We start from the raw sequence: 51,156 nt of genomic DNA, 5'->3' as shown, positions 1-51,156 counted from the left end.
AAAGAAGATAAGGCATTGGCCTATATATAAATATATATACATATATTATTTACATATTTGCGGTGTCCAATCTTTCAGCAATCATACAAAATGACAAGATGACAACGCCCCCCACGTATAAAAAAAACGTATGTGAAGACAGCAAGCACCACTTGAATGATCAACCTGATCCAAACTTCAAGTCCCTCACGTCTATGATTCATGCGGTAGCTTTCGCTTAACAACAAAATTAAGTGGTGCCCATCTCTTAAATTTCATTTCTTTAATTGTTTATGATCTGTAGCTACATACCCGATTCAGCTGTTCAAACTTTGACTTTCTATGCAAAGTTACGCTAGTTTTAATACTGATAGACAGCAACATCCATGAGAAAATTGATATATATATATATATACAAGTGGGGTCGTCCTCCATGCCCGGATTCCTAAAAACCAAACTCACCTCTTCCTTGAACGCATAGGCGTACGGGTCCCACCCCTGCACGTAGTACAACGTTTGCAAGTCTATCGTCTGCGACTATATAACATGATTAAGCAGCAGTAGTAGTGGTATAGTACTGCCCTAGCTTCTGGCCTGCATCTTTTAATTCCCTTATTGGTCTCAATTATTTCTCATTTCTTTGGTGGGTGTGGTGTCTCATTGTTGCTGTTGAAGATGAGACAGGTCATCCACGCAATTCGAATAAGAGCATATTAATTTAATTAATTTCAGGCTTACGTAATTAATAAACATTTAATTAACTTTAATTGATGGTTAGTGCATGATCAAGTTTTAGATTCCCCACTATGAAATTCGCGGGTCACCTACTGATCATGATGATCATGATCAACTCAATTCATTATTAATTATTATTCATGTTATGCAAGAAAAATATATACTTTTATATTAATTAGCTATAAAAATCATTAATATTTTTATATATAAAATCGTATTCAATCTTTTCTGATACAGTTTTTTGCTCAATAATTGCGCACCGTAAGTATCAATCTATGTATCAAGCTATTATATATAGCAGCCCCACCTTGCAATATTTTAGACTAATCTTTTATGTTTGACACAAACTCATGGCTGGCTAATTTAAATTCTCATCAGTGTCATTGGGTTCGTTTTTAGTTACTGTTATACTCAGTGACCCTACGGAGCATTTCCACATACACAAAGAAGGCATATGTGGCACTGCACCAGTCGAAGACAACCAACAGCAGAATTCCCAATGTACAAACAGCAGACACCAAAATCTTGTAAAATATAATAATAGAGAATTAGTTAGCATTTTCTCTCAAGTTTTGTAACAGAAAGTATTCCTTTTATTCATTCTCTTAACATGTATAAATATATGCAAATCATTAATGAAAAGTTCACGTTGAATTAGTAAAATCTTGTTCGCATAAGAGTTTTAGTTTAGTGTGTAAGTGCTATATAATCATTTTGAAAAAATAAATAAATACAATATCTACATAAAAAGAAATTAATTTTTTAATGTGAACACTATTATTTTTCCAAGCGACTGCATAATATTTGCAGACTTCACGATTATTTATAGCATTATTCTTTCTGAAGAAAAATAAAAACAAAAAAAAAGTAAAGTTCAGTTGGATCTACACTCATGATCCTACGATTAAATTAATTGTCATAGACTCATAATGTGTCTTAAAAAATTTCTTATTGTGGGAGCAAAGATATGGAGAAGGCATTATTGAGATTTTTCTTTTGTTTTTTTATTAATCATTGTCTTTTTTTAGTGACCACATATTGCCCGTGGGAATTATTAAATATGAAATCCATGCTGTCACCACGTGATAAAGACATAAAGTACTTTGAAATTAAGCCAACAATGATTCGGACAAATATCAATAATCAAAATAGACAAAATAAATATATAAATAAATAGTAGATTAGGATAATTATTTCTTTATTAATTCTTTAGAAACGTATCAAAGGTTCATGTTGTAGCTAAATTTGCTTCAAATTGACAGGCAATATATACATTAGAAAAGTGATATTAAGGATGTCATCTTGCCAAAAGGTGGTAACTTCGGGGTTAAAGTAATTTTAAATATTGGATAAACCCGCTATCATATAATAACAGAAGTTTCACGAACTCTATATACACAGACAACCTAGATACATGAAAGCTATCTAATTTATTGATATAGAAAATGAATTTTTCTATTATGATTATTGACTTAGGCATCAAAGGTGTTCCGTTGATAAAACCGCTGTCATATAATAACAAAAGTCTCACGAACTCTACATACAAAGACAATCTAGATATGTAAAAGCTATCTGATATAGAAAATAGGTTTTTCCTTGTGATTACTGATTTAGATATCAGAAATATTTTTCAGAACTTTCAAGACACTCAATTATTTGATTGCATGTGATCGTATGCGAATAGCGATGAAACACGTCCATAACCGTTTGTAAAATACTTATTTCAAAATATATGGCCACCCTTAGTTTAATGCAATTAATATCTGCTTTAAAAATTGTCTCATTGTTGGACCAATAAAATAAAGTCATATGGAAAAGGATTTGTGATTTTTTTAATGAGTCATTATCGACTTTTTATTTTATTGCCACATTTTGCATGTGAGGATTAAATATGTAACTATTGTCGTCCCTACATTATAACTTGACATTCAAACCGAGGGTAGAACATTATTTTATCAATAGAAGTTACTATTACGTACTCAAAATTTTTGTACTCCATGGACACATTAATATCATATCCAAAAAAAAAAAAATCGTAAACAACAATCTAGATTTATATATGTATTATCAAGAATAGTAATAAATTTAAATGATTGAATGAGTTATATCTTATCTATTTAATATGGATTTAAAAATATAATTTAATCAATAGAAGATGTTTTTAATTTATGGAGGCCCCAAATAACGGGGCCCATGTGCTTGTACAGATAATTCATGTATCACCGTCTTATAGCAACGACTTTGATGGAGGTTTTCATATGGTGACGAATGACTAAAAGACACATGCGAGAAGAAAAAAACACACACAGCTATTAATCATACATTGTTACAAACCTAAAAGAAAAATAACATTATGAGAGAAAGTGTTATTATTTAATGTAAGACTTCTTTCTATATAAGTAAATGATACCTATATATATGAGTACAAAAAAATTTAGATATAGATTAAATCTTAATTGATGGCTAAAGACAGTCGAAAGATGGTTTATATATTACTGTTAATTTGTAAAAAATATTTTAAGCATATAATTTTTTAATATAATTTTTATTTTAAAATTTGAAAAATTTATATTATTTTTTTTGTTTTGTTTGAAAGTTTAAAAAAATTATAATGATTAAGTAATAAATAGGTAAAAAATTTAAAATTTAAAATTAAATAGTACTTTTATATATGTGAACGATTCTTACAAATGAAATTATTATATCCTAAAAACCTTTTGATTGGGAAACCTCGAGATTAGTGTTAATGTTTAAATATTATGGTATTTAATCCTATTTTCCTATATGTCCAATTAAATCAAGATTCAAGACCAATCTGTAAGTAATGATGATGACGAGCTAGACGTTGCAAATAGAGATGATAACCATGACAATAGTATTTGACAGCTAGCTATAGCTAATATGAATGAAGTAATAGTGTTTGTCATGTAGTAATAGTAGTGGAATCAAGATTAACAACAACCAAGGCATCAACTCATTATAGTGATTAGGCAATTTTTTTTAAATTTTTTATTTTTAATCATGTCTACTTTTTCCTTAATTGGTCGTTGTTGTTTTTGATTGATTGAATTAAATAAATTATATATACGTGCATGACATGACAAATGTCACATGATCAGAAATAGTTAAAAATACAATTATTTTCTGGCATGTGGTCAACATGATTAATTCCTTCTAGATTGATATTATTCATCATGTATCCTATAGCCAAAAGATTTTGGGGAAGTATACTTGTTATTGGCATCTCTCAGATACAGAGCGAGAGAGAGATCTAGAGAAAGAGATTAATTCTTAGTGGAGAAGTGAAGGGTTGAATTATTGAGCACAAGCACCTTTTTTTTGCATTTCACCAACTCTTTCTTTAGAGTCATTTTCAGGACTTGCTTTTTGTAAGATGAAAAATCAAACAAAGTCGCGCGTCTTATTTAACTGGAACGAGCATTTAAAGTTTTTAAGTTGCCACACAAAAAGGTGTTGGTTCATTTTATTTATGAATGCAATTAATCAATTCACCCATATAACTGAATCCACCACTCTAGCGACTCTCACTCACTAACCCACTCAAAATCACTATCAATCAATCATTCAATTACAGTATTAATTTTTTTTAAAAGAGCTTAGGCCACTTAATTCATGAGCTAGAGAACCCCTAGCTAGCCTTGAATCATGGGTCCACGCTGCATGGCGTAGAAAAATTATGGTGAGAGTGAGAGGAGGTCTAATCAAATCATGAAAAAAAAACACAGCATGAGTTAAGTGATAAACATAATTTCCCATCAGATTATAACATGAACATGATAATGTATAATTTAACAAATATTTGACTGGTGTGCTTTTATTAAATTCGATCACCTTACAATCTTGATTAATTTTATAAGATTTTTTCTTTCTGTTCTTTTTCATCAAACAGGATTAATTAATGGACCCTCTTTTTATAAGTTATTTGTTTCGATCAATAACCATGCATTATCTTTGCGATCCACCAAAGATAATCTTTACATTAAATAAAGTTATCAAAAGATCTCCTGACAAAATATAAAGCATGAAACTAATCCTCCCGCTAACCTTGTCTTTAGAAGAAGAAGTTAAAGAGGTGCATTATTTTTCAGTTTTTTAAAATAATGCATGTTGACGTTCTATTATCTCTTCTATTTTTTTAAAAAAAGTATTTATTTATAAAAAGATCTAAATTCACAAATTGATATAATTTTATATAATACGTTAGATCTATTTTATAATAAAAATAACTTTATAATCTAATCCGCCTCATAAAACTACATTGAATTTACATTTGTGAGATTTGTTGCGGCTAAAGTATTTATAGTTTTTAAGATAAATGATAGTTGCAGTTTTGAGTGTGTAAACGCCGCACAATTATTTTAAAAAAGTGAATAAATATGAGATCTATATAAAAAAAATTAATTTTTTAATAATAGATCATAATCTTTTTCAAAACGATTACATGACACTTACGCATTTCACGAATGTACGCAGGATTACTCGATTTTTAAATAAGTTTTGAAACAGTGATTCGATCTGCTGTAGGTATCTTATCACCATCATTAAGAATGTGAAAAGAATAAAAATGGGGTCGCGGTTGTTTTCTTTGTGAAAAGCATTTGCCTTTGACAATGATTTTGCACCTTCTACAAGATGTTGACCCCACCAAACTTTGACATTATTAACCAACTCCATTGAATAATCGAGACTTCTGGTTTATGCATTTTCTCCCCACTCACATGAGATTTAGCATCCGGTTTATTATAAATTGATTGTAATGATCCAATGAAATCATATATGTATATATGTTGATTTGATCACTGCTTTTTGAAAAACATATAGCTCATTGATATGAAATTTGAATTAATTAACAGATAAATTGTCGTCTTCACTAAAATGATCGAAATCTAATTTGTGTGAAAAGAAGATGATAAAATAATTAACGCACGTACACGCACACATATGCGCGTGTGTATATATATAGATATATTAAAAAGGAAGAGCTATTGAATTATTGAATTATTAAAAAGTAACAGTCTCCTCTCATCTCTTTGCCCCATATTCTCTCTTCTTCTCCTTCTTTTTCAGAGCTCTCGCTCTCTCTCTCTCTCTCTCTCTTCGTGTGTTTTTGAAGCATCTTAGAGGGCATCGATGGACTCCAGCCCACGCCACCCTCGACCCCACCACCACTGCAACACCAACACCAACAACAACACCCCTCTCCGGCGAAGACGCCAAGGGAATCCGAGCCATGATTTTCTCTCGGTAACCTCTCTCTTCTCCCTCAAGGCATGGCTCTCTGTTACAGTCGATGGTTTGAGAAGAAAGGTTGAGTCTTGGAGGTTTCGGGAAGGAGCAAGACACTGAGACGATATGAGGTTGTATCAAACAATTAGAGGCCTCAAATGAATCAGCAAATAAAAAAAAAAAAGGATGAAGATTTCAAAAATCTACAGAAAATTTTGTTTCCTCGGAAAAAATTAAAGAAAAAAACTCTTTTTTTTTTTCTCTTCAGGCTTGAGAGTCTCTTTTTCCTGAGGCTTCTTCTCTTCCTCAACCTTTGGTTTGGGGATCAGAGAGATAAGATTGACCTGCCTATGGCTTTTCCTCTGAAATCTCTCTCTAAGCTTTGTGGAGGCTATATACAATAAAGAAGAGGAACTGATAGAATTAATCTAGACCGTTAAAATGGCAAGAATCCGTAAAACTGTAGGATGGAAACACAACGAAGATCATGTTAGCTTAACATCAATGGGTGAGGAGTTGAAAAGCAAAAAGACATGGAGTTAAAATTACCATGATCTTCAAGCCAATCGGAGTAATATTTTCCTTCTTCTGCAAATAAAAATCACAGATCATCAAATCCATAAACAAAATAATACATAAATTCAAAAACAGAGAGAGAGAGAGAGAGAGGTTCAGCAAGATGGAGAGCGGAGACAAAGAGATAAGAGAGAAGAGAGAGACGAATGAAAAAATATCACTGACACAACCTCACTAAAGACCAAAACATCCTTATATAAACGGACACAAAGGAAGAAAACAAAAGGTTAAAAAAGTAACTATACAATAAATACGGAAGAAAAAAAATGGAATGTGTAAATTTACTACTCATTTTTGTAGAAGCGCGATAGGCACTTATTATTATAGAGAGATGTATGTATGTAGCTATTAAATAAGTGCCAATGAGGTGAACAGTGATTTTTTGTCCAATTTTATTTTATTCTGATTCTTTCCATTTTATTCTCTTCAACCATCCAATTTTTCCTTTCTTACCCCTACTTTTATGACATATTTTCTTTTTTTGCCCCTGGTTTATGACATCTTTCCATTTTGTTTTCTTCTACTTTTTTCGAATGATTTCTTTTCCTTTTTTATCCCTACTTTTATGACATATTCCCATTCTTTTTCCCTTCACGTATTTCTCGAATTTCTTGAACTTCAGCAAATAACTCATACCCACAGAGACGAAACGAATACAGATCGATTCAAAATCGAAACAAAATAGATCTAAAGAAAAGAACAAAATTTTCCTTAGACCATTAGACAAATTTATAGTCAGATTTGTACAAATAGAAACAAAATCTGTTCAAATTTGTAAGGATTGAAAGAAGATTTCATACCCATATGTTCAGATAGAAAGAAAATCCCTATAAATTTGTATAAGTTAACTACATAAATTATACCCATTTACACTCAATGAAATAAAATCTAAAAAGAAGATGTAATACATATAGATCTAAAGAAAATAGCAAAATCTCCTTAGACCATTAGAAAATTTTCCACTTGGATTTGTAGAAAAATAAATCAAATCTGATAAAATTTGTGACGATTCAGAAAGCATTTCATACCTATATGACGACAAGCAAAAAAAAATTCTTTAGATTTGTAACAATTCACAAACAAAATTTCTAAGAAACAAATAGACAGACAGACAGACAGATGAAAGAGATGGAGAGGTGGGAGTTGTTTTTCGTAGACGACGACCTGAGAGATTACAGCTTCATCCAGTGATGGAGAGAGAGAGGGAGAGAAGTGGTCATAGCTTCGTTGACTGACCGAGAAAGAAATGGAGATGCTGACAGTTGTTCTTTGTTTCTTACTTTTTATTATGTTTGGTTTAACTTTTGTAAATTTATGGCTTATTTTAAATCTGTTTTGAGTTTTGTTTTTATTTACTTTCTCATTTATCATTTACGATTATTATTTTTTTCAACTCGGCACGTTGTGCTCTACCTAGTATATATATATATATAAAGAAAAATTTTAAACATAAGCCAACACATCACACTTTTTTTATTTATTTTTATTCTTTTCTTTTATCAAATATTTGGTATATAGATAAAGAGTAGAAAAATTTAATTGATTTAAGAAAAATAAACTCAAAAAAAATTAAAAAGTAAATAAATAAATGTGTAGTGTGTGATGTGTGTGCTTATGCATAGCTTGCTGGGCTCCGATAAAACAAAAACAAAGGAAAAGTCGGATCTAAATTATTAAAAGGGCGTAATTAATTAAGTGGGTACTATTTAAAAGAAAACTCGATACGAAGACTTGACGTTACAACTTACAAGACTTTGTGCTATCAAAATCTGTTATACAAACTAGTCTATATCTCTTTATTATTATATTTGAATTGCATACAAACTACAAAGCATAGTTACAATTTGTTGAATGAATTCAGCTTGGCCTCTTTATATGGCATGGCCCCTCTTTACTTATAAGCATAAGAATACAAGGAATTTGAATTAAAGATCACTAAATAACAGAATGTCTTCAAGAGTTGGAACTCTTCGAGTTATCTTGATCTCTTTGAGAAATATTTTCGTGCTTGACTCTTTCATCATTATCCTTAACACTATTTATAAGAAAAATGCATAAGATCATAAGTTTTCTTGTTTTCTGTCTGAATATTTTACATTATACTCCATACGCTTAATAATTAAAGATCAAACGACGATGCTAATAAGACCGATGGAGTACCGGTGAAATGACCGATGTAGTGTAAAAAAAATAAAAAATTATTTTTTTCTTCTTTTACTTTAATCATTTTTTACATAGTTTTAAATATTTTTAAAAAATACAAAAATATATTTATTTATTAATATTTACTTTCTTAATCATTAAATAAAATAAAAAAATAAAAAATTCAATCGGTTAAATTTATCAGTTCAATTAGCATTTTCCTTAGTACTCGATCTAGTGGACAATTTGTTGCTTAATTTCTCAACGTACATGTTGAAAAATCACGAGCTAACATCTAATTTGGATAAATGAATCATAGTTATATAGTATTATAGGCTTTTAAAGTACTTCAAAACATTAAAAGGCGGTCTATTATTTGGTTGATCCAACTGATCTACAAGACGTAAGCTTTCAGAAGCATGCATGCATTGATCAGGCTTCCAAATAATTTATTCATATGGTAAGGAGCTAGCAGTACCACATTGAGATGTAGAATATTCATGGATCGCAATACTACATATTTAATACTGAATGTTTTGTGCATCCAAATACAGGAAATGACTGGCTACGGAATCGGACCCCTGGGACCGTTGGGGGGTGGAGGCGGAGACCTTGGTATTTTGAATTGAGGTGGAGGCGGACGAAATCGTGTTGGTGGAGGCGGGGCTTTCCATGGTCGTGCGTTGACCGTCACCACCTTATCGCCTGTAAGTATTGCAGCAGAAAATTGAAGTTATAAAAAGAAAAATGCAAACAAAAAGGTTTAATAAAAGGAAGATCAGCAATTGCAGACAAAAATACGGGGGAATACTCTTACCCACTGTAGACATGCTCCAAGGAAGAAGAAGGGTACCAAAGACCAAAAAACTGAGGAGGTGGTATTGTTTGAACCCAATCAGCAGCTTCATTTTGCCTTTGGGAAAAACATGTATGAATTAACACTATATATATACACAATATATGGTTTGTTTCCCAGCAGTTTCCAGCCTTCGCTGTCCAAGTAGTCCCATTGCTTTCACTTGACTTGACTGTGTCAAAGTTTGGCAATTAGCCTTTCACATTCCAAATTACTTATGGACACCTTTTTTTTTTTTGCCCGAGGTGATTTGCATAAAATGTTTGTTTGTTTTCGATGTCTTCTTTTTCTCTGTCTCTCTTCTACTTGCACAAACAAACAAATGGAAAGAAAAATCCCCGTTCAAATACTTATAGCTGAAGAAATTGACTCGATGGATGATGTTAGGGTGAAGAAGTTTTATTTGAATTTGCTCCTGAAGGGAAAACGAATATCTATTGAAAGTGTGGTCAATGCATTCACGCGAATTAATGTTCAATATATGGAAATATAATACTAGAGAAAAGGAAATATAAGAGAGAGAGGGGTAGGGGGTAGGGTCTCTCAACAAACATTTATTGTGACAAGACTTTGCAATAGAAAGTGTCTCGAACCCCCCTCCTTTTGCATTATTGGATAGGCTATGTGGACAGAAGCTACTTCTTAGCAAAAGATAGCACCAGCCAGCTTTCGAAAAGTGGCGGGAGAGCTAGATATCGTGCAAATGACAACACATCGAACTTCCAAACGGAGGCTAAGCACGTGTAGAAGAAGCTGAAGAACGACTTGCTGACCAAAAAATGGAGCATCCGAGTAGGAGGCGAGGGGAAAGAAGGGAGGAGTCGTGGTGGGATGGCAAGCAGCCATGAAAGTGCAGTCTGCTAAGGGGGGGCTTGGTAACGAGAGAAGGAAGTTGCGAGGAAGGCACGATTCAAATGGCCAATTATTTTGCATAGCTTTTAGCAGAATATATCTATCCAACTCATAGGTGGGATCCACTGATCCAAATTGTCCGAATGAATCCAGCGTGGAACTAAATAATCAATGGGAAGCGAATTATAATGCTGATTGCAATGACTTTTTGATTTGAAGTGGTTTGTAGAATAAAATGATTAATTTTTTACCATGCGAATTGGTGAAAACGAGCTTTGGACCCCGCTAAACCTACTCCTCCCTCGTTTTCTTTGCATCCCTCCTCCTCTCTCCTTCACGTTCACACCAGCCAGCTGACCTCGCATACCATGAACTCAAGTCTTCCCCTTCCCCCCGGCGGTGGTTTTACTTGTTTTGCGTTTTTTTATGGTATGGATGCATTACGATTCGATGAATAAATAAAACATGAGAAATACCATTTTCAAATTCTAACAGAGGTAGCACTTGCTTCCAAAACCTGTACAGCAGAAGTGGGATTCTCTCTTCTTCTTTTTTCGTGTTTCTTTTTTGCCTGAATATACAAATTCTGGGATTGCTGTTGTGCGGATTATACGCCAGAAGGCTTATAACGATTTAAGAGCAAAAAAAAATGGGAACAATGATGAAGACAAAGACATTCCAAAACCAAGACTCAGCTTGACAGAAAACCCTAATTCCAAAAATTTGTACTTCACCTCCTTTCAGCTGCCGGAAACCTCAGCAACTGATTTCTTTGACTTCATTATTAGATCCATTGAGAGCCCTATGGAGGATGGCTTGAATGCACGGATAAACTTATGTGATGAAGCTCTATGGGGGTCGTCTTTACTGGTTTTCCTCCTAGAAGGTCCCCCACCAGCCCCAATACTTCTGACAGATCCTGATGACTTTGAATTAAACATTGATGAGCCAAAAGAAACATCAGGTGCACCAAACGATACGGGGCCTTTACGTGATGGATCTAGTTGATGTCCAACCGCTCCATCTTGATGGGGAGGTGGGAATTTCTCACTCTTGCTCTTGGCATTTGCTTGTGTCACAATTCTCCACCTCTGCAAATCAGTACAAATGAAGATTATTGTCAAAAGTTGCATCGTCAAAGCAAGTCGACAGTAAGAATGCATCTTGATCAGGCTACAATTCCCCAACACCATGTTCTTTAGCAATAAAAGATGTGACGTGTGACAGCCTAAAAGATCATCAGCCTAAAATGGAGTAGACGCCAATAAAGAGATTTCTAAAGTTTCGCTCACCAATTGTCGATAAGAGTATTGATCACGTCTTAAATGATATAAAATATTACTGACAATTATGGCACTTGTCAGTGTATAACCATGATGCAACTAATGTAAAGATAAGGGGCAGTACATAGCTTGGTGGTATAGATACGGAGTAGGCAATGTAGGCAAGTTCGGGTTCAGAGGATTTCGACATCCCTCTTAAGTGCCTTGGGTGAAAGTCTGGTGGAATTCAGTGTAGAATAGAGGCTTTTCTGTCTATTCACCAAAAATTTAAAACAGACAAGCATGTATAGAAGCAAAAAACTCATCTCACATACATCTAAGTTTCCTTGAATCTCTGCATTGGCTTCTGGAGCTGGAACTGCCCGACCAACACGCTCACGAGCTCTAACTCTTCTCACACCATCAACAGCATTAGCTTTCCCACTTAGACCTCTTTGCCTGAAGATGAAATTAGATTTAATCCTATTTTTATTTAGCCAATACCACTCAAGATCTAACAAAATGAAGAAAAAATGATAGCCAACCTTCTAGCTTCTTCATCTCTTAATTTCACATCCAATTCTTTGCTTGGTGGATACTTCGGTAAGCTTGATGCCTCACAAGCATAAGGTTCAGTGGTAAAGAACTGTATACAGAAACCAAATGTATGATTATACTCTGCATATGAAGCCAATTTGTGTTCCACAAATAAATTATCAAACACAACTCCGAAGACAGTAGCAGATATTTGGCAACTTTATGATAACCATTTTTCTTTTGATGACAAAAGGGAAAAAAAAAAAGGACCATATTCAGAAGAGATTACATCTCACAAACGCCTTTGGATAACCAACAAATATTATGTTAGCCACGTACAAAAACAAAATATATGAATACTACAAAAATATAAAACAGATCAATATCTACCTCACTATTTAGAGCGGCTGTGGCAGTGCCTCGTTCACCAGGGTCTATTGAAAGAAGAGATTCTATCAGAGGTAGAGAAGAAGGTGGAAAGTCCTTGAAAGTTTCTGCAACACAACGTTTGTACGGCTGTTGCGGCTTAAAAAGTGTTGCATTTGGCAGCCTATATTTCCTCCAATATTCTTCAGATGGTGAGCCGCATAATTTAAATATCTTATGCAGTTGTTCCACCTAAGCAGAAAAGGAATCCAAGAGTCAAATGCCAATTTGACTTCAAAAAATAAAAAACAACATCAACAGAGTATACTGCCAAGGTAAATACCACAAATCTAATAGCATAAACCTTATCAAGGTATTTTATGCACATGCATACAATACACACACCTAGTTGTGTTAAACTAAGAAAAGCTCTGTAGCTGGTGCACTTAGATGACGAGAGCTTCACCTGAATCGCCACAAAAATTTTATTTGGGTTGAAAAGATAGGAGTTGTTTACTGCTATTCAACACAAACATGCGCATGCACACACCCAAGATTGAAGAGCCAATACTAACATTTTACATAAGAATCATGCTTAGTTTCACTTTGAACATTTTGTGCTTTTTATCATACAACATTTTAGAATAAGTGGCTTAATCCATATGTATATTACTGATTACCCTAATATTGATGTTTCATTCAACAGGCAAATCGTGAGATGGACTGGGTAGAATGATTTTGGTTTTGATTGACATCAGGTGTCCTAGAACAAAGTCCCGGCTAATACCAAGGTTGCATACGCCCTAGGTAAGGAGTTTACGGCAAGTGCACCTCGAGTAATTCAAGGGGGAGTTCCCCCAGTTCGATGGTCCCTAAAAATTGTTTGCACCCAAGAGGGCTCAAACCTTAGACCTGGAGGAAGTATACCACACCGATCAAATGATTTTAAACCAATCTGGACAAAAAATGAGCACCCTGAACATAGTGGTGCCCAAAGAATATAGAACCATCACATAATTTTTTTCACAGCATAGATGCATTATGAAAAATTTCATTGAAACTTGTAACCTTAAGAATAGAGTAACTCTATGAAAACTAAACAAGTGATACCTCCGTCCGTCCTGGCATGATTGGCTTTCCAGAAAGCAACTCCGCCAAGATGCAGCCAGCACTCCAAAGGTCCACACCAATCCCATAGAATGTAGCCCCAAGAAGAAGTTCGGGGGGGCGGTACCATAGCGTGACAACTCGACTAGTCATAGGTTGTTTCTGCCCAGGTTCATAAAAGGTAGCCAGTCCAAAATCTGCAATTTTTAAAACTCCTTCATTGTCAATTAGCAGATTGGAACCCTTGATGTCACGGTGTAAAACACCTCGGCTGTGGCAATGCTCAAGCCCAGACAGCAACTGCTTCATATAGCACTTGACCTGTCGCGGAATATTTTGAGATAATCGACCTATCAGCGCAACATTTCTTCCACATAGAACAAAGCGCTTGAAAATAAGAAAAGGGAAGTAAACCTTAAAGGCCCTAACAGAGGGAGAAATATTCCTTTCTGTTAATGTGTAATTTGAAGCCCATCTATCCATTTACATTAACAAAGTGCCTTTTTCCGATGAACTTTTTAGCATATAATATTCTTTTTAAAATTACCTATCAAAAAAAATTTATGTTTAAAATCAAATTTTCATTAATAATTTTTTTATAAGAATTTTATTAATAGGAATCTAGGCAAAGTCAAAGTATCAGGAATTTCCATTAAGAAATTAATCAGCCCTAAAAAAATTGAGAGTTCCCCACTTTCATGCATATCTATAGTTTGACAATCAACAGTAGGACTTCCCCAAGCCATGGCAACAGTTTTGTTTTCACCACATACAATCTAAGGTAAGAGAATTTTGTATCTAGAATCACTGACATTTTTGTAAATCGTTTGTTTTCTTTCAAATGGTTGTTGGATCAAATAGCATCTACTCCCTCCTAAAACAAGTAGTGGAATACGAGGAACAAGCTCAACCCCATATAGATGCTTGACTTGTGCTTACCTATAAAAAAAATTAAAAAATAAAAGTCTCTGTAAAAACCATTTCAAATTAGGTTATATTTCTTATCTATCCTTCCCTTAGAAAGGATAGATACAACAACACAAAGCTAACGATTTAGGTTCTGTTCGTTGGCAAGTGAGAGTTGTTTTATACTTGTTGGAATAAAAAGGTAAACTTGACCTAGAAAAAATGGATTTTCAACGACCATAGCAACATTAAATAGTTTAATTAGTTATGCATTTCGATCAACAGATTGTTGTAAGGAAGTTTGTAAATCAAAAGATAATGGGCGCCAAAATATGCAAATCCAACAGAAAAACATGCATCATTCATTATTCCATACATCCAAAAAACCACTGGGGGACAAATCAAAAGGGGATGCATCTTCACCCCCGCCCAACCCCCCCCCCCCCCCCCCCCAAAAAAAAAAAAAAATCAAAGTTAAAAATTTAAAATTTTATAGACCTCCCCAAAATTTTTAAAAACAAAATAAAAAAATTTATTTATTTATTTATTTATTTTCACATGTACAAAAATTCAATCTAGCCACCTTAGGTTAAGATCCTTACCTTCATCCCAGGGCACAGTAATTTCTTAATCATGCACTATTATCAAATACTACTTATCTGTCACCTACTCTCTTTCGTTGCAAAGAAACTTAAGAAAAGTGTAATGATTTTAAATCTTATAGTTAAACCAATCCACTTAAACAAACTGACAATCCCAATTAAATCAAGCTAAAAAAGTTGACTATTCTAAATGAGCGAAGGTTTAACTTTCTCATGTTATAAATCAATAAAATGTTAAAGGCAATTTCTTTTTTGATCTAGAGCTTTCTCATTAATTAAATTTCTTACTATTTCCCTTAAAAAGCTCGGTAACTCCAATTTATAGAACTGCATAACAAGGAAATTTCGATGAATTTTCAAGCCCAAAATGATACAAAACAAACCATCATATGACAGGCTTCAGGTACTATAAAATCATAGGAAACACCAACTTGGATATCTCCCACACAAGGTTATGGGACCCATTAAACAACCCAAGAAAGGTCCGCCAGTACCATCAAAAGCTCAAACACCAAAATAAAACCAAAACTACAAACACAGCCATATACCAACCAATATCCCAAATTACACCAAAAAAAAAATGAAAAATGAAAATCTGCAACACGTGCAAAGAAAAGCGTAAAACCGGCCCTGAAAGGCACTTGCTGTAACAATTATCATTTTGATACAAGATAAGCTTCAGTAAATAACAAACTTGTCCCCAATATTAACAAGACAGAAAACGCACACAAAGTCCACTTCAACAAAATTTCGTGAATATCATTTAATGAAAATTGTACGAATAAGATAAGCTCCTATTAACAACAAAGTGGTAAATTTAACTTGTGCCCAATATTTAAAATAAAAAATAAAAAATAAAAAAAAATAAAAAAAATAAAAAAAGATAAAAGGAGCACGCACCCAAAATCCCCTTCAACAAAATTTTGTGAAAATCGTTTAATGAGAATTTTACGAACGAGACAAACTCCTATTAACAACAAAGTGGAAATGAAAATGAACCTGTGGTTCAGTGAACTTTACTCCTTGGCAAGCTGCGAGCCCAGCGAGATCGTGTTCCATGTACTCGAAAACCAAGTAAAGACTACAAGACATTCTTGAAGTGACCAAGCCTTCGAGCTTAACCACATTGGGGTGATCAAGGCGGCGCAGAACAAGAATCTCTCTGGCCATGAATCTTATACTTTCAGGCTCTAAATTATCGAACCTAACCTTCTTCAGAGCAACTATTTTCCCAGTTATTAGATCCTTTGCTTTATATACATTGCTATAAGTCCCTTGCCCGATCTGAACAACAAAAACTCAAAAAATGATATATTTCAACAATTATAATAATAAGGCCATTTTGATTTCAATATACCAAATTGGGAGAAAACCAAGATTTAAACTTGAGCTTATTACAATGGATAATGGAATCGAAATTGGGGATTTTTGAGAACCTTGGCGAGCTTCTCGAATGTGTTGGCGCGGCGAGGAGTCCAATCCTTGATGGCGTCGCCGGCGAACTCAACGAGCCAGGTCGGCCAGCCTTGCTCATTTTTCAGGAAAAGGTCCTGGCGAGGCTTCCGGCGATCTGGCGCCGGGAATTCGCCGGTGTATCTCGTCTTATTCTGCCTACCTTTCTCGGCAGCGTCCTCCCTGGCCCTAACGGTGGGGACGCCGTCCGTGACGGGAATATCCTCGGTGCTGCGGCGACGTCTGCGGTTTTCTCCATCGTGGGTAGGGCGGTGTTCGGTAGCGGATGTGCTGAGAAGACAACCCATCCGTCAGGGCGTCGATGCGGAGTAGTGTTGGTGGCGGCGCATCGGGAATGAAGAGATGAATGCTAGCCCGACAGCGTGAAACCGCTGCTTAGGATCTTCAAAGCCGGCGATTCGCGCAGCAGAGTCCAACGATGTCGTATTAATAACTGCGGCGAGAGATGGTGGTGGCGGTTCTCTTCTCAGGCGAGTGTACGGAACAGAGAGGATGAAGGAGGAGGAGAAGAAACGTAAAACGAGTGAGAGAGCGAGAAACAGCGAGTGTAAACGCTTCGATATTTGTTGAAATGGGGAGAAATAGGGCGTGGTGTTGGGAATAATTACGGAGAGTACCACTCTGGTGTATGAGATGGGAGTTTTGTCAGAGAAATGGCGGGTAGGATTCAATGCGGCAGCGGGACCAGCTTTACACTGTCAAGATAAAAAAAATATCTGATCGAAAAAAGATTAATTATTATTATGATGATGATGACGCCATCAAAAGTGGCGGATTTTTTTTTTTTTTTAAAAGCAAGGCCTTTTGAGGTCAATTCTATATATTTGAATTAATATAAAACAAATATTAATAAAATACATAAAAAAAATAATTAACGATATATTTTATATTAAAAATAATTTTATAATTCAAGTATTGTCAGTTTTTAAATTTATTTTTATATAATTTTTTTATAATTAAAATATTTTTATTGATTATTTTGTGTAAAAAGTAGAAAATGTGAGAGAGATTAAGGTTCTGCTTGGCCACTAAGAATTTTTAGATGAAAATTTTGAGTTTTAAGATAAAATATTAAAATATTATATTTTAATATTATTATTGTTTTAGAATTTGAAAAAGTTAAGAAAAAGTTGAATTATTTATTATATTTTGTATTGAGATTTAGAAAAATTATAATAATGAGATGAAAATTTCAAGTGGCCAAACACAACCTAATTGAGAAACGTAGCTACCTCGCCTAACACAATAAATGGTCGTGCTTTTCATTTATTACAAACACCAACAAAATAACAAACACGTCAGAGGAAATTAATCGAAATGCAGTTAAAATAACTACTAATAAACCGCTTAGAAATAAATAAATTAATTAAAAAATATTAATAAACCAACAAAAATATTTTAAGTTATTCAAAACAAAACAAAAGTAGAGAGATTTTTCATAATTGATTAAGGTTTTGTTTTGTTATTGAGATGTTTTAAATGAGAATTTTAAATTTTAAGATAAAATATGAAAATATTATATTTTAATATTATTATTATTATTTTGAGATTTGAAAAAGTTAAATTATTTATTATATTTTATATAGAAATTTGAAAAAATTATAATGATAAAATAAGAATTTTATATTTGAGATAAGAAATCTTAATGACCAAACCATACCAAACGGAAGGAAGGATTGATTATCAAACGGAAGGAGGGGTTTATTAATTGAAAACTGTTACATGCACACAAAAAAAATAATATAAAATAAACATATAAATTGATATGAGTTTATAAAATTTATTAAATTTATTTTATAATAAAAATAATTTTACAATCTAACGTATTAAATTAAGTGATATTAATTGATATATTTATTTTTATGTAATTTATTTATAATTAAAGTTTCGTTTTGGTTTCAACACTTTTACCTTTAGAATATTCAAAATATACATACACATAAATGCCAAGCTATGTCGTGAAGGATCTTTTTTCCCTTCAACTTTTTTTTTGTTTAAAAAAAGAATAAAGAAATCAACGCAAGAAATTAAAGCCTTTTGGTTGTTAGTCTTATGATTAGATTGAAGGAGAATTGAATAGAATTGGGTAGATGGAGACCCTTTAAAGAATAACAGTGAGAACACATACCTACACATACAACATTGGTCAACCTCGTGTGTCTATAAAAATATTTCAAATCCATTGATTTGGATCACCCCCCATCCCATGCACGTGAACCACCTTCTCCCTCACCTCTCATTCAACGTCCAAATACTCAAATTAATGTCAATAACAAGACTAACTAACTACACAAATTTGTCTTAATTTGTATAGTTTTCTGATTCAAAAGAAAGAATAATAAAAAAATAAAAAAAGTTAGATATTCGATTAAAATGAGATATATTATATTATGAGAAATGATATTTATAATTGGTGTAAATGCCATGTAGTTTTAAAAAAAAAAATGAATTAATACAGAATTGATATAAAAAAATTAATTTTTTAATCATAGATTTTATTATTTTTTAATTACATAATATTTATACATTTTATACGGTATATAACATTATTTTTAAATTATTTTTATTATCATGGAAGAGGGCATGGTCGAGGTTTAAGCAAAAGGTAAGCCTAGTTATTAGAAGGCAAACCAATAAGCAATAATAGCAGTATTCTCTCCCAAACTCAAAAGAGAATGAATTGTCAAAAGTAAAACAAAAGTGGCGTAATTTAAAAGGAAAGGACACTGACTTTCTTCGAAGAAAGGCAAGGGGCAATGACAAGGACGACGGGGAGAGAGAGAGAGAGAGATTTGTCTTTGGGTTTTGGTTTGGAGAAAGCAGAGGACAAGATTCCATCAACAAACACTGGTCAATGCGTCAAAACTCAAATAACACGTTATTATTAACTTTGAATGCGTCGATGGATGGATTTTCAATCACATCGCAATTTACTCTCTTCTCTTCCCTACTCCCATTCAATGCTATTCTTTAATGTGCCGCTGACATTTTCATTTTCCTCCTCTCTTCTTTCTCCTCCCATTCAAAGTATCCGGCTTGCCTCCATGCATGCCCACACAGGGAAAGGAAGGGAAGGACCACAACCTTTCATCACATTTACTGCTCATGTCTTGGTTCCTGACACAGTGACCACACACGCACGCAACCTGATCAATTTAATTCTATTTTTCTTCACTCTTGTTTCAGAATATGTTTAATATTTAATTGAATTAAGATGAACTAAAGATCTCTATTTTTTTTTTTCTTTTTATCATTTGATTTGGTATTTTAACGTGTCTTTCTTTGCCTTCTAGGACTAATTTTTTACTACTCAATTACATTCAGTAGTAGTTTGAGCTTTTGATGAAAAACAATGCAAGTATTCTCTCTCTCTGTCTCGGAGTAACTGCAGTTTCTGAAAAGGTCACAGCTTCTATAGAAAAGCCGACCCTCCCAAACTTACACTCTCTCTCTTTTATTTTGTTAAAGAAGCACTGCCAAACATTCCGAAACTCTTTTTATGGGTACGGTAATTACCCTTTGCTTTCACAACTAAGGCCTTATTTGTTTAGCTAAAATTAAAAATCTCATCTCATCTCATTTCAACTCATCATTATACCTTTTTCAAATCTCAATACAAAATATAATAAACAATCTAACTTTTTCAAATCCCAATACAAAATTAATATTCAAAAATTATATTATAACAATATTTTATTTATTACTATTTAAAACATCTCATCTCATCTCATCTCATCTGTGTAACCAAACGGGGCCTAAATGCCCGTCACTTTTCTCACCTTGCTTCCCTTAGGAAAAAGACCGTATACTTTTTAAGCTTTTATTGTAAGTTATGCCCTGTTCCCTGAATTCACACCAACATTTACTTACAAAAATTGAAAAAATACAAATAAAGTGCTATCACTACTACTGGTTCGGACCATATAGGCATTTATATGCATACATACGTATCCCAGAGGACAAACGTTGCATAAAACAAAATGGCTGGTAAATACAGGGCAAGCTCAAATTTGTTTATACTTCATGTCATGCTACAAAAACTAAAATGAGCTGGTATGGATTCTAAGAAAATTAGATCCTATGCCTTCACACTTGCTCCAGTCCATATTGCTTGCAAAACTTCAACTATTGGGCTATAAAAGGAAAGGAGCCAACACTAGGGATGAACAAAATAATCGATAACCAACCAGACCGAATTAATCAACCCAAACAGAACTGGAATGGAATTTTGAAACTTCTATAACTATTCATGAAAAACGATTCAAAATCAGGTAATCATCCAATTTTCGTCTTCGTCCTATACCAAATTGTACCATTGAGCCTAACATCGACGTTTGGTAATTCAATTAAGGCAGCTTCTCTAAGGCTCCGTTTGTCTACCCAGATGAGATGAAAATATCTCATCCCAAACCGTACAAAAAATAGTTTGGCATAACCAAATAAATATTGAGCATCTTTATTTTGAATAATTCTGGTTGCAAGCCCCGTATACGGGACTAGATTGCAAGCCTTAAATGAAACGGTGCATTTTATTTATATTAAATAAAACGCACCGTTTCAATACAAGAAAGGCAATACACGGAAGGGGCATCCATTCCAGATTCACCGTTCCTTCCTCAGATTTATCACTGCCCAGGAGGATGTCGTCTCCTCCGTATTCGTCTCCCCCTCCCCCTCCCTCTCCCATCCCGACCCTTCTCGCCTCGGCTTCTTCCTCCTCTCCGACGAGTCCCTTCTCCAGGTCCTCCTCGAGATCCGTCAGAACCCCCAGCTCTGCGTCCTCGACTCCCACTACACTCGCCAACTCTTCACCTTCCGAGAGCTCTCCCCCCCTCCCGTATCTTCCTTCAACCAATTCTACCCTGTCTCCTCCCCCGACGAGTACTCCCTCTTCTGCGCCAATTGCGTAGCGGGGTCCTCCATCTCCATGGACGTACGCACCGAGGTCTACAACCTCGACCTTGACAACTCTCGAGACTACCTCCCAGCCGGCCTCACCCACCTCCCCACCCTCTTCTTCCTCTTCTCCCTTGCCTATTTCGCCTTCTTAGCCTTCTGGATCCACCTCTGTTACACCAACAAGCGCTCCGTCCACCGGATCCATCTCCTCATGGCAAGGTTGCTGCTCATGAAGGCTCTCAATCTGATCTGCGCCGCCGAGGACAAGCATTACGTGAAGGTCACTTGGAACATTGCGTCGATCTTCATTGGCAAGACCGGGCTGTTTTATTAAGGATTGGGTGACTTGGAACCAGGTGTTCTTGCTGGTAGACGTTATTTGTTGCTGCGCAATCATATTCCCGATCGTATGGTCGATTCGGTCGCTAAGGGAGACCTCGAAGACCGACGGGAAGGCCGAGAGGAACTTGGCCAAGTTGACTCTTTTTAGGCAGTTCTACATGGTTGTGATCAGATACTTGTATTTCATGCGGATCGTGGTGTTTGCGTTGAGGACGATTGCAGCGTATAAGTATCAGTGGGTGAGTAATGCACAGGGGAGAGGAAAACGACGTACAACAGATCACAAAGTGGGGATAGGGATAATATGGTCATTTCTCATGTTGGGACTGCATTTAGGAGACTGTATGTAGCAGCGCCCCTTTATTTTATCTCAAATGAGTTCTGAAGTTTTCAACAACTGCTATAATACCTGATAGATGAGACAGTAAAAAGTAAATTCAAATAGTGAAAAGCACTTCACTTAGTTTGTCGTCCTTCTCTCTGCCATTCTTTTTTTCTTCTCATTTTGAAAACACAACAATGCCTCACCGCTGTCTTCGCCCCAACTATGAAATGGCATTCAATTCGCAATCTCCCCAATTATGAAATGGCATTCAATCCGCAATATAAACTGGTACCGGATCAATCAAACTCAGTATTGGATCAAACCCACCGGTTCGGTCCAATCCGGTCTAGTTTACCGGTTCACTAATTTTTATTTTATTTTTACACCCCTAATAAAGATATTGATTCAGGTAGTGTCGGAATAACTTTTTTGGGATAATTCCGGTTCGGGTGAACAGTGCTGGCCCAACGAATAATTTACATTTGTTTGCAGAAAATGTGGATAAACTACTGTACTAAGTTCAGTACCTCCTTCCATCAGAGATTAAAAATAGAAAAGAAAATCCTGTACCTCTGTTCCCTAAGCGTCTCTAATCTATGGGAGTTTTACCCATTCAGGAAGTGAATTGGATAGATAGAAGACCACTTCTTAATTACCAATTAGCACTTCCCACTCCATTCTACTGATCATGTGAGGACTCACTCCTACGAGTTTTATCGAATGAATAAACCCTGCCAACTCAAGTGTGAGTGCTCTGTTGAGGATTAGGATTTACTACAATTTTCTTACCCAAATATCTTCTACAATTCGGATAGAAATAAACACAATAAGTGAATTTCACTGTATTTAACGTTAAAGTATGTTGTGAGGTTCAAAGATTGTATTATCTCTTTTCAAATTGTAGAAGATCTTTAAATGAGAAAACTGTCAGAAAAATCCTAATCCATAGCGGCACCAGTTTTCCAAGAGCCCAGGAAGCAACACCCCCTGCTAGGCCTTCCCTAAATGAAATCAATAGATATGTACCACGAAATATTGTACATGCAGACATCACATCGGCATCACCCATTCAGTTTATGTACAAACGAAAACGAACTTCAGAAGACAAAAACCATTCAATATATTCAAGAAACTCAAATATCCACAGAGAGAGAGAGAGAGAGGGTGATCAAATAAAGAATAGGGCTCAGATTGGTCACTCACACTGCTGCACTGAGAGCTACACAATCATGCCTTCCATGGTATGTTTGCCCCAGCCGCTTGCTTTTCTGCTCTTCAGCATACCTACAAGCACTAATAAGCCACTAGCCCTTTTGACCCAAGGCAATTCCCGCCATGCAGACTACGATTTCAACAAGCCTTTAGTCTAGAGACTAAAGCAAAGTCGATTAAATTAAAACAAGGTGTTGAGCCTATAGATTTCTTCTTAAACTTTGAAGGTTTCAACTCCGTTGATAGTTTGGGGCAACTTCAGATTCCACCCTCATGGCAGAGTTTGCTTGCCAAGATGGTCATAGTGATATCAATTCAGTTACATCATAAGAAATGATGTCATTCAAAAAAAAAGGAATGCACGAGAAATTAATTAAAGACTAAAAGCTTAAGCTATTCCAACTTAAATAACTGTCTGTATAATTTCCATCTTTCATGGTGGATGGTCAGAAAGCTTTCCCACTTCTTAGCAGAAAAGTTGACAGCTAGTGCACACTCTAGCCAGAGCAAAGCCTTTCAAGAGCCAAGTTTTCATCACCACCAACTGCTTCCAGAGCACTTCTCACGAGTGCTTCAGTGAATCCCATCTCCACAAGTTTTTGCACCTGTTTCATTCCAACAGTGGCTTACCAAATTGCTAATACATGCTACCCGTTGCAAATTTATTATTCAAGAAAGAAAAAAATTAGAAAAAGATATTGCCATGCCAGATACAAAAGGTGGAATTCTGATATTTTGAATACTTTTTCATCCATGAAGATATTGACAGACATATGGCAGAAATATATATATCTACCCTTCCAATAAATTCATTCACTGGTGTGAGAGAGACAAAGAAGTCCACCATACCTTTTCTTCAACTCCCAGAGATGATGCTTTGGCAAAAGTTTCAGTCCAGTAGCGAGCTGTGCCGACAAAAGTTTGATAGTCTTGAAGATACTGCAGTATCCACACAAAGACACTAATATTGAATAAGATGAGTCTAACCAAAGCAAGAAATATACAAGGCAAGACTGAGAGCAAAAGACAAGTCACTTAAAGTTACAGTCATAATCACATTTAAGAACTGAACTAAATTAAATACCTGTTGTGCGACCACAGCATCTTGAGGGTCATCAGGTTCTGGTGCAGAGAGTAGTGCTTGTACAGACAGTAGGGCGGTCTTCAAAGTCAATGCTGGACTCCATTGGTCCTTCAAGATGTCCAGGCAAATTGCTCCACTTTGACTGCTGATATTAGGGTGCCTTAAATGTGTAAATATGCACACACAAAAAGCATTCAAGAGTTAATCATCTTGTATATACACTGACCAGATGCTCTCATTATCATGTTTTCACGTATAGAGAAGCATATAATTTACCCCCAGCCAATCATCTCTAAAAGTCTAAAAACAGTAGAACAATTTTGAATACATGATTCCAATAATTCCACTTGTAACATAGAGGTCCTAAAATAGGGATTAGAATTATTATTTTTATTTTATTAGTATTTTTAGTAATATTTTATCGGATTAGTTTCAGATAGTGGTTGTATTTGAGTGGGATTCTTTCACCCTTCATGCCCATTTGCCTCTCAATGTTGATTTCCTAGTTGGAGTAGTTTCCTAATCGGAAATCAATTCACACATCAAAAACCCTCGAATACATATATATATTCTTGTTCCCCACGATATTCCTCCATCAACCAGTAGCATCCTTGTGGCCAGAAACCTTCCCCACGTAAATTCTAATTTTCTTCTACACAGCAGAGCCCTGTAGACTTCCTCACAGCAAACCAATCACCTACCTTGCTGGAAACCACCTCAGTGCATGCCGACGGTAGGCCCTACTTTGTCCATGACGTGTGTCGACACCCAAAACCCCTCTACATCGCTCTCTCTCCACTGTCAATAAGCAGACAGCCCCTACGTGTTTTTGCTCAGCCCACTGTCGACCACAAGGAACATCAGAACACCAACCACGCTGCCTAGAAACTACCGGCCAGCCAAATTCTGTCGGATCCCCACTATTCCAGTAAGCCCACGCCGTCCGCCACCCTCCTTTCTCTTGGTCATGAGCTACAATGTGAGATTGTCGAAGCAGCGCTAAGAGGTAAGTAGCATGTTCATAACTTTATGTGTGCTGTTAATATTCTGATTTTGCATGAAAAATGTGATATTACCTACGCTATGCTATGAGCCAATTCAAGGTTAGCCCCTTTTCATGAACCTTGATGAATTACGATGATACACTTGTGAATGAGACTATGCATGCTATGTTGATATTGATTGTTGTTAGAATAGATGATATGTTATGAAAATCACACATTTGCCATGTTTAATGTTATGCCACGCACAAGAGTAAGCCATGCCATGTAAATTCATGAAGTCAACATGTTCATATGCATTATGAAAGTTAGTAAGAAAACACATGAATGACAAGCAAGTTTTAATATTGGCCTTAAGTTATGGGTGGATGTGCAAACCACGGACTCGAGCTTGGTCCACCACATGTAAGTTATTATGTTTTGATGTGACACAAACCCAAGTGTGTTTCACCACAAGTTATGATATGCAATGTTGTGCCACGAACTCAAGCGTAGTTCACCATATGCTATGTAATAACACGGACTCAAGCGTTTTGCACTACATGTTATGATACGTTAGACGGAGCCACGGACTCAAGCGTGGTTTACCATATGCTATGTGATAACACGGACCCAAGCATGGTAATTTACTACACGTTATGATACGTAAATGGTGCCACAAACCCAAGCATGGTTTACCTTATGTTATAATATGTTATATACGGTCAACGACAATTGGACCAATGCACACATGATATGATGGCCACTAAGTAAGTGAAAGACAAGATGAATAAGCTATGTACAAATGATTGGAAATGCATATAGTCAGTCATTCATGCATCTACGTTACATGTATTTCCATGATTATGTTTGATTCTGCTTATGCTACTAATGAATGATCTATATGTTATGTGTATGTGTGACGATGTATGTAATTTTTCAAAATTAAGCCTAATGTTAAACTAATTTAAGTTTACAGTATGATGTGCTATTATTGAGTCTTTGACCCGTTTGTTTCTCTGTTTTTATGTTTTAATGTCCCATATGATGATTTCGTGGATACAAAGCGAGTGCCAGGAGTAGAATAAATTTCCAGAGACTTAGTGTATGATTTAGACATTAAAGCAATGTTAGTATCACATAGAACTAGCTTATATCATTTCTTTTCCGTTTAATCTTTTATGGTATGAGAGACTGCCATGCCAGATAAGTTTTATGATCCAATAGATGAGATATTTTTATAAAGATTGAATCTCTTTACTGGGCGTGATGTGATGAATGTACATAATATTCCTTAACTACGGGATGGGGCGTTACACCACTACCACAAAACATCCATGCATTCTGTCATTTGTTTTCATAATAATCATAAGTAAAAAATCCACGCAGAGATTAGTTGCACCAAGAAAAATGCATCTGTTATTTTATACACTTCAATGACTCTAATGGAATCCAAGAGAGAAGTCACAGGAAATTCAAAAAATTCAAATAGCAGCATAAAACTTTTACAGAGTTTTACACACCTCTTGCTTACTAACACCATGTATCAATGACAACTTATTTCTCATTGAGAAATCTTGTGGCAACTAGCTGAACTTTAAAGAAATTTAGTTCTCAAAGAAAAAACAGGGAACGAAATGAGGAAAGAATGGCATTAATGCATCTGTTATCCGTATAAAATATATCTAACTATTGGTTCCAGAAATTCCGTTGATGAAGAAATGACTAATATTGAGGTCTTGTAGCCATGCTAAATAGAGTGTTTGACAGTCAGGTTTAACCAACGTACAGGCTTTATGTGAGGATAAAACCAAAACTCTATAGTCAAAAGCTGAGATTCCAATCTGATTCTTGCCATTTTAAGTTATTAACTTCATTCAGTTTTCTGTGTATAGATGTTAAACCATTCAGAAGAAAGTTTCAAACATTGGAAGCTTTGCTTTCCTACTTTCTTTAGCGGTTGTGGTTCATTGTGGATACAAACAATAAATAATAAATAGGGATGGACAGTTACCCAAAAAAAGCATTCATTCCATCTAATCGCGCATCCATCTTTGTAAAATTCGTAGCAAACTACGACGTGTGAGAAAATATAGAAATAATACCATCTGTCGTCAAGGAATTAAGAAAAAAGCACAGATACGAATAGAGAAGTTACACCTAATCTTTTCCTACCAAACTTTGGTTGCAAACTGCATCTTGGGAGGCTCAAAAGGGTACCCATCTGCAAAAAGAAACCCACAATTGAAACAACGCAAGTTAATAACGCCAATGTACCCAGCCTTCATTCCTAATACAACAACAAACTAGTTGACCATAAGACATTAGCCAAGGGGAATCGAAGCGCAATTTTTTACAATCTTCCCTTCTTCATATTAATTATTTAAACAGCACACACACAGAGACGTTTCCCCAATTACATAACAGCTACACAATCCAAATTCCAATCACTTTAATCCCTTACATCTCCACTTTAACCCCTAAATCTCCAAAGCTAAATGACAAAAAAAGAAAAAAAAAAAAAGTCTTGGCGCAAAGTACGCACCAACATCAACAAGGAAAGCCCAAAATTAAATAGAGCCAATGTTTAAATACAAGGAAAAAATAAATAATAACCTCAAAAAAAGGAACAAAATAATAAATAAGGGAAAGCAAAGAGCGAGAAAAATGGAAACCTGGGAGTGAGATATCGATTTGGAAGGTGCCGCCTTCGTAGGGGGTACCGATGGGGCCAGGGATGGTTCCGATGAGACGAGCGAGAGTGTCGCCTTTGGGGCTGACTCTGATGCCAGATGCCTCCATGTCTCTGGTGCATTCTTGAAGCTCTTTTTGAACGCGAGCGAAGTCTATCATATTCTCCGTTTCGGTTCTCCAAACACACGCGGGCGCAGACACAGAATCACAATAACAACCACCAAATCCTGCAGACTCAGAGCGAGAAACCTGAAATATACATATGTGTGTATATGCGTGTAATGTATTTAGTAAGCTCTCACTGTCAGTGTTGATGCTTTGCTTTGCTTTTGGTTTGGTTTGCTTTTTAAGAGATCAGAGATCAGAGTAGTCTTCGTATGCGTGTGTGGGGAGAGAGAGAGAGAGAGCCGGGGGGGGGGGGGGGGGGGAGGTTCGGGTGGGGTTGGGTTGGGTTCGCTGCGAGTTGCGAATAGAGAATAGAAAGAAATGATATTTGTAGTCGTGATTGTTAGGTGACGTCATTTTAAAAAAATAAATTAATATGAAATTTATATAAAAAAAATTAATTTTTTAATCATAGATATTATTTTTTTTAAAGCGATTATTTAGTATTTATAATTTTACGATTGTACGTAATATTATTCGCAAAGAGAAACACTAGGTGGTAGAGGAAAGTTCTGGCGGGGTCGGGACCTGTTAAACAATGTTCGCCAATCCGAAGCGTTACTTCTAGTGATAACAAGATGCAACGTAGTATTAGTGGTCATATGTGCGTTTGCTTCAGCTGTTCGTTCAGCAACTGCAAGAAATTCCTACGTTTGGTTTACTCGAAAAAAATTTCAAGAATTATTATTATTTTTTATTTCAACAATTAAAAAAAGAAAAGAAAACTAGCAAATTAAAATTCCTTGACCAAATAGTAGCATAAAAGGCTTATGCTTCTATTGTGATTGTTGCATCTAAATTTTAATTCAAATTAATGAATAAAAAATTTAAAATAATTTTATTTATAAGTATACAGGCATTGTAGATCTAATAGAGATAAAATCACAAGAATTGAATTATATGATAAGATCAAACAATGAAAAAAATTACTAAAAGGAACGTGCAATTAAATACAAAAGAAAATTATTTAATTGAATATTTTTTTAAAGTAATAGAATAAAACTAAAATGATAAAATAAGTTGATATAGAAAACGACTAAGGTTTTGAGAATCCACCTAATAATTTAGAATAATGTTTCCGATCGATTTATTTTAATTAAATTAGAATAATGATTTCATTTAATTGAAAGATTTAGCATTTAAAATCAAGAAAAATAGTCACTAATGATTAAGCATAAATAATTGATGCTTATAACATTCACAAACCCATTTGAATATCACAGGAATTTTTTCAAATATTCAATGTATTCGAAAATCACAATAAATTAAGATAAATATATATAATCAAAATATTCAATAATAAAACCATTCAATCAATCAAACTCGCAAGATAAACTCTAATGTTAATACAAAAATAATATTTAAATTATTAAACTTCACCTCTAAGCTTAATGCAAAAATTTAGCCAACCATATTCATCACAAGAGCCATAGAAATCAAATAAATATTTTTCATTAGAAAATTAAAATAAAACACAAAATTTAATACTAGAAAACAATCACAAGAGAGCAAAAGTAGAGAGGAGATAGAGCCAAAAGAACTCTCTCCGTGCAGATGAAAAAAATCGTCAAAAGCTATATATCTTTCTATAGTCTCCACCGTTCTATCCCCTCTCTCTGTCAAGCATCATTTAGCGTTTCTGTCAAAACCTCTAGTTTCATTCAACCTCTTTTCCAGTTTTCAAAAACCCCCTCAAAACTGCCCAGGAGCTCCCATGTTTCCACTCATAAGAAATTATCTAGCACTTCTCGTAAGTCAGGTTAGGAAAGAGCAGAGTTTCCCGCCGCTCTTCTACCCCACAAACCCACAAAAGCCAAAAGTCCATCCCCACGAAAAACCACTGCCTCCCCACAAGCTCTCTCTCTCTCTCTCTCTCTCTCTCTCTCTCTCTCTCTCTCTCTCTCTCTCTCTCAAATGAAACAGCCCCTCACTCGCTCAAATGCTCCTTAAGGAAAAAAAAGTTTTGCCAGCTATAGTGCTCCTCAGCTTTTCCGTGCATCCCCTCAGTTCTTGCATTTTTCTCTCTCCAGTCCAGCGTCCTTTCTCTCTATAAATCCCAAAGTCCCTCTTTAACTCTCTCTTCATTTTTGCTGAAAAGGTCATGCTTCACTCTCTGAAGTCGCTCTAATCCAAAAAGGCAAAAAAAAAAAAAACCCTAAACGAAAAGCTAAAACTCCCTAAGCGTCCTTCAGTCCTTCCATTTTTCTTTCTTTTCGTTTGGCCTCCCCTTCGAGTCCAGCCTGTCTTTCTATCTTCTTTTTTCCACTCCCTTTTGCTTCCTTTTCTGAAGTGTTGTGCGTCAGTTTTTCTTCCTTCTCCCAAAGCCTTCTTTTCTGCTAAAGTTCAAAGCCGGTTGCTGCGTCCCTTTACATGTGGAAAGCTCCCTCAGAAACTTTCCTCTTCTATGTTGTGTTTAGAAGTCCCAAAAATGTACTAGTTGTGACCTGCTTTTTGTTCTGTCCCATCTCTCAAAACCAAAAAAATGCAGCGTCCAAAAGGTGAAGGTCCCAGAGTCAAACGCTCTGATCGATCTCTTTGCATGTCCTGAGGGAGAGGACAAACAATAAAAAGCTAAGAAAGAAATAAAATCCAAAAAAAAAAAAGAAAAGAAAACAAGACTAGAATATTAAAAATGAGTTATGCATGTGAAGAATTATTGCCCAATTAAATCATAGGTTATAAAATTAAACAGAAATAATTATATTAATCAATTTAAATCACAACTCGAATTTATGTTTATTAACCATTTTTCTATATAAAACTGATAATAATGTCATAAAATAATTAAAATGTATTGGTTTTAAATATATGAAATATGCAATATTCCAGTTCAATCAGTGGTTTGATTTCTCATGCTTCTACGGGATGCCCTCGTAAACTTAATGTTGGTCCTGAAGCTGTGACTAACAACATGTAATATGGATATTGGTTGAGAGCATCTAGTGTAGTCTCATATATGGAACTCAATCGGTTTGTGCTACTTCTTCCTCAAGGAGTGGATTCCTCCATGGATGGGGGCAAACATACAGTTTCTATAGAGCTATAGGGGGATAAATGTTTTGAGTAGTTATTTGGTAGTTACAAGGATACTAGCATGGGATTGGTTGGGAATGGAGTTATTTCCATGTGTCAAGGACAAGCTATTGAGGTAGGAAGCACCTCTAAGGGAACTGACATAACTGTCCCAATGAAGCAATCCAATCAAACTACAAATGGTAATGTGTTAAATATAGCATGTGGATCAAGATTTATCAAAATCTACAGAGGTTGTAGCTTTTACTACTAATGCATTATCTCCATTGATGCGAAATACTATTGGGGGCTCAGAACTGGCTGAAACCGAGTGCAATTTTTTGCTGGAATGGAAAAGGCATATGAGGCATGAGATTAAAAAGAAGACTGTTGAATCTGTGAAGGTTGTGAGGACTTGCAAGAGGAAGTTTGCATTTAAAGGTACTAATTTATCTTCTAGTTTTCCTTCAAAAATAAATAGGAATACTACATCAAGTAGTCAGGATATTTTGTGTATCGACGGACTATTCTGCAGCCTCACCTAAAATAATGAAGCTCTTAAGTAGGAACTGTCGGGGGATTGGCGACCCTTAAACGGTTCAAGATCTTGATTGTATGGTCAAGATTCATGAGCCATCTATTGTTTTCTTAATGGAAACAAAAGTCTTACATTATAAAGTAGATTATTTAAAAGGTAGATTGGGTTTTCAAGGCTTATTTATAGTGGATGAGATTGGTTTAAGTGGGGGTTTGGCACTGTTTTGAAAGTGAGACTTGTCCTTAAGTATTCAATCTTTCTCACAAAGGCATATTAATGTATCGGTGAACTTTGAGGATGATATCCACTGGATGTTGACCTGCTTCTATGGTCACCCAGAAACTAATCAAAGAATGATGAGTTATAATATCTTATAATCTCTTAAGAAGATTGACCCCCATAAATGGTTATGTATTGGTAATTTTAATGAACTATTATATGGTTATGAGAAATGTGGAGGGGCAAGGAGACATCCTAACCAAATGAACTAGTTTCAACAATGTTTGCTAGACTGCCATTAAACTAATTTAGAATTCAATTGTGGCTTTTTCACTTGGTCTAATAAAAGAAAGGATGCTAGTTTCACAAAGGAGAAATTGGATCGTGCAGTGGCTTCAAATTCTCCCTACTTTATTGCCTCAACATTTGCAAAGGGTGTCTCACAGTAGAGTTCAGAAATATGAAGCCAATTGGCCTACGTATGAGGACTATATAGAAGTGGTGGGAAGAATGTGGCAACAGGACAATGGTACAGAAGGGTTTTTCAAATTAGTTATACATAAACTAAAAAAGGGTATGACAACTTTGAGGTCTTGGAGCAAAGGAAAATAACTACTTTTAGATTATGTGCTACAAATGAAATTGAACAGATTGCACACTTTACAACAGTCTTTCTCTACTAATTCTGTTGAAGAGATTGCACACCTTCAGAAAGAGATTGGCATCTTGTTGGAAATAGTTAATTTAAATTGAAAGCAAAGGGCTAAGGTTCATTGGTACCAAAAAGGGGATTGTAACAAATAATACTTTCACTTTTGTGCTATTAAAAGGAGGAAAAAGAATCAGCTAAAGAGGATTGTGGATGACAAGGGACATGTGTATACCAATTCTGAGGAAATTGGCCATGTTTTCACTGCATATTTCATTATTTATTTCTTCTAACCCTTCCAATATTGATGTTTGTCTAGCCCCTTTAACAATAAGAATAACTGCTGAGATGAATGAAAAACTGTTATAGCCTTACACAGAATCAAAGATTGAAGCTACTTTATTTTAGATGGGTCCTCATAAAGCTCCTACTTTAGATGGATATGGAGCATGTTTCTTCCAAGATCATTGGGCAGTAGTGAAGGACGAGGTATATGAAGCTATACTCTCCTTTTTGAATTTAAAGAAGCCAATAGATTGAAAATAATATTACCAACGATCATTTCACCAACTCAAAGTACTTTTGTACTGGGACATTTAATATGTGATAATATTTTAGCAACTTATGAAACCTTTCACAAAATGAATAGCAGAATGTTTGGTAATAAGGGTTTTATGGCACTAAAACTAGATATGAGCAAAACTTATGACCATGTGGAATAGAAGTTTTTAAAAGCAGTTATGAAAAAGCTAGGCTTTGCTTCAAGTTGGATACATTTAATCATGGAGCGTGTCTTTTCTTCGTCCTTTTCAATTCTAGTAAATGAATTCCCTCAACAAGTTTTCATACCTCAAAGAGGGTTAAGACAAAGCTATCCTCTTTCATCCTATTTATATATTTTATGTGTTGAAGTACTTAGCTGTCAATTGCATGCTGCTGAGTATCATAAGTTAATTATTAGAGTACCAATTGCTCGAGGGGTGATGTCTATGAATCATCTATTCTTTACTGATGACAGTTTAGTCTTTTGTCGAGCAAATATGGGGGAGTGGGATAGACTGAACCAAATTCTGAGATTGTATGAAGAGGCTTCATGCCAAAAGCTAAATAGAGAGAAAACTTCCGTTTTTTTTTTTTTTAGCAAGAACACTAAGTTGAAATAAAGGCCTATCTTATGAAAATTGCTGGGCTCCAAAGCACCTCTAATCTTGATAAGTATCTAGGCTTGCTTAGCTTGGTAGGCAAATCTCGTGTAATGACATTTCAGAACATCATTGATAAAGTTTTGAGCAAGATTGGAAATTGGAAGAACAAATTTTTCTCCCAAGCTGGAAAAGAAGTATTAATTAAAGCTGTACTCCAGTCAATACCAACTTATTACATGAGTGTGTTCCTATTGCCAAAAGCTTTGTGTAAGAAACTTAATGCTTTGGTTGCAAATTTCTAGTGGGGTGGAGTGGAAGGTAAAAACATAATGCATTGGGCTTCCTGGAAGGAATTATGCACTGGAAAACAAGTGGGAGGTTATGGTTTTAGAGACTTAATAGGTTTAAATCATGCTCTACTTGCTAAGCAAGCCTAGAGATTTTTATCTGCATCAAGTTCTTTGCCTAGCAGAATTTTTAAAGCCAAGTATTTTGCAACATCATCAATTCTCCAAACTCAATTGGGGTCAAAACCATCTTTTACATGGAGAAGCATATGGTAGGCACTAAACTTACTAAATGAGGGGCTTATATGGCATGTGGGGATGGTAGAACTGTACAAATCTGGCAGGATAAATGGATACCAAAGAGGGATCATGTATGATTCAATCTCGTAGTCAATATCTAGATCCTTATAATGCTCTTGTAGTGGAGCAGGTTGATCAACAATCTAGTTGGTGGAATGTGGAGTTGGTTAAAAGAGTTTTTTTTAATTAGAAAATACTTTCATTTAAAACTGGAGAAAATTACAAGTTTTTGTCAAGCTATACAGCTTGAGTTACAAACTCAGGAACATTTTCCCACCACATATCTAAATTCTCTACATTCCAAGCATTCCTTGCTAGCTTGCATGCCACCTCATTTCTTGCCCTAGCCACATGCTAAATGAGGCATTCCTTAAACAGAGCTATGAGCTTCTTTACCTCTCTAACTAAATTCCCTAGCATAGAGAAAGAGGCCTCACTTGTATTAACTTCATTGACCATCAACAGACTATCACTTTCCAAAATAATCAATCTCTAAATCCCCATGTTTTCATAGATTTGAAGGCCTCTAAACATAGCCAAGAGTTCAATGTCTTCTGGTTCTTTAACCTCATACTCAATTTTGCTAGCTGCCAAAACGACATCACCCTTGTCATCCCTTAACACTGCCCCAATTCCTCGTTAGTGCCTGTAAAAAAACATGGCTCCATGGACATTCAACTTTAAGAAGCCAACAAAAGGTGATTTCCAGCAATAGAGTTCCTTTACCTCCGAGGTTTGCAACCCCTTGGCTTCTTTGACAATAGATTGCACAGTTAAAGTATAATCAATTGCTTACTTAGAATCCATGTAATTTCTTTCTATCACCATCTTATTTCTCCGATACTAGAAATTCCATGCCAGTGAAAACAAATTAGTTAAACCCTCCCCATATCCTTTTTCCTTCATAGCAGCTGCAACTGCCATAACAATTAACAGGCATCTTGTGATCCAAAGTTTGCACAATTGGAGCATATTTTTTCCAATAGTCTCTGATTTCAGGACAGAAAAATAGACCAAGGAGCTATCTTCCATCACTTCCTTTCAGAAGCAACAACTCCCTTCTGTTTTAACTCTTCTCTTCTAAATATTTAGTTGTGTAGGAAGCCCCTCCTTGCATGCTCTCCATGCAAACACCTTAATTTTATCAGGTATGACCATCTTCCAAACATCTTTCCAAAGAGTCGTGTATCTAGAGAAGCTTGAACTCTCTCCTGACTTGGCATTACTCCTGTTTCTAAACAGCCTGTAAGCACTTTTCATATTAAAACATCCACTTTTCTTAAGAAACCAAATCTATTTATCTGTTTGAGCACCTAGGCAGACCACAATCTTCAGAATATCCTCTGCTAGCTTTGGATTGAATAGAGCCTTGACCTTTTCAACATCCCACAACTTGGTTTTGCAATTTAGCAGTTTATCTACTGTCTCGTCATCATCTATCCTCAGCTCATCAGAAGCAATACTCAGGGTTTCGTGTCCAAGAAGCCAATGATCCTTCCAAATTTTAACTGTTTTGCCATCCTTTATCCTCCACCTATAACCAACTTTTAGCCACTTCTTTGCTTCTCATATTCCTCTCCATGTATAAGAGGGATTATTTCCCAAACCAACCTCAAACAGGTTAATCTTTGGGAAATATCTAGTTTTATACACCCTTTGCAGCAAGGAGCCTTCTATTTGCAAGATCCACCATGCTTGTTTAGCTAACAGTGCCAAATTGAAAGTTTTGAGGTCTCGAAAACTCAATCTTCCTCTAAATTTTGAATCACACATTTTGTCCCGGCTAACCCAATGTATTATCCTCTCCTCCTGTTTCTGGCCCCACCAGAACCTTGCCATCAAAGCCTCAAGTTTAGAGCATAATCCCCTAGGTAGTAAGAAAAAACTCATAGAATACATAGAGATGGAAAGGGCTACAACCGTAATGAGTATTTCTTTTCCCCTTGTGTTAAAATCTGCTCCTTCCAACATTGCAACTTTTTCTAGACTTTGTGTCTAATATTTGAGAGAGCACGAGTCTTTGATCTTCTTACAACTAGAGGCAATTTTAATGAAACTGATTATGTTGCAATACAACTTCCAGTGAGTATTCTTGGTGGAGTAGATCAGTTAATCAAGAAAAGTACTCATAATGGTGATTTTTCTGTTAGGGGTGCCTATCATATGTATATGGAAATGAAGTTGGAAAGAAAGAATCATCAACCAAAGGGGATTCTGTGAGGTGTTGGAAACAGTTTTGGTCATTACATATAGCCAATGCAGTTAAGAATTTTTTATGGAGAACTTGTACTGATTCCCTTCCCACAAAAATGAATCTTCAAAATAGGGGTGTTATTGATGACTCATTGTGCCCTATTTGTTTGAGAGAGAATGAATATACTGGTCATATATTATGATCATGCCCTGCTACTATGGATGTTTGGTTGCTTCGTTCAAAGAGTTTGTAGAAACTATCTATTATCCAGCTTGAATTTACTGAGATTTTTAAACAGGTGTTGGAAAGATTGAAAGGGATGGATCTAGCCCATTTTGCATACATAGCTCGAGCTTTATGGAATAGAAGGAATTATTTCATTCATGAAGGCAAATTTTAGCATCCATTATCATTGTTTCAGTTTTCAGTCAATGCCTGCAATGCCTATTAGAAAGCTATGGAAACCATTTTAGTCACAACTAGACCAATTGTACCTTGTACCACTCGATGGGAGTTACTTCAATGGGATTGGATAAAGCTCAATTAGGACATGGCAATCCAGAAAGAGTTACATGATATTGGAATAGGTATTGTGATAAGGAATTGGGATGGTGCTGTGCTTTTGAGCCTGATGAAACCCTACATTATTGTTTTGATTCTACTTTGGTTGGGGCAAGGGGGCCATGAGAAGTAGTTAAGCTGTGCAAGGAATTGAGTCTTAGTAACTGTTTGTTAGAAGGAGATTCCTCTCTAGTAGTTAATACCATTCTTCATCAGCATGATAGTGTTGGAGGCCAGAATCCTCTTATTGCAGATATAAGAAGCTTGCTAGAAGTGACTGGATGGCAGCTTTGACATGTCAAGAGGGAAGCTAATCAGGTTGCACATGTTTTGGCTAATGAGGCTCTGGCGCTTATTATAAAAAGGATATATTTTGATGATGCTATTCCTAGTATTTGCGCACTTGTTATAACTGATTGTAATTATCAGTAATCTAAGAAGGTCTTTTATCTATAAAAAAAAGTTCGTTAAAACAGAAAGTGTTCACTAAAAACCATGAACAAGCTCATGAAATAGTTAAAAGGAAAAAAAAAACATAATACTACACCTCTAAATTAGGGATGTGTGGTGGGCCTTCGCCCTTGGCATCCATATTTGGCCCCCACCTAGGGCTGATGTAGGTCAAACAAGCTCAAACCCTTTTGATACTTCCTGAGCCTTGTTGGGGGGGGGGGGGGGGGCGGGGGCATGCTCCAGTCCGAGAGAGGCCTTAGTATTTGGCCTAGGCCCAAACCTCAGGGGGAGAATATTCCTTCCATGTAGTGTTAGTCAACTAGAGAGCCAATCAGCTCCTAACATTTGGATGGAAGCACCCGCTCGAGAAGTGAGGTTAGGACTTGAAGGCCAAGTTGCCCTCTACCTATGTCAGTGTGGGACGGGATGGCTCTCGTGAGGTGTGGATAGCACCCCTACTCCAAATTGTCACAATTTTCAAGTTGCATCATAAATAGTTTGTCAAAGAATCAAAGATATCGCAAGCGACAATTACATACAGACAGTATGACAAATATGTTAATAACTTTGAATCCTGACTTATTATTTTTAATTATTTGTTTTTTTTTTCTATCTTGTTTGTACTTTTCACAATATTTTTTGGCATTTTTCAAATCATTTTTCACAATTTTTATTTTTTATTTTTCACAATAAGCATCAAAGAATGCCTTTGTATCTATCTATCTATCTATCTATCCAGATAACCCATTAGAATTTTTCTGGTCAGAACCTTGGTTCCACCAAACCAAGAGGAGAAAATAATTTCTATATGGTAAGTTTATGAAATCAAAATAGCTCACGATTAGCTTTTAGCAATTGAGAGAAAGAGAAGCAAAACAAATACTGAGAATATTCTATTTATGAAATTCTTATATATATATATATGAAATTCTTATATATATATATATATATTTTTTTTTTCTCAGCAAGTTTACTATTACATCAAAAAGATAGAGATACATTGTTTGAATTACAAAAATATTTCATATTGAGGGGTCGTTTCCACTACGAAAATTCAACAGATTAGGGGGAATAAAGGAAAGGGACAAGTTTCCAAAATGTTGATTGGACTTGCCCATTGCGTTGACTCATGCGTACATCAATTTTGAGATCGATGAATTTTCCTTGCAGTTCAGTCTCCAAAGGATTGTAGTATAAATCTTGAGTCTGAGGAGATGACTTGAATTTTCCAATCTATGTTGGAGGAGTTGTTTGAAAGAGCGTTGATCACTTGTTGTGAGTCGCCCTCCATTTGAATTTTCTTCATATTCTATGGCGAGCTTCTTGGATGCCTTCGTATGCTGCTAATGCTTCTCCTACATTTGGATTGATGTTGTTGATGAAACTTGTGAGGACAAAGGTAGGAGTGCCATCACTTGCTCTGCCTATAGTTGCTGTAATGCTTCCACTGCTATTGACTACCACATCAAATTGGAATAAGAAATAATCTTCCTTTGTAGAATTCTTAGAGGGAGGATTGCTCTTCTATGTTCATGCAGATTTATGTTCCATGAAGAGAGAAAAAATCATTGTGATGAGCCAATTACGAGTCGGTTTGCAGGCTTGGTGAATGACCTTATTTCTTAAGAACCAGATGTTATCCATGGCTAGGGAAGCAAAGAGTTGAAATTGGTAGGTTTCTTTTTCGGGATCGAGAGAGAATTAGTGGGATTCAGGATGTTATTGATTCAGACTAAGATAGGAAACTCATTGAATTTGGTAATGTCTATTGGCCATTTTGACTATCTCCATAGAATTCTGGCAAATAGGCAAATAAAGAATAAGTGGTGAAGAGATTCTTCTTGAGAGTTGCAAATGGGGCAAAGTGTTTGGTTTGAATTGATGTTGATGATAGTTTTTAGGAGAGATTTGGTTGGGAGGATGTTATGAACAACTTTCTAGATTAAGAGTTTGAGGCGATCTTGGATTTTGAGCTTCCACAATTTTTTCCATGGGAAACAAGGAATGGTTGTAGAAGAGAAGCTAGTCAAAGCTGCATAAGAAGACTTGATCAAAAAGTTTCCTGAGTAGTGATGAGTCCACCTTGTTTTTTTTCTAAGCAAGCAAACTTCATTAAAATAAAAGATGATACAAGTTAGAGAGGGTGGGGTTCCCCAATAAAACGTCTCAAAACAACAACCACAATGCAAAAGAGGTGGAAAAAAAAGAAAAAAAAAATGGTTTTGAGACCAATTTCTTGGTCTCTACCCAAGCCGTACAATGCAAAAGATATTTTCTAGAAGCGGTGCAAGTAAAAGCACTGTAGTTGAAAGTCTTGAAATATTTGTCGGTGAGATTCTTAGTCTCTTTCACAAGATCACTGGTTAGGGAAAGCATAACCCGGATATACTGGCATTTAAAGGGCAGATATGCAGTGGCGAAAAAGTCAATTCGCTCCTCTAAAGTGGCGCATGAGGACCACGCACCAGTGGATGGAATGGAGGTGGGGTCAAGCTGATCTGAATGATCAGAGAGGGGGGAGTCTATTGGTACGGCGTGTGTAGCTAACGGAGTTGTCGAAGCACGGCGGCGCGTAAAGGCCAAGCGCGAAAACAAGTCACGCGTGGGGGTCACGCAACGACATTTTGGGCATGGTTCTGCATCGTCCTAGTAGATCGGTGGGAGGGGAACGTTGTGGTGGGGAGCATGTCAACTGTTCATGGCCGGAGAGCTACAGATATGAGAAAATTTAAACCAATGAAAAAACACTACCATAGAATCATATACACAAAAAGGTAGTGGAAAGGAAGAGGAAAAGGAAATGGAAATGGAGAGGGAGGTGAAGCCAAGGCTCACACCTTCCTCTTCGGCAACATAGTGATGAGTCCACTTGATTTTGTCTTTTATATTGAAAAAGTTGTGCTTTTGTAGAGGAATTTTGAGTATCTCATGGACTGAATATGGAGTGAATAGGGTGTGGAGAAGGAGAGTGTTCCACCTCCTTGGTTCCTCGAGGGTTAGCTCTATAACTTTGAGGTTTTGGTCGATTGTGGGGTAGTTAGGATTTGGTTGAGGGATGTATTCTGGGATTGTAGGGATCCATGGGTCTAGCCAGATATGGGTTGAGACACTGTTGTTGATCTGAGAGCAGGTACCTATTTTGAACAAATCCCTTTGTTTCACAAGGTTTTTCTAGGACCAAGAGTTCAAAGGTTTGTGTTAAGTCTCATAACAGCTTAAATTTTTCAGATCGAAAACACTATAGATACATAGCGATCCCACAAAAGGATCCCACACACTGATGTGGCACACTAGGAGTGTGTATGTCTTCCACTATTTTTTCCTCCTCATTTCTCTCCTCCCAATTTTTTTTTCTCACCCTCCCCCCGTGCCCTCTCTCCTGCATTGGCCATAAAGAGCATGGGTGGCTTTGACGGTGGTTGGAAGAGCATGGGTTGGTCATCAGAGGAAAGGGAGCTCGGTGTTGGTGGTCCGATGGCGTGGGGACCTTGTATGGCGGCGCTATGGTGGGGGAATTTGTGGAGACCCATTCAGTAGAGGTCTTGCGGGGAGAAGGGGGCTGCTGCTGAGGGAGGGGGCTTTGATGGTGGCTAGAAGAGTATGGGGTGGTCGCTGGAGGAAGAAGAGCTCAGTGGTGGTAGTCTGGTGGTGTGGGGACAGTGGCGCTATGGTAGAGAATCCGTGGAGACCCATTCGGGAGAGGGTCTTGCAAGAAGAAAGGGGTTGCCGCCCCCGAGAGGGGCTTCGACGGTGGCTGGAAGAGCATGGGGTGATCGCCGAAGGAAGAAGAGCTCGGTGGTGGTGGTCCGATGGCGTGGGGATGACGTACGGCGGCGCTATGGTGGAGAATCCATGGAGACCCATTCAGGAGAAGGTCTTGTAGGGAGAAGGGGGCTGTTGCAAGGGGGCTTCGACGGTGGCTTGGGCCCATGGGGTGGTCACAGTGTGAGGTGGGGCTAACGCCAGTGATGACCCTGTCGGTGGCAGTGCGAGGTGGCTGGGCTGCCTGAGGGAGAAGATTGGATGAGTTTAGGGGACACGTGACGTACTGATAATGTGCCACATCAGTGTGTAGGATCCCTTTGTATCTCTAGCATCTCCATTTTCATATATTTCTTTGAAAGAAAAATCTTTCCAAAGACTATTGGAATTATTCACTATGGACCAGAGGAATTTCATGTTGAGAGCTTTGTTGAAGAGGTGATAGCTTTTAAGAACAAGACCTCCTAAGAATTTTGGAGAACATATTGAGATCCATGATTTTGGAGTGAAGCATTTTGAAGAGTTGAGGTCCTTATCCCACAAGAATTTTCTAAGCATGTTATCAATATGGGTGACAACAGATTTAGGTATTGTGAGGGTGGTCATAATGTAAGATGGAACTGATGTTGTTAGTGATGAGGGTTGTTCTAGTGGCTTGAGATAATATTTTTGACTTCCAACCTTAAGTTTATTTTCAAGAAGTAAAAAATTCTTATAGTTATTATTTAAATGACTTGCCTTGGCCCCTAATACAATATAAACTTAAAAAACAAGGAAAAACAAAGGGCATGGTTCTGTAGGCCGTTTAAATTGGTATTAAAATTTTAAAATAGTGGGAAATTTTTGGTCCACTCTTTCTTTCTGTTATTTTTTTTTTACTTTTTGTTTATTGGCAATCATAGCCATGCACCGTGCTACAAAAACAGCCTCTTGACATGAAACCCGATAAAGGAAAGTACCGCGGGGTACATATTGATCGATCCTTTGGAGGAAGCTGAGGGGTAAGCAATGGCCTCAGAAATTGAAGGGACGAAAACGAGAGAGAGAGAGAGAGAGAGAGAGAGAGAGAGAGAGAGAGAGAGAGAGAGAGAGAGAGAGAGAGAGAGAGAGAGAGAGAGAGAGAGAGAGAGAGAGAGAGAGAGAGAGAGAGAGATGCAATGTGGAACTACAAATAGGAAACATGTCACTGGTCAGATGTGGTTTCCACTGTGAGGTACAAGCGCACCAGCCGCAGAATTGTGGCTAAAGTCATCATGAATTCATGACCCACCATTTTCTTTTCTATTTCTTTACTCTGTTTTTTCTTTTCAAATTTAGGAGGCTTAAAAAGAAGGAAAAGTCTGAATGCAGGCACAACGCGCACCCATTTGCGCACTGCAGCTGACGTGGATTAATAAAACGAAACGTTTTGATCTGTTTCCATCTTCATTGTAAATGAAACGCCTCGTTTTGATTTTGTACAGAACGGGAATGAGTCCCTTTATTTTGGACAAGTCTGAATGCAGGCACAACGCACAACGCCAGGGTCGAGTGTGCCAATCGGCGGGTCAGCCCAGCGACATAGTCCTCCTCGTCGCTCTCAGTCTCACTCGAACTGACAACGGACTCAACCGGAGAACCGAGATCCGACGAAGTGCCGAAAGAGCCAAACCCGTAGGGAAACTCGAAGGGGAACAAATACCTCGTCGCCTCGTTTTGATTTTGTACAGAACGGCCAAGTCGTCGTTGGTGAGAAACTCAGGTGGTAGCCAAAACTCGGCGTCGTCCAAACTCGCAGACATCCGGAAAATCCTTTCAGGAAGAAAAAAATAAAAAAAAGAAAGAAAGAACCTTTTTTGGTGGCCTCAGTGATGGGAAGGAAGGGGGTTCGTTTCTGAGTTAAGATTTTATAATCAAAAACCTAGGTGGGAGGTTTGCTGGATTTGCAGGCTCGGGGAAGAAGCTCTGCAACGCGGGACGAAACGCTGAAAGCTTCTTTCGCGTTTTCCTCTTTTTCCTGTTTTTCGATCTTCTTTCTTTTTTTTTTTCACTTGCCACATCATCTTTCGTCCACATTTTCGTCCGCCGTGTGCCTGCATATAGCAGGACTCTAAAAAGAAATCATCTATCACCTTTCCAATTTTTCTTTGGTAGTTCTTATCAAGGCCCCAATACCGAACACTCGGATATACATTACTCTCTGAAAAGAGAGATGGAGATACGAGGAACAACAAATACAACAAGAGAGATCCAAAGGAGGAAGCGAAAGAAGAAACCTTTAGAATAACAAATAAAGAAACTTGGGTTTTTAATCTTGTGTTATATGTATCTATGATCGCAATCTTCGTTAGTGCGTCTTCTTTTCAGATTTTACAGTCCTCCCCTTTGGGTTTGTTTTTGTTATTGCATCTTTATATGACTCTGAAATCTGAGGAACAGGTTTGATGTCAAGTACTCTAAGTACCAATTTTTTGTGTTTGATGTTTGCAATACGTTTGGTTTTGGAGAAATCTTGGGAAAAGGAAGGGAAGTAGTGCAACGATCGTTATCCTTGTTGTTCTGGTTTAAGATAAATGAATAACTCGAAAAAAAATGAATAGTTTTGATGAGCTTATTTAACTGGGGGTTGTTAGTTTAATCTTCTTTGGAAAAAGATTTATCTTTTCTTTTCTTGCAGTTTCTAACCACCAAAAGCTTCCTCAACGAAATTCCAGCAGGAGATGGTTGGACAGCTGTTTTTTTCCCTCATCGAGGTTGTATAATTGTTATTTAAATTGGGTTAGAAGTACCATTAAAAAATAAGGATGTGGGGCTCTTTGATTTTATCATTCGATTTCAATTTTGATTACATTGTTTTTAAACATCATTATGTTGAGAGCATTTAAGAATTTGTTATTGGTTTAAAGATACTAGACGGGTGTGGCATAGCATGAACCGAAACCGATGAAATTTGATTATTACTATTATTAGCAGTTGTATGATGAATTGTTACTTCTAAGAATTCTTACCCTTTAGCTTTACATTATAGGATGAACATTCTATATACAGTTTTTATATCCTTCTTTAAATGGTTTTTAATTAAAAAGTGATAATAAAGTTTGCAGATGTATTTCTCATGCTTTGTGTTTTATCTATCAATAAAAACTTATGGAGTTCACTTTGTTTTGAATGCTATTCCAGGACAGTGCATTGATGTTTGGAAAACCATGAATGGCACTTTGCTCTTTTCTTCCTCGCATGACTAACATGTTCTTTCCAGATTCTTTTGTTTTTACCAAGTTTAGTTGATGATGATTTTCGGTTTCTGGTCTACACAAACTGTTGAAGTACCACAGTTGAAATTGGGTCCATTTGGTAAATACACTTGGTAGTCTCCCTTGTAGAGATATATGGATATGGAATCTTATTGGACAAACTTGCGTCTTCGATTCATGGGGTTTAGGATTGTGAAGTTTTAATTTTCTTTATTGGCATCATAGGGTTGGGACTTTATTTTAATCGTTCATTGGGAGTTTAAGGTGGAGTTGGATTCTTATGCATGGATGAAATTAGAATGAGGGAATAACTCGTATGTTAGTAGGTAGGACAACTGTAAAAGAAGACCATCTTTAATATTCAGGAGAACATTTACTCAACTGTAGAATGGGCTTTCCTCAGATATCCTCTGGCAGTGTTGCCAAGGAAGTAGCAGCATCACTGAGCACATTAGTGCAAAATCCTCCGACAATGATTAGCTTGAGAAGTTGTGACATGAGTGCAATGCATGGAGGAAATATGGGCAACCAAATGCAAGTGGATATTCCAGGTGCTTCTTTTGGAGAGTTCCAAAGGATAACCATTCCACAGTTTCTGAAGGAATCAGATTGCACAAATATGCATAATGATGATAGATCCAGCATATGTAAGTTGAAGATTAATTCTATTGAACAAATAGTTAGTTGTCTAGTATTAATGGACGAAAAATTCAGACATTTGTCCCAAGGATTGTTGGTTTTGAATCAAGGACTTTAAATTCTTCTGATAATGTGTTTGATGGAAATAAATATTCTTCTACTGTGGTTTGTATCAAATATTATCCAAATGAGGCCACTGGGTTGGTAGTTAGGAAGCGGTTATTGTCAACTTTGGATGGAATGTTTTGCCTTGATCAATGTAATGGTGATTCTCTAGAAATTAATAGTGGTGCTTATGAGAGTAATTTCACAAGTGGTGATGATCCTCATAATGTTTATATATTACAAGAACATAAGAGGCCTCATAAAGATGAGTCTAATTTTATCAATATTCCAATCAGGTCTTTGTCATGTTTCCCACAATTGAAGAATTCATCAGATGATAATTGTGGGGGAGGGTCCATATTTCTTGCTGATGGCACGTCGCAAGAAAACCAGGAGCAACAGTGTCAACATCATTTTCGGTCATCACCTGAACTGAATTACTTCGGAGAATCAACCAAGTTAAGGTCCAAAACAAGGGAAATAGCCATGCCTCCAACTCCTAAAAATGTGGTATCACCTCCTCTATCGTTGTCTCCCCTTGGCCCAAAACTTCCTGAAATAGTGAAATCTTCTGGGGGATATAAGGACAATATGGCGGTGTTAGATCATGACAAAGAAACTCTGAAGGGCATAGAACAGTCACTTGATGGAACTAGACCAGACTATTTACCTTCCAAGAAAATCAATTTTAGGCTGCCGAGTAAATCATCAGAAGATATCGATAATTTGCAGAAAGAATTTGACTCGTTAATTCCTCGAAATACCAGTGGTTTGAGATGGCATAGGAATCTGGATTCTGACTTCACTTCCCATGTGAAATTGATTAGATCTCTGAGTGGACTGCCAATGAGAAGATCCTTGGTTGGTTTATTTGAGGAATCTTTGTTTTCTGGCCGGTTATTATCCAACAAATTTAGTCAGGTTGGCCTTTGTACATTCAATCTTGTGATATAAGATCTTATTTCTGCATTTAGAATGATTCACTTAGGTTTAAAACAAGGCATTGCCTGTTTTTAATTTGGTCCCTGTTTTCAACTTATGATTTTCAGAGAATTGACGGTTTCCTTGCTATTATGAATGTCACTGGAGGGAAATTCTCACCAAAATCACAAAAACTTCCATTTGCGGTAACCAGCGTGGATGGAGATAATTGCCTATTGTATTATTCAACAATCTGTCTCACTATGAATATTGCAGCAAACAAGTGCAGAGGCATCCAAATGAAGAGGAACCTTAGCAATGATGAATCACAAGCAGACAAGAGTCGTCTGTGTATTCCTATGAAAGGTCGTAAACAACTAGTAAGTGGCTGTTTCATGAAACATTTTAATTATCAAATATTTCATGAAATCTTTCTCATCCTTCATCAACTATGAATGGAGCAACTTCTGACCTCCATGTAAAATTACTGCTAATATCAACTATCAGATAGAAGTAGTATTTTTGAGGGGAAAAAAACAGTTGGTGCCAAATATTTTTGCTAACAAGACAGAAATTGCCAAGATGAGTGAACACGTGGTTCATATAAGACAATTGCCATTCCTGCTTGAAATTCAGGAAACTCAATGCCTTGAAGTTTGAACAAACATAGTCAAATACATAGTTGTATGTTAATGTACCGATTAGTTGATATATGATGGCAGTATAGCTCAAGAGAAGGTTTTCACACACGGACAAACAGGATTTCTTATGTCAGGTTCTCAGCAATCCAGAAAAGACACCTATCCATACCTTCTTTTGTAATTACGACTTGAGTGACATGCCAGCTGGTACCAAAGTGGTTTACCTTAAAAAAGTCTGCAATCTTTTAATTTTTTTCTATCTGTGTGAGCAATTCTTTTCCATGGTTGATGATGTGATTTCTACTTTATTATTTTTTCATTATCTTTGCATGGTTAGGACCAACTGTCAACGTACAAACAGTCGATCTCTTATTTGTAATAGTTCAGATTATATATATAGGTAGGCTAAATAGAGGGAGGCTACATACGGCGCCGCATACGGCGCTGCTCTTCCCGCTCAAACTAGATATACATAGACATGTAAATATGTTCTATATAAGGGGGATAAATCCTCTGAAAGATTTCAACGTACAAACAGTCAATCTCTTATTTGTAATAGTTCAGATTATATATATAGGCAGGCTAAATAGAGGGAGGCTACATACGGCGCCGCATACGGCGCTGCTCTTCCCGCTCAAACTAGATATACATAGACATGTAAATATGTTCTATATAAGGGGGATAAATCCTCTGAAAGATGTATTAAATTGAATCCATTTGACATGGTATCAGAGCTTTCTTAATTTTTTTTCCGATCTATTTCTTGTGTTTCAGTCTTTCTCTACAGACACTTTCTTCTCGGTTGGATTCTTCTCAGCATTTCTCTACAAAAGTGGTCTGTTCTTTTTATTTTCTTTTCTTGGTTTCTCGGCTCCTCTGTTCTCGGTTTCTCGGCACATCTATGACTTGGTAGCTGTCGGTGCTACCTCCCCTTGATGGTGCTGGTCTCTTGCTGGCTTGGGTGTTCTTGGCACAGTGGTGTTCTTCTCGGCTTCTTGGTGTAAAATCTGGTCTGGCCCTTCTGTTTAATTTTCGGTCAAGTGTCCATCTTTCTGGTTTTGATTTTCTCGGTTTCTCGGCACTTTCTTCTGGTCTAGTAACATTTCAGCTTCTATTTCTTTCAGACTTTCAGTTTCGGTCAAGTGTAACATTTCAGCTTCTTTTTTTCTCAGAACTTTCTCGGCAATTTCCGCTTGGTCACCTCGGTCCTTCTGTTTTTCAGTCAGCAATTGTTTTCTTGATCCACTGTTTTCTGGTTTCTCGGTCAGTTCTTGGAATTATTAGTTACTGCAAGTGGAATTATTTAAAGTTAAAGTTTGCCGTGGGCTATGTGGGCTATTAATTAAAGTTAAAGTTTCTTGGTCAATTGTTTTCAGCAAGTGGAATTACTTTTTTGTGGGTTTGCCGTGGGCCATGTGGGCTATTAATTATAGCTAAAGTTTCTTGGTCAATTGTTTTCTTGGTCAATTATTTTTGGCTGTTTGTTCTTTCTGTCATTTTCAATTGTGTTTTTTTTCCTGGTCGGCCACCATTGCTTTATTTCATTTAATTATTAGTCTGTCATTTAGCTATTTGCCTGTCATTTAGCTATTTGCCTTCTTTTTTGCCTGTCATTTAGCTCTTCGGTCTTTAGCTATTTTCGGCTATTTGTTCTTTCTGTCATTTTCAGTTGTATTTTTTTTCCTGATCGGCCACAATTGCCGTGGGATATAATTTATTAGTCTTGTCTCGGGTTCCATTTAATCTTCTTTTCGGATTTAAGTTTTTTGATATTTTCGGCTTTTAACATGGACTCCGTACCTGTATGTACTAAGTTTTCGGGAAATAATTATTCTACGTGGGCATTTCAGTTTGAACTTTTTCTTAAAGGAAAAGATCTTTGGAGGCATATTGATGGCACTGATTGTGCATCTAATCCTGATAAATCCAAGGATTGGGATGTACTTGATGCTCGAATTATGTCTTGGCTTCTTGGCTCAGTTGACCCACATATTATCACCCACTTACGACCTCATCGTACCGCTCAATTCATGTAGACTTACTTAAAGAAAGTATATCATCAAGATAATGGTGCTCGTCGTTTTCAGTTAGAACATACGATTGCCCTGTTTTCACATGACAATCGTTCCATCCAAGATTATTATTCAGTGTTTCTGACTCTTTGGAACGAATATTCTGATTTGGTTACTGCGGATGTTCCTGTTGCCTCTCTTTCCACTATTCAAAGTCTTCACGAGACTCGTCGTCGTGATCATTTTCTTATGAAACTCCGCCCCGAGTATGAATCTGTTCGATCTTCTCTGCTGAATCGCTCGCCTGTTCCTTCTCTTGATGTTTGTTTTGGTGAGTTACTTCGTAAAGAACAAAGGCTCAGTACTCAAGCTTCTCTGGAACATTCTCCTGGAAGTTCCGGATTCCCTCCTGTGGCTTATGCTGCTCAACGACGAGGACCGCCTGTTCATTCTCGCACCTTACAGTGTTTCTGCTGCAAGGAATACGGACATATTGCTGCTAATTGTCCTAAGAAATACTGTTCTTATTGCAAGAAGAAGGGTCACATTATCAAAGACTGTCGTATACGTCCCGAGAATCGTCAGGCTCAAGCATTTCAAACTTCTGTAGCACATGGCTCTTCCTCAGGTGCTTCCTCCGATCTTGCACCTCCTGCAACAAACTACTGCACACCAGAAATGGTGCAACAAATGCTAATTTCGGCATTATCTGCAATGGGGTTTCAAGGTAAAACTACAACTAAACTCTGGTATGTAGACTCGGGTGCTTCTAATCATATGACGAATACTCCTACTGCTCTATGTCATGTTCGGCCCTATGCTGGTCAATCTGCCATTCAGACTGCCAATGGTAGTGCCTTGCCAATAGTTGCTATTGGAGAAGCCTCTTCTCAATTTACTGATGTGTTTCTTGCTCCTCAACTTTCCACAAATCTTATTTCTGTTGGTCAATTAGTTGATAACAATTGTGCTGTTCACTTTTCTGGTGATGGATGTGTTGTGCAGGACCAGGTAACGGGGAAGCCGATCGCGAAGGGACCTAAAGTGGGGCGTTTATTTCCACTATTTTTACCTGTTCCACTACTTTCTTCAGTTTCGTCTATTAAGTCCTTTACTTGTCATAATGTTCCAGCTCTGAGTATGATGTGGCATCGTCGTTTAGGTCATCCCAATGCTCAGATTTTATCTCATGTATTGCACTCGGGTTTTCTTGATAATGAAGAACGTTCTTCTTTATCTCTTCAATGTGATTCTTGTAAACTTGGTAAAAGTAAAATTCTTCCATTTCCGTTACATGCTAGTAGAGCTTCTCACTGCTTTGATCTTATCCATAGTGATGTTTGGGGACCTTCCCCGGTTAGTTCACGTGAAAAATTTAAATATTATGTGACTTTCATTGATGATTATAGCAGATTCACTTGGGTCTATTTTCTTCGCTCTAAATCTGAAGTTTTTCGTACTTTCACTGAGTTTTTTGCGTATATTGACAATCAATTCTCTGCGACTATTAAGACATTACGCACAGATTCTGGTGGTGAATATTTGTCTGCTGAGTTTCAGGCATTCTTGGCTTCTAAAGGTATTATTCATCAACGTTCATGTCCTGCTACTCCTCAACAAAATGGAGTAGCCGAACGCAAAAATCGTCATCTTCTTGATGTGGTATGTACACTCTTGTTAGAATCATTTGTTCCATCCATGTTCTGGGTCGAGGCTCTGAAAACTGCTACTCACTTGATTAATCGTTTACCTTCCCAAGTCTTACACATGGAGTCTCCCTATTTCCGCTTGTTTGCTAAACAACCTAATTATGATAATCTTCGTATCTTTGGTTGTGTATGTTTTGTCCATTTACCTCCTCATGAGCGACATAAATTATCTGCTCAATCTGTTAGATGTGCATTCTTGGGATATAATGTGTGTCAAAAAGGATTTGTTTGCTATGATCCCACTTTACATCGTACGCGCATTTCTCGGAATGTTATTTTCTTTGAAAATCAACATTTCTTTCCTGTGTCTTCTATACCTTCTTCTTCTACTGTGGTCCTCCCATCTTTTGAACAGCAGTTCTCAGATCTTCATCCAGTCAGCTCCCGTTTTAAACCAGGTATTGTGTATACAAGACGCTCTCACTCACAGTCTCT

General features: G+C 36.6%; 2 protein-coding genes and 1 pseudogene across 2 annotated transcripts; 1 reads left to right on the top strand and 2 right to left on the bottom strand.

Annotated features, from left to right (window-relative positions):
• Positions 1 to 9,024: 9,024 nt before the first annotated feature.
• On the bottom strand, positions 9,025 to 17,272 carry LOC122280945 (probable serine/threonine-protein kinase At1g54610). The gene is made up of 8 exons (XM_043092087.1): positions 16,604 to 17,272; positions 16,167 to 16,451; positions 13,663 to 13,980; positions 12,577 to 12,804; positions 12,195 to 12,295; positions 11,985 to 12,108; positions 9,497 to 11,478; positions 9,025 to 9,384 (listed from the first exon to the last, which is right to left on the bottom strand). Exons 1-7 carry the CDS (start codon positions 16,925 to 16,927, stop codon positions 11,128 to 11,130), a joined length of 1,731 nt encoding a protein of 576 aa, XP_042948021.1. The 5' UTR covers positions 16,928 to 17,272; the 3' UTR covers positions 9,025 to 9,384; positions 9,497 to 11,127.
• Positions 17,273 to 20,620: 3,348 nt separating this feature from the next.
• LOC122281255 lies at positions 20,621 to 22,246 on the top strand (annotated as a pseudogene).
• A 1,353-nt stretch (positions 22,247 to 23,599) lies between these two features.
• LOC122280943 (ubiquitin-conjugating enzyme E2 27) lies at positions 23,600 to 28,596 on the bottom strand. Its single transcript, XM_043092084.1, has 5 exons — positions 28,158 to 28,596; positions 27,658 to 27,706; positions 24,503 to 24,662; positions 24,268 to 24,357; positions 23,600 to 24,023 (listed from the first exon to the last, which is right to left on the bottom strand). Exons 1-5 carry the CDS (start codon positions 28,333 to 28,335, stop codon positions 23,916 to 23,918), a joined length of 585 nt encoding a protein of 194 aa, XP_042948018.1. The 5' UTR covers positions 28,336 to 28,596; the 3' UTR covers positions 23,600 to 23,915.
• Between the last annotated feature and the right edge of the window lie 22,560 nt (positions 28,597 to 51,156).

This window comes from Carya illinoinensis, chromosome 11 (assembly GCF_018687715.1).
Source record: "Carya illinoinensis cultivar Pawnee chromosome 11, C.illinoinensisPawnee_v1, whole genome shotgun sequence".
NCBI classification, from domain to species: Eukaryota; Viridiplantae; Streptophyta; class Magnoliopsida; order Fagales; family Juglandaceae; genus Carya; species Carya illinoinensis.
Note: the sequence above shows the minus strand (reverse complement) of the source record. Positions and strands in the feature narration are given on the sequence as shown.

Coding starts and splice junctions, on each gene's coding strand:
- LOC122280945 (XM_043092087.1), bottom strand. CDS start 16,927: ATGGGTTGTCTTCTCAGCACATCCGCTACCGAACACCGCCCTACCCAC. Junction 16,452..16,603: donor CATTCGAGAAGCTCGCCAAG/GTTCTCAAAAAT, acceptor TTTGTTGTTCAG/ATCGGGCAAGGGACTTATAG. Junction 12,805..13,662: donor TCATGCCAGGACGGACGGAG/GTATCACTTGTT, acceptor TTTTCTGCTTAG/GTGGAACAACTGCATAAGAT.
- LOC122280943 (XM_043092084.1), bottom strand. CDS start 28,335: ATGATAGACTTCGCTCGCGTTCAAAAAGAGCTTCAAGAATGCACCAGA. Junction 24,358..24,502: donor ATGCTGTGGTCGCACAACAG/GTATTTAATTTA, acceptor TGGATACTGCAG/TATCTTCAAGACTATCAAAC. Junction 24,024..24,267: donor CTCTGGGAGTTGAAGAAAAG/GTATGGTGGACT, acceptor GGAATGAAACAG/GTGCAAAAACTTGTGGAGAT.